Below are 71,675 nucleotides of genomic sequence, written 5' to 3' on the forward strand. Positions count from 1 at the left end.
AATAGAAGGGCCAAGGCACAATCTGGGTCAGAGAGGCAGGCAGCGGGCAATAGAAGGTCCAAGGCACAATCTGGGTCAGAGAGGCAGGCAGCGGGCAATAGAAGGTCCAAGGCACAATCCGGGTCAGAGAGGGAACGAGTGAATCCGAGGAGCACAAGCAAGCCTGTAGCTGAGGCAATGCTGCGTTTATATAGTCCCAGTTCCCGCGCTAGTACAGGAACGTCCGGGGAAGGTGATGACGTGCCGCAGTGGGAGGAGTCATGATACGGCGTGTGTTGACCTGCGCTGCAGCTGGGGAATGCCGCCGAAGAATGCGGCTGTCAGCCCCAAAAGAAGAAACAGATGCAGAAGGGCACTGAACGGTAACGCCCTATGAGGAAAGCCTAAAGAGGTTAGGGCTGTTCAGCTTGGAGAAGAGATGGCTGAGGGGGGATATGATAGAGGTCTATAAAATCATGAAAGGACTTGATCAGGTTAATGTAAATCGGTTATTACTCTCTCAAATAATAGAAGGACTGGGAGCACTCCATGAAGTTAGCAAGTAGCTGATTTAAAACAAATTGAAGAAAATTCTTTTTCACTCAACGCACAGTTAAGCTCTGAATTCATTGCCAGAGGATGTGGTAACAGAGGTTAGTGTAACTGGGTTTAAAAAAGATTTGGATAAGTTCCTAGAGGAAAAAACTGCTATTATTTAATAAGCCATAGTAGCTTGGGATCTACTTAGTGTTTGGGTACTTGCCAGGTTCTTATGGCCTGGATTGGCCACTTTTGGACACAGGATGCTGGGCTTGATGGACCCTTGGTCTGACCCAGTATGGTGGCATGTTCTTATGTTCTTATGTACTTTCTTTGCTATCCAAGTGTTCTGTTTACCTTTCCTTCCTGAGGAAAGCTCTATAGGTCTGCAAGCAAGCAACTAAAAACAAAAAACCCACAAGATTTCTCTGCTAGAGCTACTGCAGCTCTACTCTCTCTCCCAGGACCATTCTTTGGCAGCCCAAGCAATAATTCATTCATTTTTTAAACTTTGTTATGCTGATATGTTGGCACCCTATATGATTTTATACCATTGTCTCTCTCACTTTTTCTTTGAGTCCTGGACAGGAATCAGTGATTCATGGGAATATGACAGGCTGCAGTGTGAACGCTTCCAGAACTGGACTGAGACCCATCAGCTTAGGTCACCTTCTTAAATCCCTGCACAGGATTTGAACCAGGAAAAGGTTCTGTAATGCTGTGAAAGTTTTCCTGAGCCATCCATTTATCCTACTTTTCTGATATTAATACTTATGATACCCCCAAACCTGGCATCTTTATAGGGAATCCCCCACTTTCCTGTCTCTTGATGCCCAAGTTATGTATCCCCAGAGCCGATTTGTTAGTGTCCATACTGATTTGTCAGTGAAATGTAACTCACCCTCCTGTGCTCACAACCCTAGTAACGTAACTCAGTATTTCTGCTCTAGGTTCCAACATGGATAACCCATGAAATATACATCTAAATTCATTCCACTGGTGCCTGTGCCGATAAGCCGTTTGCCATATCCAGGTTCACTGGAGCAGACTCCAAAGCAGATAAGGCAGTAGTGAACTCATGGCAACAACTCCGGTCTATCTGCGGATCAGAACTCACCCTCGTTTGCATGGATGCTTTCGTAGGACACTTCCCTCTGTCCTACACATAGAGTTGATGTGTCTTTGGAAACAATAAAGACATAGCTTTACAGTAAAAATAATGTTTACAAGTCAACAAAGTGACACACGGCTGGAAAACAAATAAAATAATGTTCTGTTTGGCAGATTGTTACAACAGATGTAATAAGAACGACTGCTGCGCGGGTGCTGTCAGTTGGTCTGGAAATCCTGGAGCAGAAAAACCGAGTCTGGGGCCAGGGATCTCCTGCTTGGGGGTTTGAGAGGAAAGAGGAGATAGCCCAGGCGCAGGAATACTCTCACAGAGTCCCAAGAGGAGAGCGAGCACTGCCTGGCATTTCCTGCCCCAGTCCCAAGATGAGAGACACTGCTGACCTAGGGCTCTCTTCCCTGGACCACAGGAAGGGACAGACAGCGAGCACATTGCTGAGGGCTCTCAGGAGCAAGGAAAAGCAGGGGGAAAATGTCTACAAAATAAATTGCTGCTACTTTTTTTTTTTGCATATTTCCACTTACAATAAACAAATGGAGAGTTTCGATCAAGAAAGGCAAAAGGTAGGAAGTCCAGAGGTGTCAGGGTTCTAATCCAGGGGTTGGAGGGAGCTCTGGGATTGTACCCCAGGCGGGCAGAATGTCACGGAGCCTTCAATGACCATTGTCTACCTCATTCCTAGTACGGCTCTCTCCTCCTCCTCCTCATGAGAAATGAACAATCAGGACAACGACCACAATAAGCAGGATGAAGATGACTACCACCACGACTCCGGCAATGATCTTACACTTTGTGGTTTTCCACCGCGTCTTGCGCTCCACCTTCACAGCTGTCTTGACAAAGTTGGCACTCTGAAAGGGAGCGACAGGAATACAAATACGTTTGCGATTACACTTGGCTGACGAAAGGGGTGGTGGTTCTGCTGAACTGCCCCTGCATTTCAACCAGGGAGCTCTCTTTCCCTCCCCCCCCCCCCCAAACCCACATATTAGGAGCCTGCTGAAGCTGGCAGGTCTGCCGCTCCTGCGAAGCTGCTTAGCTCAGGATGTAGGCTGCTTCTCTCCTGTGAAGGTGCAAAGGGGAGGGTGGGATGCAATTTCTGTATCTGAATTGCTTCCCCACTTCATTTCCTCGTTATATTTGTTTGCTGGTCTCTAACACACTGTATGTAAAGGAGAAGGAGAAGAAAGGCAGGGCTGTTGAAAGTATTCTCGGCAAGCAATCAGCTGGCAGATGGTGCCACTGTGGGGCTGGCACTCAGGTGTGCTGCTGCTTGTTTTTCTGCACAAGGAATTGCAGAACAATTCTTGGCAGAGCCAAGTGATCAGAGGGTAGGGCTTTCAAACCTGAGACCTAGGTTAATCCAGAAGAAGCTGTGTAAAGTCTGGGAGGGAGGAATTCCCAGGCACTGTGTTTAGGGCAAGCACAGACCAGGTTCGCTGTTTGGCAGGCTGCTGTTTTTGTTGGTATTCCCAAGGATCATTTCTGTGCTGGGTAGCTTTGCCCAAAGAGGCTGATCCAGTCCTGGCTTAGCCCCATTGCATGCATGGAGGTATAGTCCTGCTTTTATTTGGGACATCAGAACTACAATGCCTTGCATGCAATGGGGCAAAACCTGGACTGCACCAGCCTCTCCAGACCTGACAGGCAGTGAGATGATACCCCTAATCTTGGCATGGTCTTTGAGAGGGTGGATTTACGGTAATATTTCTAGGCAGGTTATGTATTTTGGGGCATCAGCAGGCAGGGTGTGTTGTGGAGGTGTTACTAGGCAGGGTATGTATTGTGCTGTACCCATAAGAGATTTTACATCAGGAGTAGGAAACTCTGGTCCTCAAGTGCCACCAGCTGGTTGGGTTTTTTAGGATATCCACAATGAATACACATGCAAAGGAGGTGGTGCATGCAATCATGAATATTCAGTGTGGATATCTTGAAAACGGCAATGGCTTGCAGCACTCGGGGAGTGGAACTGCCTACCCCGGTCTATATCTTAAGCCACCTCTCAGAAGGATGTGTTTGTTGAAGTATTAGCACCCAACATGCGTATTTCGGTGTACCTACAGGTAGTGTTTTTGCATCTAGGACTCCGCTTGCTCATTCCCCTGTGTCAGCCTTCACGCTCCCCTCCCTCCCCTTGTAGTGAGAGAAGATGCTGGGCACATGCTGAAGGTAGCAGGTCCTGCTTCCCCCTTCTGAACAGCAAGGTGAAGGGAGGGGGCAGTGGCAAGGATAGAGTTGTAGGCTTGCACCCACTTTTGGACTGAGTCCCAGACTCGTTGCATTCTTAATACGCTGCTGCTCCCAGGCAAAGTCTGCATCTTGGGATGTCCTCAGGGAGGACGTGTCTTTTACATCAGGGCTCCCCAAACTCGGTCCCAAAGGGCCACACCCCAGTCTGCCTTTCAGGATTCCCATGATGACTATGCATGAGACGTATTTACATGAAAATAGATCATACATATTTATGGTGGAAAACCTGACAGAGTTGTGGCCCTCCAGGACTGCATTTCGGGACACCCTGTTTTACGTGTATTCTGGGGTTCCCTCAGACAGAATGTGTACTTTCTAGTATTAATAGATTAAGTATTTTGGAACATCCACAGATGGGAGGTGCATTTTGGGGCTCCTCTGGGCACGTTTCGTATGTTGGGTACCCTAGGGTTGCCAACAATTCCCTATCATAAAAGACAGGCTGAGCCAGTCCTAGTTTAGCCCACTGCGTGCATGAAGCTTTAGTTCCCTGCTGCTTTTTGTTCTGTAAGGAATTCAGAACTATAGCTCCATGCTTGCGGTGGGAAAACCCAGAACTGGATCCGCCTGATCCTTATGACGTGGAACTGTTGTTTCCCAACCCTCTCCTGGAGGCACTCCTTTCCAGTTGGGTCTTCAGGACTGCCATAATGAATGTCCACTAGAGATTTGTACATAATGGCTCTCCAATGTATGCTCGTGCATATTCATTATGGATATCCCGAAAACTCGACTGTTCAGCTCTGTGACCAGGAGAGGGTAGAGAATTACTCCCCTAGGGTACTTCTGGGCTGGTTCCAGAGAAGAACCATTCCAGTGCAGAAGGGAATATTTGCAGGAACCTACCATGTCTAGAAGTTTCTCTGATCGCACCTCCAGATCGTTCAGCTTCCCATCCCGCTCTATCACACTGTTGACGTTGTTCAACATAATTACAGCCACCTCATCTGCCTCCTTCTGACAATGCTCCAGCTTCTTGCTCTGCAGAAGGAAAGAATAAAGGGTTAGCTCCTAGCAGGGTAACCTGAGCGAGAGGGAAGGGGCACAAGACGGCCACAGTGGGATCCTTGGTAAAGGAATTCTTATTTCCATGTTGGCAGTGAACACCCCTGCAGGACTCAGAGGCACAGGTCAGTCTGTGAACTCCTTTAAGAATAAAACGAATGAGCCCTCCAGCTCTGAACACTGCGTGTTGCATTAGCCAGTTATCACTCTGTTTTGTCAGGATAACCAGAGATAGAACAGAGAATATAATAGGTAAGGACCGCAAGGCACATCCAGTCAGCTCAGACTATTAATACTTCCACTACCACTAAACATTTAAATGTGCTACAAGGTGTTAGCAGCGCTGGAACTTTTACTGACCAGGCGTAAAGGTTCCAGCGTTAGAAAAACAGGCAGGCGTTATGCCTGCACACCTCTCTGCATTGGGAGGAAATAGTTAATGTCCTCATTAGCATTTATTTTATTTATTTAAAACTTTTTATATACCGGCATTAGTAAGCATACATCATACCGGTTCACATTGTAACTGAAAGGCTGAAATTACAATCAATGGGGAGGGGAAACAGGGAGGAATATACATAGAGCAGAGGACAATGAAATTGAAGCATTAAAACTGTAACAGGCTATTTACAGGACTGTATATAAAGGCTTAAACGGGTTACTTACAGGGTCTATATACTTACAAGGGCCCAAGGGTCTATATACAAAAGGTTCAATGAAGGTATGGGCTGAAGGGGGGAGGGGGTGAAGATTAGATTGGGTAGGCTTGTTGGAAGAGCCATGTTTTAAGTTTTTTTCTGAACTTGGAGTAACATGGCTCGAGCCTGGGTGTGGTAGGGAGGGCGTTCCATTGTTTGGGACCTGCAATGGATAGTGCGCGATCTCTGGTAGAGGAGAGGTGGACTTTTTTCAAAGGGGGAATGGAGAGGGTACCTTTGACAGAACGAATGGGTCGTTCAGAGCGTATGAGACAGAGGGGTTCATCCAGCCAGTTAGAGTTGTGAGAGTGGATAGATTTGTGTAATATAGTTAAGACTTTAAAGAGAATGCGAGATGCGATGGGGAGCCAGTGGAGTTCTTTGAGTATGGGGGTGATATGATCGGCTTTCCGAGAGTTGGTGATAACCCTGGCAATTGCATTTTGGAACAATTGTAAGGGTTTGGTAGTGGAGGAGGGTAGACCGAGGAGGAGGGCATTACAGTAGTCAAGCTTTGAGGAAAGGGTAGCTTGGACGACAGTATGGAAATCATGATAGTGGAGGAGGGGTCTGAGCTTCTTCAGAATACTGAGCTTGAAGAAACCTTCTTTGAGGATGGAGTTGATCTGTTTTTTTAGATTGAGTTGTTGATCAAGAATTACCCCAAGGTCTCTTACAGTAGGTTGGGACGTTATAGTATTGAAAGCTGGGTCATTAGAGATCAGGGGTTTGGGGGGGAGGTGGGGAGAGATAAGGAGCAGCTCTGTTTTAGCGGAGTTTAGGGCGAGGTGGATGTTGGTGAGGAAATCGTTTATGTTGGCAAGACATGTGTTCCAGAATGCGAGGGCGTCTGAGAGAGAGTTGTGGATGGGAATGATGATTTGCACGTCATCTGCATAGAGGTAGAATTTGAGGCCGAGGTCTGTGAGGAGCTGGCATAGAGGTGTGAGATAAATATTGAAAAGGGTAGAGGAGAGGGAGGAGCCTTGGGGAACACCTTGAGCCAGGGGGTAGAGTGTGGAGTTGGCGTTTCCTATCTTGACAGAGAACTTTCTGTTAGATAAATAGGATTTAAACCATAGCAGGGCTAGGCCTGAGATGCCTATTTCGGTCAAACGGTTGATGAGGAGGTTGTGATTGATGGTGTCAAAGGCAGCTGAGATGTCGAGGAGGGCGAGGAGGTAACAGTTGCCTTGGTCCATGCCTATGAGCAAGTCGTCAGTGAGAGAAAGCAGGAGTGTTGCATGAAATTTCCATGCAAGGGTGCTAACTTAAATACATGGTGTGGGGCGCACATTTTTTGAGTGAAAAATCCCTTGTTGCATCAGCGGTAATGTTTATGCTCAAAAAATAGACAAAAATAGACACACAACTAAGGGTAAAATTGTGCATTCTGCTGAATGCATCTTATTGCATCAGCCTGTTAGACTGTAAGCCTGCTGGGTACCAGGAAACATTTACCTGACAATAATATGCTTTGAAGTGGCTGACCAGTCAGAAAAGACCAGTCAAAATAGCCATTATGCTATATCTATCAAGTCAATAGCCATGATGTTCTCCTCAACACATAATATCCCCCCTCACGATCTATGTAACATACTAACACTGTCTCAGATTCACCATATATGTATATATAACATATTACCCATGCTACTGTTACAGATACACCCTACATCAAATGTTATTTATTGTTCATTACTATTACAAATGTTATTTATTGTTTATTACTATCATCGTTTTTAATCATGTTACTGTTACTCCTCACGTTACTGTTTCTAGTCATTCTCTGTACCAAACAAAAGGAAATGCTTGACTTCCTGCACCTTTAAGTTATATGTAAACCGATGTGATATGCAAATCGAACACCAGTATATAAAAACAAACAAACAAATAAATAAATAAATACATATCCAAAATTAAATTCAATTAAAAATGAGAGAAACAGTCACTGGGTTAGGCAAGTGAGACTAAGGCCTTCCAAACAGTTTGATCAGCACTATACTCTGACAGCCAGCCTGACTCGCACTTCAAAATTTGCTTAATACCGTTCTCTGCAATTCTAAAGGACCCACTAGAAACAAAATAAAACACAGAGGTTGCCTGCCAATGACAACAAGAATGCAGTTTCCTCATCTGAAAATGCAAAATGACTTGTGCTTAAGCGGAAAGGCTTCTGTAGATCTCCCAGCCACCACTGAGTCAATTTAAACAAACCAGGTGGGCCCTTAGGGTCCTCAACTGCCATAAGTCCCAGATACAAAAACAAAACAAAACATAAAAGGGGATAGATGTGACCATAAATTAGAAAAGTGAAAAAGTTCAATTACATTTTAAATTTTAACCGAAAGCTGCTAAGCACGCACAACATATGCTGGAGGATGTTAGGATCCCACGTCAAGTCTCTAGATAAGCAATGTCACACACAAGGCCCTGTCACAGACCTCCAGACAATCCTGGGACAAACGCAGCTGCAATCCAAATCCTCTTATTTCCCATTGGACGGGGTTTGTTGCAACTCTATCCAAGATTAGATTCAAATGATTATAACAAAATCTGTAGATATATAACTAAGTCCACAATAGTATCAGGTTTTGGAGCATGCTGGTGATCTTCTGACCACAATTTAAATAACTGCCTGATTTGATTAAACAATTGATAATACTTTTTACAATGTTAAAAATAATAAAGAAATAGGGGGATTTTCATCATATGAGGCTCCCAGCTGACCAACACATCTTCCGGGAGCCACCTTTTCATCAATGTGGCCCACTTATCTCCCCAAACCAGTCAATTTGTAAATCTTATTTTATGCAATTAAAATGTCCACAGGTATAAAAGGGATGTAACTTTTAAACATGCGTGCGTGTGCTTATGTGCTTGCGTTTGTCGGCCCGCACCTGGAGACACGCTCATTTTATAATATCCACGCGAATATGCGCGCATTTATAAAATAGCCTGGACGCACGTATACGTGCATGCAATTTAATCTCAAATGTGCCAGCTGTCGGGGAGAATTTACAAGGGATGTGCACCGACACCATTCGCCGTTTTCCCAGTTCGTTCCCAGTTCGCCCAGTTTAGGGATAGGACTTGTAAGCTCCCCCTAATGTAACAGGCTGCCTTCCCCCCTGTTTGCCCCAACCCTTAAAACCCTGCTGAATTTCCTAAATGTTTTGTTTCAAAACTTACACGCCAATCCTGGCAGAAGTAAATTCACGCGGCAGGGAACCCCGGCGCGTTCCAATACGTATACATATTTACGCGCTGATTTCAAGGGAAAATCCAGGACTGGCCACGCCCCGCCCCCTTTTTGGAAACTTTTCATTTGAGTGCGCAGTAGGAGATATGCGCATTCCTGGGTGGCTTTTAAGATCCGCTTGGCGTGCACCGGTCCAATTTGTGCGCGTATCTCCTGGTCCTGGCATGCGCGGGGCTTTTCAAATTCACCTTTTAGCTGGCAGGAGTAATCCAGAAATACATGATACCCAACACGGGCCGTGTTTTGATATGATGTCTTCATTGGGGGTGTAACTCTCGCCACTATATTGCTGCCCTGGCGTTGACGGGTGATCTGATATTTAACATAATTCCAATTCAATCAGAAAAAAAGCTCCCGCTTTACTTGTTTTTCCAGTCAAATGGGATCATGATAGTGTAATATGTTTTATTTTGTTTACAATATTGTTATGGATACTACAATGCAGTCCTGATTTGTTTTTCTAAAACATGAGTGTACACTTGAATGAATTATTTGGAAAATTTATAAAGAAATGCAGATATTTCTTAAAGTATGGGGCAATTTTTAAAACTGTACATTTTGGTGCAGGGTCTGCAGCTTTTACCTGCAGCCTTTCTACCAGTTCTCAAAAGGCGAATACAAGCAGGCTTTACTTTTCAACTGGGCGTATTTTTAGGCAATTTTAGGGTGGGTCATTTTCAAAAGGCCCCTATACCCACGTAAATGTTTTTTTTAAATGTGTCCTTCCCATGTCCAATTCTGTGTTTTTACAGGGGTGTTCCGGGGGGGCTGGTGGTGGGATCATCATTGTTGATGATCCCACCACCACCAGATTCAAGATCTGAATCATGGTGGGTTAGGAGTGTTCGCTAGGCCTGAATGCAGAGGGGAAAAATGGCTGAAGGTTCACCTAGGGTTCCTAATAGACTTGCACTAGCCATGGGTGGATTCAGTAGTTCGTGGTCTCTTTCCCCATCAGTTCTCTCCTTGTGGTCACTTGTTTCACTCGTGTGGCTTTGGATATTACACAATTCTTGCTTTCACTTTTCCCTCTTATCTGTGACATCACCCAGTTCCCCAGCTGTCTCGCTCTCATCCTAGCTTGGATGGTTTCCCTACACTTCCTCTCCTTCACTCTCTCTTAATCCATCTCAATAATCTCAAACCGTCTTCCTTCCTGTCACCGCAACACCCTCCCCTCCCAGCAGGCCTGCATGTGCCAAGGATGGCAAAAAACGGGGGACAGCAGGCCAGCTGAAGATCTGTTGCCTCTCAGCAGTGAATCTCACTTTGCCTCTCAGCAGTGAATCTCACTTTGCCCTCTGCTCCAGCACCTCCCCTTCAAGGGAGCTTGCAGAGAACAGGAGGGGAAGAGGTAATGCTGGAAGGCACAGAGCAGAATAAAGAAGAGCTACTCTGCTTCCTAAGCCAGATCTCCATACCCCCCCCCCCCCCACACACACACACACACACAAGGGAAGGAGCTGGAGTGGACACAGCAGGCCTGCAGCTTTCTGTGCTCCTGGGATTCAGATCTCAGCGGCCAGCAGAAAGGGCAGAAAGGAGGAGGAGGTGAAGCCTGAAAGGGGAATGACGTGAGAAACAGGTGAATGCCTGGGCAATATGAGAAGACATGAAGGTTAGGGGAGGTAAAAGTGGGATGAACGCTTGGAGGTGGCACAAAAAGGGGTGAATGCTGGAGTAGGTGAGGAAGGGTGAAAGCCGTGTGGGAGAGGGAGCAGCACGAAAGAAGTGAAAGCTGGGGATGAAAAGTGGGAGATGGGAAAGAGGGTACTGAATATACTAGGGGGAGCATGAGAAAAGGGTGAATGCCTTTAAGGCAACAATGGCTCTCTGGCAGGAGGGGGAAGGGTTAGAGGAAGCGACACACACATAGAAATATGAACATCAGAACATAAGATATACTGGGTCAGATCAAGGGTCCATCAAGCCCAGTATCCCATGTCCAACAATGGCCAATCCAAGTCACAAATAACTGGAAAGTACCTAAACATTAAGGGGCGGATTTTAAGAGCCCTGCTCGCGTAAATCCGCCCGGATTTACGCGAGCAGGGCCCTGCGCGCCGGTAAGCCTATTTTACATAGGCCTACCGGCGCGCGCAGACCCCGGGACTCGCGTACGTCCCGGGGTTTTCGGAGGGGGGCATGTCGGGGGCGTGTCGGGGGCGGGCCCGGTCGTCGCGGCGTTTCGGGGGCGTGTCGGGAGCATTTTGGGGGCGGGTACGGAGGCGTGGCTACGGCCCGGGGCGGTCCGGGGGCGTGGCCGCGCCCTCCGTACCCGCCCCCAGGTCGCGGCCCGGCGCGCAGGAGGCCCGCTGGCGCGCGGGGATTTACGTCTCCCTCCGGGAGGCGTAAATCCCCCGACAAAGGTAAGGGGGGGGTTTAGACAGGGCCGGGCGGGTGGGTTAGGTAGGGGAAGGGAGGGGAAGGTGAGGGGAGGGCAAAGGAAAGTTCCCTCTGAGGCTGCTCCGATTTCGGAGCGGCCTTGGAGGGAACGGGTTAGGCAGCGTGGCTCGGCGCGCGCCGGCTATACAAAATCAATAGCCTTGCGCGCGCCGATCCAGGGATTTTAGTGGATACGCGCGGCTCCGCGCGTATCTACTAAAATCCAGCGTACTTTTGCTTGAGTCTGATGCGCAAGCAAAAGTAGGCTGATCGCGCTTCTTTTAAAATCTACCCCCAAATGAATAGATCCCAAGCTTCTAATCTTTATTGATTAATAGCAGTTTATGGACTTCTGTTCTAGGAACTTATCCAAACCTTTTTTAAACCCAGTTACACTAACTGCTGTAACCACATCCTCTGGTAATGAATTCCACAGCTTAATTATGCGCTGAGTGAAAAAGAATTTGCTTCAATTTGTTTTAAATGTGCTACATGCTAACTTCATGGAGTGCTTCCTTGTCCTTGTATTATCTGAAAGAATAAATAACCAATTCACATTTACCCATTCAAGTCCTTTCATGATTTTGTAGACCTCTATCATATCCCCCCTCAGCCATCTCTTCTCCAAGCTGAACAGCAAGGAGGTGATTGGGGTAAGAGTGAATCAGAAGAGAATCATAGAGTTGAATGAAAAGGGAGTTCAGACTGGAGTGGATTGGAGAACAAGAGAGAGAATGAGTGAAATTAAATGGTTGTGAGTTCCTTGCTAATCCTGATAGCACATGGGATCAGTTTTACAGTGCATCAAATTCAGATATTGTTGAAATTATTACATCTGAAACCCCCCCTCTTTTCTCGGGATCACTTTCAGACCTGCAGAGGAATGTGAGGGCCACTGCTGCAGCCCTGAGAATAGATCAAGTCCACCAGGGATCGCCAGTGGGGACCACACAAACTCTGGGAGGCCCAACGACTCAACATAGTCCAATGTCCACACCAGTCTTGATTCCAAAAATGAAGTTTATTAAAAAAAAAGTCCAAAGGCAGACAGAAAAATCAGCAGAATCTGTCAGTAAGTCTCAGAACACAGTTTGACAGGAGATAAACAAAAACTCAGTAAAGTTCACTGTTCTTGATCAGGAGGGATCTGACTCGCCCCACAGCTTCAGCCCCAAAACCCATGGGCAGTATCATTCCAAAAACTGGTTCAAAGTACAGGGGCTTTCCCAGACAAGGATTTTACCCCCTTTATTGGACAGGGTTCTTCCATCTAGGAGGTGACCAAACCCCTTTCCCTCAGCGTGGAATCTTTTGCTATTCCTGGCTTCAGAAATCTCTGGATGTCTGACAAAGCCCTCTCTCTTCTCAGGACTCACAAGACGACACCTCACAGATGCCTGGGGGCATCTTGTAGAGACCTTTACTGACCCCATTCTATACCCCGTGGAGGGACTGCACCTCCTACATCACCTCATCCTTCACAGCAGCAAACTCTCACATCCTCCTACACTCTTCCTCCCTTAAACAGGAAGGAGACTTGCAAAGCACCCAAGCCTGCAGTTTGCATGAGCTCTGCACTAGCAGAACTCTCTGTCCTCTAAATCGGTGGTTTTCAAAGTTTTTTCTGTCAGGACATACCTGACAGATGGTTCTCACACGCGTGACACACTGAACACATGACCATCATAGGGCTAAATGTAAAAGTACAGTTTGCATCCACAGGAACCCCCCCCCCCCCCCCCCCGACCCACAATAATGGATGTAAAGCAGAATTATGACATTCCCCGTACAACTCACCTTACAAAAAATATATTCTGGTTCTGGTGTCATCTCAGTAACAGCAACACAAACTCCAACTACCAGACTCAATAGCCCTACTTATGAAAAGACAACAATTTATCACTATTGCATGTCCTCTTGAGAAAATACAACAAATAAGACTGATACAGTAAAATACCTCACCTCGGTCACATACACAGAACCGACCTAACATACTCCCAGGATCTGCAGTAATGCACATAAACTAATCCGCACACAGTTACACCTGTATTATGGAATACACTCAAACAGGAGCAACCCTATCTATGAAAAGGCAACACTACAAATATTAAATCAGGCCCTAAACACCAATATACCTCCTATTAGGAAAACAGAACTAGCAAGCACTATAGATCCCAACAGAAATAATTGTATAACTATACTAATAAGAAGAATAAATGTTTCACAACAACTATGAACAGAATAATATCCAACAATTAAAAACTCATAAAAATCATTAAAAATTCTCCAAACACCAAAAAAATATTTCAAAACAGCAGACACATCACATAAAATTAAATAATTAAAATGGCAGTCAATCAAGAAAATAAACTTAACCCCCTCCAGCAGCTCTACTCCCCTCCCCTGCAGGCCAGTAGCACACACCAGAAGCAGTAGTGGCTGAAGCTCTGTACTCATGGTCCTCTTCCTTAGGGCCCATGACCAGTCTCTCTGTCTCTCTCTCTCACACACACACATCAGTCACACCCCCACAACCAGTTTCTGTCTCTCACACACCAATCATCTCCCCAACCAGTCTCTCTCACACACACACACCAGTCACCGCCCCAACCAGTCTTTTTCTCTCATGCACACACACACACACACACACTCAGGTTTCCCACTCCCATATTTTCTCTCACATATACAGGCTTCTCAATCCCTTGCTCTCTCACATATCTCCATACGTCCAGGTTTCTCACTCCCATGCTCACTCTCTCCACACAGACACAGGCTTTTCATTGTTATTATGTAACTTTTCTTCCTCCCTTCCTTTTCCATTTCCTCCTTTCTGTTTTATGTAAACCGAAGTGATGTTCCATACGAACTTCGGTATATAAAAGCGTTAAATAAATAAATAATTCCCATAATCACTTTCTCTCTCACACACACACACACGCATGCACCAGTTCTCTCTCACTCCCATGCTCACTCTTTCCACATGCACAGGCTTCTCATTCCTATAATCACTTTCTCTCTCATACATACACACACCAGTCTCTCTTTCACACACACACACCAGTCATGTTCCCAACTAGTCTCTTTCTCATGCATACTCACACCCAGGCTTCTCACTCCCATGCTCTCTCTCCCCCCCCCCCCCCCCACCCCCCCCCCCCCCAACCACACACACACACACCACCAGGCTTCTTACTCCTATGCTCTCTCACATATACAGGTTTCTCACTTCCATGCTTTCTCTCAGTCACACACACATACACACACACAGGTCACCTCACCAACCAGTCTCTCATTCTCTTACACACATGCTAGTCATCTCCCTCACCAGTCTCTCTTTCTCTCACATACACTCCAGTCATCTCCCTGACCAGTCACTTTCATTGTCTCTCACATATACACACATGACCTCTCTGACCAGTTTCTATCAATCACACACAGGCTTTCTCTCTCACTTACAAACTGGCTCTCAACTACAGTTACACATACACACTCTCAATCTCACACACACACACTCTCTTACTTACACATAGGCTGGCTGTCTCTCTCTCACTTCCTCCCCCCCCCCCTCCAAGCACAAATGGTAGCTGCAGCAGCCTCCTCCTCCAGCCCCCGCAGGCCAAGAAAGAAGAATCCCATCTGCTGCAGGGGGCTAATGCTGCTGTCTCCTTTGCCGATTGCCGGGCCCACACTGCCACCGCTACGTTTCCATGCAGCATGGTTCTTTCTTCTTCCCGCACCCCCCACTGCACATCACTTCCTGTTCCGGGCCATGGGGGGGCAAGTGCAGGAAGAAGAAAAGGCCCAGCTGCAGTTGCCAGCTTGCAATGACACTGCTGCCGTTCCCATCTGGGCCTGAACGTGCTGATAGCCCATGCGGCAACGGCAACAGCGGAGGAACGTCTGCCTCTCGCTCGGTGGAGGAAGGGGGAGGGAAGAGCAGTGGGAGACCGGGTAGCATGCGACACGCCTGCCGGTGCTTGGCGACACACTGGTTGAGACTCGCTGCTCTAAATTGACTCTAAGGGGGTAATTTTGAAAAGGATTTACATGCGTAAATGTAACTACTATTGTAGCAATTTTCAAAAACTGTTTATTCGAGTAAAGTGCACTTACTGGAGGAAATCCTCTGGACAATTCAATGGTATATATTGAAGCAGTTTTCAAAAGCCCACTTACTCTAGTAAAGTGCATGCACTCAAATAAAACCCAGTTTTACTCGAGTAAATGCTTTTTAAAATCAGGCCCTAAGAGAGCAGGAACCCCCTAGAGCACACTCCTGACTTGCCCTGGAGAGCTGGACCCCTCCAGAAATCCTCTAGAAACCTGTTAGTGGCCCTAGGTAGGGTTACACATCTATCAACAACTCCTCTGGTGCAGTTAATTCATTCACGCTCTACAGCTGCACTGAAGTCTGTACGTGCCCACATATGCTCCTCGATTGCAAAGATTGTTAATGCGTCTTTAGAGGAGGGCTGTATACCAGAACAGCTGAAACAAGCAGTGATAGGTCCCATTTTGAAAATAATAGAAAGAAATGGGCCCTACTGATCCTGGTAGCCACCCGTCCAGTCTTTATTGTCCTTTTTAACCACGGGAACTGAATGTGCTGTTTTAAAACAACTTCAAGATTTCCTTGACAGGAATAACATCTCAGATCAGTACCAGTTTAGCTTCAGAACTGGTCGTAGCACAGACACTCTGCTGCTTACAAGCCTAGGGTCGGTGCAAGGGTATTAGGTACCCTAGACAAACCTTACAGCATGGCACCCCTCTCCCCATGCACAATTTAAAATTATGTGCTCACATATGCTCATATGCATACACTTTTTTTTTTCCTCCCTCCTAGGTGTAGGCAGCAGCTTTCTTCCTGGACTTCCATGGCATCAGGAGGCCTCCACTCCCTTGTTGAGCAGACACAGCTTCAGTCCTTGACCACACAGGCCGTCTGCTGCTGCTCCTCTTTTCTGCCACGTGGCCTGGCCGATGCTGCGATGTGTGACCCTCTCAGTCTTTTCTTCCGGGCCCGCTCCTTCCAGCTGCAACGACTGGGCATCTTTCTTCCTGCCCGCGCGGGCCCACAACACCTTTCCTCTTCCGGTCCCCGAGAGCTGGAAGGAGGTCCAGTCACCTAGGTCCTGCAGCTGCCACCAGTATCGGGAGTTGGGCCAATGGTTTTTTTTTTTTCACAATTCAGAGCAAGTCTGGTGGAAACAGTAGGTGGCTGCTGGGCCGCCCCCAAACCTGAGGCACCCTAGGAGATTGCCTAATTCACCAAGTGCTTCCACTGGCCCTGGTACTCCAGGAGAGAGGGTGCCAGCATGGCCATTTGGCTAGGGCCTACAATGTTCAAGGGGCCTACTTTTGTTGGGCAAAATTTTAAAAAAAGCTAAATATATCTATTTCTAACATGTATAAATAAAAATTTCAATTGTAATTAAAGAATTTGGTAACAAAAAAGCTAGTAAAGCCTTCTTAAATAAATAAAAATTATTTGGGAAATTTAGAAAACGATTTCTCTTATTGAGTATCACACATCAGAACCTTACATAGGGGCCTACTTTTCTTAGCTTGCACGGGCTTTGAGATATCAATTAAACTTATTCCACTGCCTTTGACTCAGTGAATCACTCAATTTTATTAGGCCATTTGAAGGAAATCGGAGTCTCAGGAGCCGTACTGAAATGCTTTACATCCTTTCTCTTTGGTCGTATAAAACACGTAAGGATTAATCAATAAAGCCTGTGGAAGGTTCTCTACAGAAACTGCAGCTCCTCAGGATTCTGTCCTGTCAGCCTCATTGTTTAATGCTTATCTGCATCCAATCTGTAGCCTTCTAGCCAAATTAGGATTAGTCTACAGATAGATAATTTTTCGTTCCAATATCATGTACAGTGAGTGATGCTTTATCAACTGTGTCTGTGTGTTTGCGAGTCGTTAAGTCTTGGATGACTGCAACCTGGTTGCTGTAGAATGTTGAGAAAGCCGAGATGATGATCGTCAGTAGATTTCCTATATTACATGCTCCGATCTCATTTCATTTTGAGAAATGGCTTACTCCTGTGTCTGGAAAACTGCATGTGCTAGGGGCCTTGCTTGAACCCGACATAGCTCTGCAATTTCAGGTTAAAGAAGTTGTACAGAGTGCCTTTTACAAGCTACAAGTGTTATATCGATTAAAGCCTTCAAGGATTTTTGTTCTGTTTTACAGGTGATGGTTTTGTCCAAACGATTACTGCAACTCGCTGTATATAGGTTCGCCCTTAAAAATCTTAAAAAGCCTCCAGGTGGTACAGAATGCGGCAGCAAGGCGTCCGGAGATGTGATCATATTACACCTGTATTAAGCTCTCTTCATCGGCTGCCTGTCTTTTGGTGAATCAGGTTTAAAATTGTATGTTTAGTCCCTGGATGTTTGAGCTCTGATACTTCAATTTGTGTCAGCTCTCTCCTAAAAGATTTATAAGCTTTGCAGAGCTTTGAGGTTTGCTGTCGCAATCTTCTTGAAGTCGCCTCTGTTCATCAGGCATGGTTAGATGAAACACGGGAAAAAACATTCTTTGTCACAGGCCCTAAGTACTGGAATGAGCTCCCAGATAAACTGAGAAAAATGGAGATCTTCCTCTCACTTAGGAAGCAGGTGATTGGCTTATGGCACCAAGACATAATACTATCATGGTAAGCATGTTTGTAACTGTTATTTTTAGTTATTGCATAATGTTTTAAGGCAGTAGTCTGGAACAGGTAATTTGTGATTTTTGGTATGTTGTTTTTATGATTGTTTTACTGTTTTGTTTAGTTGTTTCTTTGCAAATATTATTATGTATGTGATGGTTCTTTCCTGTCGAGTATGTCGCATTGTGCAGGATATATATTTTTTATTTAAATAAATATAATAAATTAAGAAGGGATGATTGAGGAGGGGGTTCAAAGGGTTAAATATAAAAGATGGCAATGTTTACCAGTCTGCTTCAGAATTTTCTGCGTTTTGTCACAGAATCTACCCCTGAGCTGCTGCAGGAAATCATGGAGCGGTGCCTTAGATCATCTGCTCCCTGTTGTCTGACCTTCCTGGGGGGGGGGGAGAGAGGGAATCTGATAGCACCAAACGTGCCTAGGGGGCAGAAAAAAACTAAATCCATCACTACTCCCCAGCACATGAGGTCTATTTTGACCCATCTCTTTCTGTTTATTACCATGTTTCTCATGCAGCCGTAACCTACCATTTCTGTTTATCAAATATTCAGGACGTTAGCTTGCTCCTTAAGTTCTCTGTTGGTTCTGCACCAAATCCATTTGTTCCTGTCATTAATGTAACTGCCTTCCTAGAAGGGTTTCCCTTTCTGCCCTTTTTCCCTGTGCACTTATCCTACGCAAGTCTAAAGAACCGAATGTTCACAATCCCATCACCCTAAATGATGGTTTCCCCCCCCATGGTGTGCACTGCACCGACATGGCATGATGACTTCCCCTGCAGCATGTGGCAGGCCGATGCAATAATCCGTGCATGAAGGAACACTGGGTGCTGGATCTCAGCACGTGGTTTAAACGCACACATTACAATGCTTTTTACACTCCCCATGCAGCAAGCCAAGGATATGGTAATGCATCAGGAGTTCAAAAGTGTATAGGCTGAGTTAAAATGTGCGTTTGGCTTGAGCCAAGCACAGACTTTTAACTATGGGGGTGTGTGTGTGTGGGAAACTGGAGAAGAAAGAGACCTTGCTGAGAGTAAAAACAAACAAACAAAAAAAAAAGAGCTAGATAAGTCAGTTCTTGTCCCAGCTATCTGGCCGTGGTTAGCCATTGCCACTTAAAAGTATGGACTAATTGTGGCTAGATAGCCAGATAAGTCTGTACTAATCCGGCTAAGTGGCAGCGGAGTGGGAAAAAACTTATTTTTGTGATTTTATATACCCACACAGCAGCAGGAGCAGGAGTTAGGTTTCCAGTCGTAAGAAAATCCAGGTTAGGCCAGCGCAGCTCTCTGCCTTGGGAGTCCTGCTCCATGCCTTTGTTCGCATGGGATTTCCATGCAAGGGCACTAAGCAGTACTCCCATTTTGTAAGTGTAAAACTCCTTGCTGCATCAGAAGTAAGGTTTACGCTCACTAAATGTGCATTTAAATGAGGGTTAAACTGTGTGTTCGGCTGAACGCACCTTTCTGCGGCGGCCTCTGAATGATGGATGATGTCTCCTGCACTGTACATCCAATTTAGTTTGGGCTGGCTCAGACTGAAATTTTCCTAATGACCTGGAGTTGGGTTGTCAATCTAATTAATTATGCCTTAATTCTATAAAGTAAATAGGAAAGAGACACAAGTTATTCTGTAAACGTGCCCTTTTATTCTGAATAAAGCTGTTCTTTCCGTGTTAAGAGGAAACCATATATATATATAACAATAGACCACAAACTTCCTGATTACTGTAGCTTTTTTCAAGAAGCCAAAAGGAATGTGCTCTGCATGGAGTCCTTGACCCTGAGGGTGCTCGGTGTCAAGGCCTGTAACCTCTGCTGCTGCTCTGGACAGATCTCAACTTCCTGACTAGTAATGGAGAATACTGTTTGGAACTGATCCTGTCCCGTCTCACCCAGGGAAAGTTCCCAAAGCTGCCGCCCTGGGTTTCAGGAGCTGTGTGTTCAGCCCTGCACATCTGGGATGTGCCTGCCTCCCGGAGATCTCCTCCCATAACAAACGCAGCAGGCCGGACATCAGCCCGCACGCAAGGCTGCTGGAGCCAGGGGGACACCCAGAGCCCCCATGACTATCTGCTCCCAAGAGCCACAGAAATAAAAGGGGCTTTGGAAACTCTCTCATCAGCACGTGTACTTCTTTACAAGCTTTCTCATGTTGTCGCAATGAGGCTTGCCAACAAGCTCCATGTCGTAAGGGAACGGCCCGAGCCAGTCCTAGCTTTGCCTCATCGCATACCTGGACTTACACTTGCTTTTAATTTCTCTAAGAGCGGTAGGAACAGTAGGACGTACAAGTCCAGAGATACAATGAGAAATAAAGGGAAATGGATCAGCCTGTCCCTTGCGATGACATGTTCATACCCTATCCAGAGGCGCTTACGAGCCGGTTACGGGGCAGATCTGCAGCCAGGATTAAAGCAGCCGTGTCTCTGATTCATGGCTGGATTCAGATTCCCCAGGACCTGAAGGGAAACTTAAGTCAGTCCAGAATATTTGACACCCTTGCTCCAGGTGCATTTTGATATCTGTGGTGCTGATTTCCAGTGGAAGAAACAGGATTGCAGGTCCCATAAATCGGTTATTTACAATTTCGGATAATAGAAGGACTAGGGGGCACGCCTTGAAGTTATCAAGTAGCACATTTAAAACTAATCAGAGAAAATTCTTTTTCACTCAATGCACAATTAAGCTCTGGAATTTATTGCCAGAGGATGCAGTTAGTGCAGTTAGTGTAGTTAGGTTTAAAAAAGGTTTGGATAAGTTATTGGAGAAGGCTATTAATCAAGTTGACTTAGGGAATGGCTTCTGCTACTACTGGCATCAGTAGCATAGGATCATCTTAGTGTTTGGGTACTTGTCAGGTTCTTGTGGCCTGGTTTTGGCCACTGTTGGAAACAGGATGCTGGGCTTGATGGACCCTTGGTCTGACCCAGTATGGCAATTTCTTATGTTCTTATGGGAAAGCAAGCTGAAAAACCAAGGAATGACCAAAAATGCTCTAAAAAAAAAAAAAAGGATCTCATTACATCTCCGCTTAAAAATGAAAACCCTTTCCAGGTTAACGGGACCTGGGTGAAACAGCTGGAGCACCCCCCAACCCAAGAATGAAGCCCGGAAGTGGGGGCCTGTCCGAACTCCCTGTTATTGCACTGTGCGCCTGCTGTGTGGGTCACAGCTGCTCCTGCCTGCCGGTGCGCTGTAGTAACCGGAAATTATATCGGGCAGTGCAACAGGGAGCAGGGCTGCTGTGGTGGAAGGGGCTCAGGAGTAATCTCTGCTCCCCCCCCCTCACCATAAGGATGACCTTAGGAGTTAATGAAAAAGCCCCTTCTCGATTTATTTTGAGAAAAATGACAGTTTAAGATGAAATTAACAGGAAGGTCAAGAAAGAGCTGTCAGGATCTCCGCCTCCTTCTCTGTTATGTTCATTCCTGGGAACTTTGGAGTTGTGGGCACCCTCAGATTTGGGGGGGGGGAGGGGAATGGAATAATATGTATCAGCTTTCTCTCTTCCACTCCCCCCACCACAGCTTTCTCTCTTCCACTCCCCCCACCCCCACACTTTTTCTCCCATCCATCACCATCACCTTTTCCCCCCTCCAGAGATGACCCTCCAGCATACTTCCCCTTCCCCTCCCCCCAGCACTCTCCATGACTTCTGCATTCTCACTCTATCCGAGTGAGCCCCTCTCCAGTTTCTCCCCACATGCTGCTTGCAGCGTCTGCTCCAGGCTCGCCCCACTTCTCCTGTTCCCTGCAGGTTTACTGAGGAAGGGGAGTGGCTGAGGCCCTGAGACTGATGCAAATTCCCTGAGTCCCAGGGTGAAATCCTGAGAGTTCCCAGGGATGGTGATGTCCCCAGCCACTTGAGAATTTCCCAAAGGGTGGTCGGATACTATGGATACACGCTGGGAAAGGAGATGGGAAGGAGGCAAAAGGCGGTTGAGCATATTCTTGGTTCACGGTTTCTCTTCCCCCCATCTCACTTCAGAGTGAGTTTTGCAGAAGACTGATGGTTTAAATGTCTGGCTCAAGGTCACCCAGCAGATGGGGTTAGGGGAAAAGAAACCAAGCTCTATTATATGCTCTAGTAGAGGAAGAACAGCCTACAGGTGAACTGATAGAGCTGTACATGGTTCTAAATAAAGGAATGAGGTGCACTGGCAGATCTGAGTCCTGGGGGGTGCTGCACGTGAGAACTGAGGTGCACTGGCAGAGCTGTTTGTGCAGGAGGGTCTCGGTACTGGAATACCAATCAGTCTGTCATTTTTTCCTTTCTTACTCATCCTGTGCATTACTTTGGCAACACGTAAAATCGCCATGCTAATTAAGTTATCTGGATCTAACCGATTAGGGGAGGTGAGTATAGTGCTACAGGACAGGTAGTACTTGCTGATCTGGTTGCAGCAGGCCTTTCCTTTCTGTTTGCTTCAGTCCTAGTAAATCTGTTTTTTTTATTTATTTATTTTTTGTATTTGTTAACTGTCAAATAGTTTTTCTATTCAGTGCATTTAACCCTTTCATTTCCACTTCCGTTCACTGCTGCCCCCAGAGGGTCACTATACCTTTTAGTCATCGACAGCCTTCAGGGAGCAGGCTCTGCTGGGCGTGGGCCTTCTACATCTTGGTCTTTTTTCATCAAAGCCTTGTCCCATGATCACTGAATGAAAGCCCTAAGTCAAGATCGAATGGGGTGTGTGCTGGCACTGCGACAGGAAGGAGACGGGCAGACTGTCTTCTAGTCCTGATCATGTTTCAATGTGGGATGGTTTCTACAGTGAGAAAACATTTCCTGCTTCCCCCGAAACGCCCTGGGTTCGGCCTTTTTTTTTTTTTTTAGAGAGCACGACACTTGCCGCGGCCCTCTCCGGCTTCTTCCATGCCGCAGGCCTCACAGTAGAGCTCCCATTGGGGCTCTGCGTCTTTCGCCGCCTCGGCCCCTGCCCCTAGGCACGTGCGCGGCCAACATCCTCAGCTTTAAAGGGCCAAGCGCGGGAAGACCGATTTGGATGCAGAATGATGACATCACATAGTAGCCCTATAAATAGCGAGGCCCTGTCCCCAGGACCTCACCTTGGCAATCGGGTCAACACTGTGGTGTTCTAGTTTGCCTAATCCTGTGTTCCAGAGTCTCCTTGTTCCAGCATCTCCGTGTGTTCCTTCCTGTGTCCTTACTCAGGTAGTACTTTCTCGGACTGATCTCTGGTACTGACCTCGGCCTGCCTGACTACTCTCTTCATCTGCTGCCTGGAACTGACCACTGCCTGTCTGACTATTCTCTTCGTCTGCTGCCTGGAACTGACCCTCGCTTGCGTTGATTACGCTCGGACTGACCTTGGTATTGACCCCTGCTTTGGCTGACCACTTCTGGACGGATACTCTGGCTTTGACCCTTGCGCTTCACTCGGACACTCTCTTCTGGCCTACTGTGACTACCAGACCGACCTGCTTGGATTCCAACCACGGCCTTTACCCAACTAGGCCCGCAGGTGCTGCCTGCCTCGCCCGGAGAACCTTCCTGAACAGTTATCTCCCGGGCCTGGTCCATCCTCTCTGCATCAGCCGCGCACCCTTGCTCGTGGTGGGCACAACCCTCCGCTATCTCTCTGAAAGACCATCCGAGGCCCACCTAAGTCCAGGCGGTCCGGATACCCAAGGGCTCAACCTGCGGAAACCCCGGACTGTTATTGGCGAAGCTCCAGCTAGCCTCTGTCTCCTCGTGTGCTCCGCCTCCTGGTGGCAAGTGCTCTCTGGGTCCGACCAGAGGGCTGTACCAATCCTGCACCAGGCCAAGGGTCCACCTCCAGCACAACACAGACTTCATATCCCACTTTGGGCAAGTCACTTCACTCTCCATTGTCGCAGGTACAAATTTAGATTGTGAGCCCCCTGGGTTCAGGAAATGCCTACACTACCCGACTGTAATCCACTCTGAAGTATCCAAAAGCAGAATATAAATAAAATAAGTGTGACATGTTGGAGTGTTACTATTGAAGTGCTGCTTTGGTATTGGAGATTTAGTATATTGTAATTGTAACTCAGTTTATTCATGGCTCTCTGAGGGCCAAGTCCACATCCAACACACATTGCAATAGGTTTCCAAGTATCTTTTTTCAGAGTTTGCTGGTTGGCACCACAATAGTGCAAATAAATAGAATATACATGTTGCAAGTGATATTTTTACCTCAGAAGAGTGTACTTTGCATGTTCTTTTCATATAAAATCTGTTATTTATAAATACTTTTTAATGTGTGTGGGAAGAGCTGTGAGGGGGTGGGGGAGTACAGGGCTGTAAGATTAACTGCCTAGTACCCTTGCTCCAGGCTTGGTGTCAGATCCTGAGACCCAGTTCTAAATCACTTATATGAGAAAAAGAAGGCAGGTGCAGGGGGAATGGGGAAAATGTATGCAAATGAGGGGTGGGGGAGGGTCAGGCCAACCCCCATCCCCCAGTCCTCAAGTGTCCAGTCTTGGTCTGTGGAAAAACTGGCAACCCTATATGAGTGTGCCTGTCTGTTTAAATTTAGAAAAGCAACAGAAAAAAAATATCACATCTGCTTATCCTACACACACACAAGGTGATGTGTAATCTCCTCTGCCTGTAAAAAAAAAAGCTTCAGATTTGAATACTGGTAAAAAAAAAAAAAAAAAAGCAAATTAGATTATCTGTGGGTGGCAGAAAAATGGAAGTAAACAATAAAATTATTCATCAACGTTTATGTCAGAAATGAATTAGCTAGGATTCTCTCAAGGGAAGGCATTCCTCGCTCCTCGGCTGGTGCTTGGATTTTCAGAAAGATTTTATTATGTTGGCTCATGACATTAAGCTGTGGTGGGAAGAGAGGAAAACTTCCTTCATGGATCAAACACTGGCTGAAAGAAAGAAAAGAAGGGGACATGCGCAAGTGCTTCCTCTTCCCAGAGGAGGAAGGTGGAGGGCCGTGTCCCATTAGGATCGGTGCTGGGACCAGCAGAGTTCAATTAAGTTATCAACGATTGCCGGAAACGGCAGGTGGCAAGGTTTGCAGCGGATGCTAAATTATTCTGGCAAATCAAAGCTGAGGGTGGAACAGCTAAAAACTGACTGAGAGCAGGCCCCAACGTGGCAGATTCATTTCAGCACCGATTATGTTTAAACAATGCACGTAAGGAACAGAGAATCCAAAAATCTCATGCCCAGTCATGGGTGCGAATCACCCTGAAAGAAAGAAACTTTGTGTTCACTGTGCCCCAATGTACAGTGGAGCTTAAAAAAATGGAATGGTAGGTATTAAAGAAAGGGATTTACAAAGAAAATGGTACACGCTATGGGTTGGTCCCGTATCTCAGTGCAGTGATGCATGTTGCCATGCAGAGGGTCCTGGGTCAGGTCTTCAGCTCCCTGGGTTGGCATAAGCCGCTTAAACAATACAGCACAGCTCACTGCCGCTGAGAGATCAGTGTGTATAAATAAGATATTCAGATAAGATGGAGATAATTTGAATTTGAATGAATGCCAATGAGCCGTTTAACTGTTCTCAATGAAAGTGGTTCTAAAGGAGAACCTTTAGCGCAGCTATCACAAAAGTATAACCATTTTCAGTCAGCCATAAAACTGTCTTCAGAGGAAGTGTTTTGAAGGAGAACATTAAACACAACTGGTACAAAAGTAAAATCATTTTTAATGCAACTGTAAAAAAAAACAGTTGAAGCACATCTGCGTAGAGTCAGCATTAGAAGATTTTACAATAACTGAATAAGAGTGGAATTGGTGGTTTAAAAATCTTCTTTGGTGGATATGTGTGTCTACGTCTGGTTGGAGTGCTCCTGATGCAGGCGGGACTCCGCCGAAACACCACGGTGTCGGGCTTTTGAAATAATACATGGACACATTCTCTGGAATACTGTGGTCTTTTGGAAATAATACCTAGACACATTCTCTAGTTGGGAATTGAGCTGGTTCTCTGGAATATTGTTTGGATATTTCTACCAATGGGCATTGGTTTTTTTAGAGTGTTTTTCAAATGAAATCTGTCCATTTTCATCATTTGGAATAGAACTGGTTCTCTGGAACACCATCTTAATATTTCCATCATTGGGAACTGTATATATAAAAATATATAAAATAAGAAGGTATTCTGTAATTACAACTGTTTTTTGAAAGATTTTTATGTTAAAATAACAAAAAGTAAAAAATGTTGACAAAAATTAGGGGTATTTGATAAGTCTTTGATAAGTCTTTAAAGTGGGTTTTCAATAGATGAGTATATTTTTACTGGGGCGGGATTATGTGAATATAGGGTGTAAGTTTGATTTTGAATAAATCAATATATATTCAGTGTGGTAGGATAATGTAAGCAAGGGATATACAGTAGCATGAGTGAGGTACAAGTATGTCAATCTAAACAATAGAAAAGTTTGATATAGCTAAAATTTCATACACATATTTTGAAATAAAAGATTTATTCATGATACAGTGTGCAAGAATAGATAAATAGATGAGCAGAACACTTAAGTTCTCTTGTTCATTCTAAAGTCACCACAAATAAACCTTGGTCTGGTCTATTGCCCCACCTGGAACACTCCAAAAAGACTGAACTCCACTAATCAAAAGTTTCACTAAAGCGTTCCCAGATCCTGAATCAACTCTTCATTGGGGATTTTAATCTACATGTAGACAGCACACCCAAAACAACAATTTGTGAAATCTTTCTTGATACCATGGAAGCAACGGGCTGGTCACAATTTGTAACCAACCCCACTCACAAAGCTGGACACATCCTAGACCTAATTTTTTGCCAATCACAATAACTGCATAATAAATACCAACAGCACAGTACCCTGGTCAGATCACCACCTAATTAAAGCAGAAATAACCCTCCTCAATACACAGCAAACAAACTCACACAATAATCAATCGCATACAGAAAGAAGATAGAAACAAATAACTTGAAGAAACAATTAAGACTAAAATAACAGACTTTGCCTAGGATAATGCCTCCTCATCTTTTGACGCCTGGGATAAAATCATCAATGAAATCGCAGATACCCTATGCCCAATACAGGTAAAAACATTCCACAATGAAGGCAATAATGCTAAACAAAAGAATCCTTGGTATAACGAAGATCTAAGACACTCTAAACAGACCCTGACAAAATCAGAAAAACAATGGAGAAAAAACCAAACTACGGAATCCCTACAAAATACAAATCCCTACTAACAAAATACTGTGAACAAAACAATAAAGTAAAAAAAGACTACTACGCAAAACAAGGTACATGATGTAATATTTAACCCCAAACTACTCTTTGAAACAGTTAAAAACTTAATCAAGGCCCCATCTTCCTTCACACAAACAACCGCGAGTTCTCAAAGAACTCCGACAATGAATATGCCACTGCTATGTTAAACAAAATCAATAAATTAAAAACACAATTCCCCACCAGCCTAACAACAAAAGAACCTGAATAAAAACTTGGACAAACAAAATGGAATGCATTCGAACCTGTATCTAAACTTGAAATAAACCAAATCATAACAAAAATTAAACCTGCAACCCATCCACTGGACCCAATCCCTGCAAGTACCCTAAAACAGTACAGAGCACAATCACTCTGACAATCACAACAATGATAAACCAATCGCTATCAGAAGGCTGGGTCTCTGCAAAGGCTAAACAAGCCGGGATAAAACCAATCATAAAAAAAATAAAACTGGTAAAATTGATGACTGAGACAATTATCGACCAATATCCTACCTGCCATTCATTGATAAAATCCTAGAAAAAAGCAGCATTATCACAATTAGATAACCACCCAGAAGATAATAACATACTATACCCAGGGACGGAGGAACCACTAGGCAAGCTAGGCCTGTGCCTAGGGCGCCGAGATTTAGGGGGTGCCGCCGCCGCCGCTCACGGCCACTTCAGGCAACAGAATTTTGAAAGGGCAAAAAGTGCCCCTTCAAAATTCTGCCCAGCCCCAGCCTCACCCTGCTTCCCCCCCCCTCCCTGTTGTGCCACCCTCCCAATGCCCCCCTGGTGTTATGTGCATGCAGGCTTTGGCTAGATGTAGCAAGAGATGCCAGGAGCAGCTGCTGCGCGAGAATAGGAGATGTGTGCCCTTGGACCTCGGTGAACCCAGAGAGGAGCTCCGGGGAAACACCGAGGCTGGTGAGACAGATCCGTGTCTGGGTCGAGGCCAAGCCCAGGCCCCCTGCCGACCTCAGTGAAACCAACCAGCCTTGGTTGGTCTCTGGTCCTCCGACTACTCCAAGCCCTTTCGGACCTGCCGCTGGGAACAGCAATGGCAGCAGGCCGGGCAGGAGACAAGGACGGACGAAGGCTATGGAACATGAAGACTCAGACAAGAGACTTGGGGCGTGAAGACTCAGACGAGAAGCTTGGGATGTGAAGACTCAGACAGGAAGCTTGAGCACGAAGACTCAGGATCAAGATTCAGGAACAAAGTCAAGTACTGGGTTGAGGCTGCAACACAGCGCGCCCTACACAGCCCACCTACACGGGCGGACCCAATGGACTGGTCATGGACCACGCTTGAGAGCGAAGCGGACTCCAGATGAATACGTGAAAGTAGAAGCCGGAACATGGCGAAGATTCCTTAGAAGCCTGTACCAAGACGCGCCCTACACAGCCGCCCATGGCTGGTCATGGACCACGCTGGAATGGCACAGGTTCAGTCAGAGTCTTAGGCATGGACGGAGCAGCCACAAGAGTACCTGGTTCCAGGTAACAGCTCTGAGAGAAATAGATAATAACTCACTGATGGTGTAGGCAGTAGAGATGTGAATCATGTGCCCGATCGTCTTAACGATCGGGTTCGGCTGGAGGGAGAAAAAAATCTGATCACTGGAGATCTGAATCGGAATCGGTTCTGATTCACATCGTTAATTTTTTTTTAGTGAGGCCCGACCCTTTAAAATTGACCCCTTACCTTCCCCCACCCCCCCCCCCCCCGAACCCCCCCAAAACTTTTTACAAGTACCTGGTGGTCCAGTGGAGGCGCGGGGACCGATCTCCCGCTCTTGGGACATCGGCACCATTTTGGCTGCCACTCAAAAATGGCGCAGATGGCCCGATTAAAAAAAAACCCACCCGACCCTTTAAAGATGACCCCTTAACTTTTCCCACCCTCCCGATCCCCCCAAAACATTTTTAAATTACCTGGTGCTCTAGTGGTGGTCCCGGGAGCAATCTCCCGTTCTCGGGCCATCGGCTGCCAATCATAAAGATGGCGCGGATGGCCCTTTGCCCTTACCATGTGACAGGGTATCCGTGCCATTGGCCGGCCTCTGTCACATGGTAGGAGCACTGGATGGCCGGCGCCATCTTTAAAGGTGGGGGCAGCCATCTTTATGATGGCGGCGGCCATCTTTAAAGATGGCCGCCGCCATCTTTAAAGATGGCGCTGGCCAGCCAGTGCTCCTACCATGTGACAGGGGCCGGCCAATGGCATGGATACCCTGTCACATGGTAAGGGCAAAGGGGCAACGGCGACATCTTTATGATTGGCAGCCGATGGCCTGAGAACGGGAGATCGCTCCCAGGACCACCACTAGAGCACCAGGTAATTTAAAAATGTTTTGGGGGGGATCGGGAGGGTGGGAGCAGCTAAGGGGTCATCTTTAAAGGGTCGGGTGGGTTTTTTTTTAATCGGGCCATCGGCGCCATTTTTGACTGGCAGCCAAAATGGCGCCGATGGCCCAAGAGCGGGAGATCGGTCCCCGCGCCCCCACTGGACCACCAGGTACTCGTAAAAAGTTTTTGGGGGGTTCGGGGGGGTGGGGGAAGGTAAGGGATTAGTTTTATAGGGTCAGGGTGGGTTTAGGGGTTGTTTTGGTGTGCCGGTTTTCCCGCCCTCCCCCAAATAACTCCCATTAGTGGACACTAACAGGAGTAACGATTTTTCACGATAAATCGTGATAAAGAACATCTGCGGCACTCCCTGCCATGAGAGGGTCCCAATAGGCATGGCTCCATGCCGCGCTGAAGGTCAAAGTCTGCGGCTCCTGCCGCGAAGGTCGGCGGCTCCTGCGCCACGGAGGTAGGTGCAGGGTTATAACACCTGGTGGTCCAGCAGAGGGCCCGGGATCGATCTGCCGCTCCCAGGGCCTCGGCTGCCACTAACCAAAATGGCGCCGATGGCCTTTAGCCCCAACCATGTGACAGGGGCCAACCAATGGCACCGGTGGCCTTCAGCCCCTACCATGTGACAGGGGCTACCGGTGCCATTGGTTGGCCCCTGTCACATGGTAGGGGCTAAAGGCCACCAGCGCCATTTTGGTTAGTGGCAGCCGATGACCCTGGGAGCGGCAGATCGCTCCCGGGCTCCTCGCTGGACCAGGTGTTTTGTGAGTTTTTTGGGGGGGTAGACAGGGAGGTTGGGAGGATGGGGGAGTGGCAGCATGTGGTCCCTGCCCCTGGAGTCAGGGCTGGGAGCGGCACGAGGGGGGGGGGGGGCGTGCAAGGCTGAAGGTGCCTAGGGCGCTCAATCCCCTTGCCCCGGCCCTGACTATACCCAAACCAATTTGGTTTCAGAAAAAAATCACTCAACAGAAACCCTACTCATTTCACTATCGGACCCTGTACTGCAGGGGTTTGACAAAAATGTACGCTTAACCCAAAACCCCCCGAACTTGTGTGGTTACGAAGAGATTCAACAAGAATCAAAACGCCAGCAACAGACCTGGGAATAATTAACATCGCTCCCTCAGACCAAGTTAGAGACCTAGGAATTCAAATCATTAAGAACTTCATAATGAAAAAACATATAAATAAATTAATGAAAACAGAATACTCCAAGCTAAGAATATTACATCGATGCATAAATAAAAAAAAAAAAAAAGAATATTACATTGTTGAAACCACTACTAACAATTCTGGACTTCCGCACTGTATTACAAACACTAAAATTTTCAAACTTAGATTACTGCAACTCACTTTTACTAGGACTTCCTGCAGGATTAGTAAAAGCACTACAATTACTAAAAATGCTTCTGTAAGACTCTTACTAGGGACAAGAAAATTTGATCACATCCCTTCGCTAATAGCACTGCATTGGCTTCCGGTACAATCCAGAATTCATTACAAAGTATTAACTCTAAGCTTTAATACCATCAACATTAGCTCAAGCTTATTAGGAGTGACACTTCAACTGTACACACTGCAGAGAGCACTAAGATCGCAAAATAAAGGACTGTTAATGGTACCCACAACACGGAAGACACACCTAACACAAATAAGAGACTGTATGTTTTCCATAGCAGGCTCCAAGCTGTGGAACTCTCTTCCAGAATCACTGATAACAGAAAGAAAGAGTTTCAAATGTGAAGTGAAAACATGGCTCTTTAGAAATGCTTATGACAACATAAAACACCAATATGCTGATAAATTCATTGTCAGGACCAGTGATATTATTAGTATAACGAGCAACTAGTATAGTATAGAGCTATATAAAGTGAAATGTAAAGAGAATTAGAACTTGTACACAATGTTATGTTGACCTGGGAAACAAATGAATGAATATGACCTAGAATCCAATTACTGAGGCCCAAAATATGAATGTTAAGCCAGATTGTGAAAACTGAACAAGGATATGATTATCATATGTAAACCGTTGTGATCTTCTTTTGCAACAACGGCATACAAAACACCTAAATAAATAAATAAATCCAGGTTGTGCCCACATCCCGAATACTGTTTGCCCCCATCTACTAAAGGACGCATTTTGACAAAAAATATAAAACCAGGACTCTTCAGCTTGGAAAACAGGCCATGGAGATGCAGAGAAAGGAAACGGGGACAGATTATTCACTATAATTCAAAAACTAGAGGGCAGCTGATGAAATCAGCAGGGTTTAAAACAAACTAAAGGTTTACGTGTGTGTTATAAGTTGCTGTCTAGTCCTGAAGTTTGCACATACCATGAGAGAAAGAAGAGCCTCACTCATATGTTGGGTACGATGTCAATCTCTCAAATTACTGCCAGGGCTCGTCTTAATACTTGCAGTGTGCCAAAGTGACCTTCTTTCTGGAGCTCACAGAGGTAATATGTACAGGCAGCAAAGGAAGGTGCACTTGGAAGCTCTTTGCTTTATATTTAAGTTTTCTCTTCTGCTTTTCATGGCAATTAGTCAGCCATGTCACAGCGTGTCACAGTGCAGTTAGCTGGGTTAAAAAACAAAAATGACATGCAAATTTATAGTGCAGGGAACAAATAGGAAGCCACATAATGTGTTCTGTTTGGAGCCCTGGATTTCTGTCATTTGAAGGGAGCGATCTGAAATACCTCTGCTCAAATACTGAATTAGTACAATGACAAATAAATTCACTGCTTCGGCGAAGCTTCTATCAAGACTCGGGTTGCCAACACTGCCAGCAAAAAAAAAAAGAAAAAAAATCCCTTGCCAACTACCAGTCCAAATGGTGATTTTCAGCCACAGCCCGAACCCTTCTGAACTTCCTTCATTTTCAACACTTTTCCCCGTTGCAGCTGGAGTGGAAGGTGGAGGCTACTGCTAGCTCCAACTTGGTACCTTTCCTTTTAGAAAATCAGCACTGCCCAACAACTAACCCTGCCCCTTCCCCTCTAACCCTTGCTCCCATCTCCAGCATAATGGCAGAGCTGCCAAGTTACCCGGGTCCAGGAGGGAGATCTCTGACCACTCTGTTCTGGTGCATTATGGGACTTACAGCACTGATTTCAAGGAGCAGAGTAAGAGAGGCTACAGGTGCCCTAACTTCTTTGGGATGCCAGTTCAAAACCAGGGCTGGCCAAAAAGTCTACCTCCTGCGACTGGTAAACCTGACAGCACCACACAGGAGGCTGACACGTCCCAGGCTCTCCCTTGAAAGAGCTTCCTTTAACAAGCTCTGCATCAGGCTGGTTTCACTCCCCCCCCACCACCCCTCCTGTGCATCCATTGTAGTTCCAACTTCTCTAAGAGCAACGGCAGACTGGGAGGGGGTGAAGCCAAGACTGGCTCTGCCGGACCTTTATGAGGCCGGGCTTGTTGGCAGCCCTCCTCTGAGCCGTGCCTGGCAGATTCCTGCTGAATGTGAGGCAACCCTGCCAGCCAGGGGGAAAGGGGGGGAAGTTCGGAAAGGGGTGGGATATAGAACCAATCATGCTGGGAAAGTCCCAGTTTAGAAACGCACTTCCAGCGAAAAATTAAAATCCTTCCTTATGAGCTTGGGAAATTTCAAAGCAACAGACACACAAATAAAAAGGGTCAGCTCAAGCGATCCAGAACATGCGCATCTGACGCTTCATAGCCCAGCAACGAGTCAGCTCTTGCTCTTAAAGTAACAGCACTATCTAGAGCTCTCAAAATATCGGCTGGAAAATGTTGGGCTCTCTCTCTCTCTTCCTCTTTCCATCCGATTCTGGGATCATCTTTTTATTTGTTCTATTTTATTTGTTATATTATTACTCTTAAAGTTGGAATAGAAGGTGAAGCAACCCCCCCCCCCCCCTGTTTTTAAAAACATTCTACTAAGCCTGCTCTCCAGCTCTCCGTGCTGTTTTCATACTTCACATGTCATCAGTGTGTCGCCTGCATAGGGGTCTGATGAAGATTGGCTCTTCAGCTGTCTATCTGTATTCATGTTTTATGTGTATCAGTGTCATGCCTGCAGCGATTCCAATGGAGATCCTGTCTTCAGCTGTCTGTGCTGTATGCATGCTTTGCATGAATGAAACATATGTATGGGACTTTGATGAAGATCCTGTGTTCAGCTGTCTGTGCTGTATTCATGCTTTGCATGAGTGTGACACCTGATTGGGCTCTGATGAAGATCCTCTCTTCAGGTATCTGTGCTGTATTCATGCTCTGCATGAGTGTGACACCTGCGTGGGGCTCTGATGAAGATCCTCTGTTCAGCTGTCTGTGCTGTATTCATGCTCTGCATGAGTGTGACACCTGATTGGGCTCTGATGAAGATCCTCTCTTCAGGTATCTGTGCTGTATTCATGCTCTGCATGAGTGTGACACCTGCGTGGGGCTCTGATGAAGATCCTCTGTTCAGCTGTCTGTGTTGTATTCATGCTTTGTATGAGTGTAACACCTGCATGGGACTTTGATGAAGATCCTCTGTTCCGCTGTCTGTCCTGTATTAATGATTTACCTGTACAAGTGTGACATCCGCACAGAGTTCTGATGAGGATCAGCACAGCAGTGCCTCAAATTACTTTTGATTCATAGCTGTGAAAGTGCTTAAGTGGGAGGACTTTTTATAAACCTGAAGTACTGATATCGCCTCAGAAACAAAATTTGAATTAAACAGAATTAGTAAGATCCTTCTTTAACATGCAGTGGCCTGGACCCCGCACAGCTCTTCTACTCAAGCAGCTCAGCAATTTTAAAACAACATTAAATTTTGCAAAGAGCACTAACTCAAAACCCTTTAAGAATGGAGAAAAGTATTAAAAAATAATCAGGAAAGAAGATAGATTTTTTAAAATTCTGCAGCCTGAAGTGCTTTATAAGTTTTCATGATCGTGGGACTGATTGCTCCGGAGACGGAGGTTTGAGCATGCTACCTTTTAAGTGAACTGTAGGAGGAAAGAAGGGGAGGACAATGCAGCTGTGTAACATGAGCCAGCAGCCTAGGAAACACAGGATGAAACTGAAAAGGTTGTCAGATCCCTTAGTGTGAAGGCACTTAAATGACCATTGAATAGATTAGTCACAGATTCAAGTAGGGATTTGCATATTAAAGCTCCCTGAACTTCTGCTGGAAAATGTATAGGAAATATCACTAAAAAGTCAGAGGATTCAAACTCTTAAATTACAGAACCATGACTGAGAAAGGGATTTCTGAGAGAAATGAACTGGAAAACAGTCCTAGGAAGCAAACAGATTTTCACCCTCACTAACAAAGGTATTCAGACACGTGGGTACCGAGATCCCAGACAACAAGGGAATGGCCAGCCAGGATAGAGAGGTATGTACATGGGCTTTCTTTTTCTGTGGTCCTACCTGGGGCTTGGTATTTTGGCTGAGAGGTAACCCATATAGAGTCAGACAACAGATAAAGCCAAAGCCAGGTTGAGAGAAGGTGACTTATCCAGGCTGAGTAACAGCACGTGACTGGCCATGAGCTTAGGGGAGTTAAAATCACTGGAAGCTGAGACTGCGGAGGGCCAGACTGAATACTAAAACAGTCATGAGCCTAGTGGAGCTGTAAACCCAAGCCATGGAAAACCTTCCTACTGAGGGAGAACTGAAGGACAGCAGCCGGCCTGGAGTGGTCCCCCTCTGAGTGAATGGACCCCAACGGCAGATCTGGAAATCAAGTGGTCCCCTGTGAGCAAGGGGACTCCAATGGCAGACTGGGAGGTGGAGTCGGGTTTCCCAGGAGGGCGTGAAACCCAGCAGCATTCCAGGAGGCAGAGTCAGATTAGCGGAGCAAAAGGAGATGGTTTACATACAATGGACTCCCCAGGCCAACACTGCCCACCAGCCCAGTTGCATCTGTTCGCATGGGTGAGACTTGGGATAAAAAGGGGGAGGATAATAATAATAATAATGCTTGAGTAAGCAGGAATGCAAGAGGTCTCTTCTGTTCTACAGGGTGGTACACTGCGAGGGCCAACAACCCCAAATTGCCAAATATTAAATGTTCTTGCTACCTTGTAGAAATGTATATTGTTGTATAGACTGAGACCACTAACCACGAGTATATAAGTGTGCTGCTTGACATCCTATTAGACATGTACATAGTCATGTAGAAATGTATATGCTTGAATGGTCCACTAAACCTATAAATATTTGTACATACTGCCAGCCTTGTTCACAGTCCCGTTTGTTTTCCTGGGGTGAAGGGAGGTAAATCCCACCCACTAACACCTTCTCCCCCAGGTGGAGGCACCAGGCGCCAAGAACGTGAGGACCGACGGAGTCTGCCCTGGGGGGCTGCAGCCAGGTCGGTCCCGGACTCAGGGACGCCCCGCGAGGTAAGCGGTACAGAAGGTGAAAGAGGCAGGATTGTACCCCTTGTTCTAAACACCGTGCCCAGAGTAGGAGAGTTTTTACTTTACCCCGCATCAGGGCTCGGACTGGCGCTTTTCTCATCTCAGTTCAGCCTAGAAGAAGAGGAAGAAAACAGCTGTGGGAGGGGGGAAGGGGTTAGGAAAGGTACTTGAAGGGTCGGGCATGTGATGACAGAGGAAAGGGGGTGACATTGCAGGGTGAGAAGGTGGTGTTGGGGAAAATGGAGGGACAGGAAGGCAGGGGATTGAGAGGAAGCAGGAGGGGAGGTGGAAGGAAGATGGGGAATAGAATTGAACAGGTACTGGAGAGAAGAGAGAAAAAGTGGATTGAGAATGGGCAGGGCTCCTTTGGGGAATGAATTCCATCTTCCCTAAAGGTTGAGAAGGCTGATCTGATGAAGTCTGGGTAGACTACCTGTCCTTCCAACCACAGATCAAGGCGGTGCTGGTTTCTTTAAGCTCCGACTGTTGTGTGGCCTGAAGTCACTATTGAGCTCTGAATATCAAACAGCAGTACAGGCATTGATTTTACCACTACTTGACTACTGTAATTCGATTTATTTAGGGTTGCCGGTCTGGACAGCGCAAGACCCTCGGCTTCTTCAGAATGCTGCAGCTCGATTGCTCTCTGCTCGGAGCACGGCCGATCCTATAACTCCAGCACTGATGGAGGTGCACCGGCTGCCAAGCTATAAAGTCGGTGATGCTAGTGCACCAAATTTTGGAGCTGGGCTAGTGCTAGGCTGCATGTGTATAATCCTTCCAGATCTCTTCGCTCTTGTCAGCGTGGTCTGCTTGAGGTTCCTTCCCTACGCGGTGCCCGACTCACAGAGACCAGGGAGAGAGGGTTTTTTTCCTGTGGCGGCCCCTGAGGTTTGGAACTCGCTGCCCCTCACCTCATACACTAAGATCATGAAGTCCCTTTTGGAAACGTATTTATTTATTTAAGCAGGCTTTTCGGTAATTTATAACTGCAGTGGCATTAAAGTGAGCCAATCTGTCTTGATTAGATGTTCTGATGTGTTTTTATTTTCCTTGAGCTTTACGGGGGGGGGTTGTAATTTCTGTTTTTATGAGTGTTACTGTACCTCACTCAGGGCATGGGCATATGGTGATTAATAAATACTGTAAATAAATAAGGGTACAAATGTAGACTGTAAGCCCTCTGACATTGGGGAAATACATAATACCTGAATATAATCCGCTTTGACATGCCAGAAAGCGGAATATAAAAATCAGATAAATAAATATAAGGGAACTGGCAGGGAGATAGAGAGGGAAGAGGGGATCAGAGAGACTGAAGGGCTAGAAAGGAGGAAGAGTACCCCCACCTGCAGCAGTAGCACTGGAGAGCGAGAATGGATACTGCCAGTGCTGCCTCCCTGCTCCTCGCCTGGACTGTGCCCTCTGAATTCTGGTTTACTGGGTTTCCCTCTGACGTGATGTGTGAATACCCCTGGGTATGAACAGCCCCGATTCTGAGCTGGAGCCAAGTCTGGGACAAACAGAGAGGTAAAAACCAGAAGTGAAACTGACGTTAATGTGGAAGTAAGCATGGGTGGGGGAGGAAGCAGCCGGCTTGTTAGTACAGCCATCGCTGGGGCTGGTGGGCAGAAGGTAGAAGGCGATTCGGGTGGGTAAATCGGCAGTCTGTAAGTTGACCACCCTCCCTGCGGGTCCCAGCACGTGTGTTGCGGCGCAATGAGCACTCTTTTACCCGCACTGAGCAGGGGCACTCCCGGGGAGGGGGGAGGGGGGAATGGTACGGGGCTTCGCGTTTTCAAAACTACACGCGTTGTTGTGAAGGGGGAAAAAGGATCTGCAGAAAAAGCAGGTGCCGGTCTCTGCGTGTGTTTCCCCCCCCTCCCCCCTTTAAGTAGTTCGCCAAGAACATATACGCTCATACTTTCACGTTAAGAGCCGGTGCAGAGTCCGCAGCAGCAGGGTTAAAGAACCCGTGGCCTTTGCAAGCGTCCGCGCTGTTTTGAAAATTGCCCCGTAGCGTCTAACGTGTGTCCAGGTTTTGGAGGAGAATCTCTCTTTATAGTCTGAGGGAAGGAAGAGGGGAGAGAGAGAGAAGGATAGAAGAACACAGGAAGTGCCACGCTGGGTCAGACCAAAGATCCTTCGAGCTCAGCATCCTGGCTTCCGACAGGTACGGATAGGAAGCGCATTCCCTCTTTCTCAATCCCAGCAGCAAGAGATGGAGATCCTCTTGCCTGCCTGGCTAAAAGTTGTTAATGGACCTGCCCTCCAGAAACTTGTCCACACCTTTTTTTAAACTCGCTTCTAATACTGGCCTTGACCATATCCTGCGGCAAAAAATTCCACAGTTTTATTTGTATTGACTGAAAAAAACCCTTCCTTAGTTTAAATCTACTACCAATTAATTTCATGGAAGTATCCCCTAGTCCTAGTACTATTTATTTACTTATTTCAATTTTTAGTCCATTAGATTGCACAATACACTCCTAGGAGGAAACAAAAAATAATCCCTGCGATAAGCAGCATTTTGGGATCCTGCCAGGTACTTGTGACCTGGATTGGTCTCTGATGGAAACAGGATACTGGGCTTGATGGACTTTCGGTCTAATCTGGTATGGCAAATCTTATATTCTTATATAAAGCAGCGTAACATAAGGTGTACATGGATAAAAAACTGAGTAATATAAATAAAACTTCAGTAAAATAATCTTAGTGTTGTTCAGTACCACTAACTAAACACATCAGAACTAGAGTAAATTATATTAAAGTTAAATATTCTCCAACCAACCGACTGACCTCTATAAAACTATCTACACCACTCATGACAAGGACACAGAAGCATAATTTATTTGATTCATATTCCATCTTTCAGCAATTCAAAGCAGATATGATAGAGATAAAATAATGAGTGGAACGGAACAGAAAGAGTTAATCAATTGTTAACTCTTTCGAAAAGTACAAAGACCAGGGGACATACAATGAAGTTACTGACTAATACATTTAAAACTAATAAGAGAAAATAGTTTTAGTCAATGCATAATTAAGCTCTGGAATTCATTGCCAGAGGATGTGGTGAGAGCTATTAGTGTAGCTGGGTTTAAAAAAGGTTTGGACAAGTTCCTGGAGGAAAAGTCTATTAAACCATTATTAAGGTAGAGTCGCAGAAATTCACTTCTTATCCCTGAGATAGCAGCATAGAATCTATTTACCCCTTGGGATCTTGCCAGGTTCTTGTGACCTGGCTTGGCCACTATTGGAAACAGGATGCTGGGCTTGATGGACCTTGGGTCTGACCCAGTATGGCATGTTCTTATGTTTAGATTACATTCAGGTACTGTAGGTATTTCCCTGTCCCCAGAGGCTACAGAATAGTTCAGTGTGTTTGCCACAAACAACACACGGCTGTTTTTCCTGGATGGAAATGCACTCTAGATTTTAGTAGTGTCTGCTTGTGCTTAGTTTATAACTAGAAGCACCTGTATCTAACTTTTTGGCAGAGCTGGAGAAAGGATAGAATGTGCCCTAGGCAAACCTTCAGTTTTTCACCCTCCCCCTTACATACCTGTCTCTTGGCAGCAGCTCTGGCACAGGTTCCACCTCTCATTTCATCCTCGCCTCCTGGGGCCCCCTGTCCACAGTGCCCAGCATCCCATCCCTTTCCCAGCATCTCTCCTCTCCTCTTCTCCCCCACTGCATCCTCCCCTTCACTCCTTGCTCAGCACACCAACATCATCCCAATCTCTTTGCCCATGTTTTGCAGTACCCAGCATCCTCTCTCTCTCTCCACCCCTTGTCTGCCCAGAATTCTCTCTCCCCACCCTACTCTCATCGGTCCAGCTCTCATCCCAATCTACCCAGCTTCCTTTTTGCCTCCACCCTCCACATCTATCCAGCCTCGAACATTAGTGAAAGTGTGCAGATTATAAATATTTTTAAATAAATAAAATCCGTCTTTCTTGCGGTGCCTTCAAACTGGGTAAGCAGCACCTGGAGATTTGGGGGATTTTTGCCACCCCCAAAATGTGGCTTGGGATGAGCCACAAGGGGAGGGGAGGGCTGAGGGTGGAGGTTACCATGGATCCTCCCACCTCGCTCACCCTACCCAGAGAAAAATAAGAAAAAAAATAATCAGCCCTGTCATCAGCCTGACCTACCAGTTGTCATCGACCATTGGCTCAGGGCCCAAAGAAAAATGTTGCCAAGGAACCCACCCAGGGGAATGATTGGAGGAGGGGCTGCTTGAAGGGAAGGATCAGACACTGGAAGTGTTTAAGAGTTGGATTAGCTGGGAAGGGTTTCAGAGGGGGGAACAGCTGTGGAGGATGCGAGAAGAGGAATCACAGAAGTTCAACTGGGGAATGTAAGAGGAGCTGGCGGGGTGAAAGGGGATCAGCTGGGGGATGTAAGAGGAGAGGAGGTGAGGCTGGGAGGCGAAAACGAGGAGATGGGGTGAGAAGGAGGGCGTTGCATTTGTGGACCTTTGGGCTGAGGCAGGATTGGTGCAACCTGCAGGGAGGAGCCCTGCAGGTTCCCAACATCAGCAAGCAGACCTGAAGTAGAGACCCAGCTGAGCTTCGCCTATACCAGCCCTCGTTCCCCTTGGGTCTTTGCTGGTGGCTGGAGATCCTTGATTAGCAGGGTCGTAGACAGGCAGAGGTCAGTGGCACGTGGCGGTCAAACGTAACCAGGAGCAGGCAGTGGTCAGTGGCAGGCAGCAGTCAAGCGTAACCAAGGTCAGGCTGAGGTCAATCCAGGTATCCATCCGAGCAGAAAAGGGGCAAATAGGCAGGGCAGGTAGGCAAGGAGAAGAACATGAGGGCCATGAGGAAGGAGGTGAAGACAGGAGACAAGACACCGAAACTGAAGATGCAATGAAGACACTGGAGCTGAAGGCAAGCTGAAGACAGGATGGCTGGAACTGAAGGCAAGCTGAAGACAAGACACTGGAGCTGAAGGCAAGCTGACAACAAGACATTGGAGCTGAAGACAGGACGCTGGAACTGAAGGTAAGCGGAGGGCAAGATGCTGGAACTGAAGGCAAGCTGAAGACAAGATGCTGGAGCTGAAGACAAGTTGAAGACAAGATGCTGGAGCTGAAGGCAAGCTGAAGAAAGGACGCTGGAACTGAAGGCAAGCTGAAGACAAGATGCTGGAGCTGAAGGCAAGCTGAAGACAAGATGCTGGAGCTGAAGGCAAGTTGAAGACAAGATGCTGGATCTGAAGGCAAGCTGAAGAAAGGATGCTGGAACTGAAGGCAAGCTGAAGACAAGACGCTGGAGCTGAAGGCAAGCTGAAGAAAGGATGCTGGAACTGAAGGCAAGCTGAAGACAAGATGCTGGAGTTGAAGGCAAGCTGAAGAAAGGACGCTGGAACTGAAGGCAAGCTGAAGAAAGGATGCTGGAACTGAAGGCAAGCTGAAGACAAGACGCTGAAGGCAAGCTGAAGAAAGGATGCTGGAACTGAAGGCAAGCTGAAGACAAGACGCTGGAGCTGAAGGCAAGCTGAAGAAAGGACGCTGGAACTGAAGGCAAGCTGAAGACAAGATGCTGGAACTGAAGGCAAGCTGAAGACAAGACGCTGGAGCTGAAGGCAAGCTGAAGAAAGGACGCTGGAACTGAAGGCAAGCTGAAGAAAGGACGCTGGAACTGAAGGCAAGCTGAGGACAAGATGCTGGAGCTGAAGACAAGCTGAGGATGATGCTGGAGCTGAAGGCAAGCTAAAGACAGGACCCTGAAGAAAGGACGCTGGAACTGAAGGCAAGCTGAAGACAGGACCCTGGCGTTGAAGGCAAGCTGAAGAAAGGATGCTGGAACTGAAGGCAAGCTGAAGACAAGACGCTGGAGCTGAAGGCAAGCTGAAGACAAGATGCTGGAGCTGAAGGCAAGCTGAAGAAAGGACGCTGGAACTGAAGGCAAGCTGAGGATAAGATGCTGGAGCTGAAGACAAGCTTAAGACAAGACACTGGAGTTAAAAGCAAGCTGAGGACAAGACACTGGAGCTGAAGGCAAGCTAAAGACAGGACCCTGAAGAAAGGACGCTGGAACTGAAGGCAAGCTGAAGACAGGACTCTGGAGTTGAAGGCAAGCTGAAGAAAGGATGCTGGAACTGAAGGCAAGCTGAAGACAAGACGCTGGAGCAACTCTCGCTATTTAGAGAGTAGGGGACCTGTTGCTGAGGCAAGTTGCTTCCAGGGAGCTGCCCTTAAATATGGCAGTGCAGCTGACATCTCTAGGGCCTACAGAGACTTTCCCACCACAGTCCCTTTAAATCCCTGGAAGTGGTGTGTATACAAACCTAAAGGGAGGCATGGCGTGGCGCGGCCTGTCGGTGGAGTCCCGGTGGCAGTGTTCTGCCGCGTGGTTGTTCGGCAGTGTTTGCCACATCGGAGAGAGAGCAGAGCAGCTGGCTGGTGGAAGAGATGCATGTGGTAGTCCGCAGGAGGTGCCTGCAGACTGCCAATCTTAACAGAGGGGATGACAGAAGATCATTTGAGGGTTATAAGGGCTTGGAGCGAGAGAGAATCAGCTGGGGGGATGCAAAACAGGCTGAAGTGGATGAGAGAGGATGGGCTGGGGAGGTGAAAGGAGCTAGAAGACGTAACAGAGGATCAGCTGGATGGGAGGAAGTTAAGAGAGGGGATCAGCCAGTGCAGGGAGGGTGAATGTTGGAGATGTTTGCTCCTTGTCTGTAGTGATGTGAATTTTCAAGTGCTAAAATGGTCTCAGACTGGCTAAATGTTTGGGAAGCCCTGTACTAGCCCCTCACACACATGAAGAGTACAGTCAGACCCTCTCCAAATACAGAATAAGGGACTGAAAGTGAGAATCAGAAACCTGCAGACGTAAACTGAACTGGAAACCCTATGAAGCCTGACACTCGGGCTGATGCAGTAAAGTGCGCTCAATCCGAGCGCACTGTTAGTCCCCGGTTAGAAGCGCATTTTCCATGCGCTGTTTTTACCCCTTATACAGTAAGGGGTAAAAGCGCGTGGAAAACGCGCAGCCAACCCCCCCCCCCCCCCCCAGAAACTAATAGTGCCCGCAACATGCAATTGTATGTTGATGGCCCTATTAGTTATTCCCGTGCTATACAGAAAGTAAAATGTGCAGCCAAGCCACACATTTTACTTTCAGAAATTAACGCCTGCCAAAGGCAGATGTTAATTTCGGCCGGCACCGGGAAAGTGTACAGAAAAGCAAAAAAAATTTTAAAAAACACAATTTTTAAATCTGCCCGTGGCTTGCGGGTTGGAAGACGGGCGCTCAATTTTGCCGGCGTCCGTTTTCTGAACCCGTGGCTGTCGACAAACGACGCCGGTAAAATTAAGCATCGGCTGTCAAACCCGCTGACAGCCGCCACTTCTATCAAAAAGGAGGCGCTAGGGACTCGCTAGTGTCCCTAGCGCCTCCTTTTATCGCGGGCCCTCATTTTCATATTTTTTCTTTCTGAATCGCGTGGCCTGGGCGCGCGCTGGGAGAGCGGGCATTCGCCAGCTCTCCCACGGGTTTTTCTGTATCGGCCCGACTGTGAGCAGTGCAAGACCCGATAAAGAAAGGGAGTTAATGCAAAGACAGAAGAGATGCACATTCCCACAGCTGAAAGAGGAAATTTAAGAAAACTTCCCACAAAAGAATGAGCAGGAAAAACTCTGTATAATCCCGGGGTAAACAGGAGAAACCGCAGCAAATTACGTCATATCCTGCTGTGCCAGAAAAGCAATCTGACCTGAGACAACAGTGAGTAATCACCATGACCCCGTGGCCTTATTGCCCTGCTGTACTTTGCAATTCTTTGCCCTTTTTTAGCACCGGGTAGGCAGGTTTAAAAGCTGTTTCCGCAGGGAAATGGGTTATTAGAAAATCACGCACCCGACATGCAGGTAAAAATAGGCTCAGACATCCTGTGGGTGTGCGTTTTCACCCGTATACCAGAGAGTTGGTCCTGGGCAAGGGGTTCGGGAGGGTTTCCAAATTACACACTTTTTTTTTTTTTTTTTAATTTAAGATTTTTATTGCTGTGATACACAATAAACAGATACAACCCCTAGTAAATTACAACAACAGGCATCTATAACATAGGACAAGAGCAAAAAAGAAAACATCATGATACAGTAGCATCAGCAAAGTTTGTGGAAGTATCCCCCACCCCCCTCCCCCCATCATGCCTTATAAAGTCCAATTGACCTTGAACATGAATACAGCACTCCAAGCTGCTATAGCTCTAGGGCCACTCCCAGTGTGGTTGAGTGGTAGGAGCTAAAGGTGAAAGAAAAAATAGGTCACATGTGTTCTTAAAGAGTCTTAAAGGTTAAGGTTCTCCACGAAATGTAGGGTTCCCAGATTAGGTTAAATTTAGGAAGTCTTTGGTATTTCAGCGCCGTAAGACGATATAGAAGACAGACACTGTCCAGGCGATGTAGCAGTTCATCCGAAGTAGGTGGTTGAGGCCTCTTCCAACGATAGGCGATCTCTATTTTAGTCGCTGTACAAACTTGTTGTACTAAGGTCTGAGCATGGGAAGGTAGAGATTCGCATGAAGAAAAGAGTAACGCCTGCCCCATCGTAAGTTGGCAAGGCAGGCGAAGCAGATCGGTCAACAGCCCAGAAACATAGGACCAGAGAGGGCGAATAAAGACACAAGTCCACCAGACATGTAGAAAAGTCCCCTCCTGGTGACAATTCCGCCAACAACGACTGTCCGCCTGAGGATAATAGCGATGCAGCCTCGCCGGCGTCAAATGCCACCGGTATAAAATCTTGTATCCGAGTGGATACATTGCCACGAGATAATTTGGAGAATATGGAAGTCCACTCCTCTTCAGAGAGTGATTTCTGAAGATCAGCCTCCCAAGCCTTCATATGCGCATGTTTACTAAACGGACGGGATAGTAGCTGCTGGTATATCTTGGAGATGAGGCCTCCCACAGCCTTAGGCGAGGCGCAGTACCCTTCAAATAGGGAACGTGAGGGTGCCAGAAGCCCCCTAGATTGTACATACAGTAAAAAGTGGCGCAGTTGCATGTGTGGAAGAAATTCCGTGGCAGGTAACTGGTAAGTATCGCGCAGAGTGGAGAAGGATAATAGCTGGCCCTGCTGAATTACGTGGCAGATACTTGAGATACCACTAGCTTTCCAACGATCATAGGCTTGTTTGGGGAGTCCAGCTGGGAACTTTACGTTGTGGAATAAAGGAGTGAGTGAAAAGAATTCGTAGCTCCCCACCAGCCGGGTCCTCCACTGCCTCCATACATTGTAAGTGAGCCTGGTGCAGGGTGAGAGCTGAAGGTTAGGTCTCCACGAGTTATCAGGTTGCCAAAGGAGGGAGGCCAGAGGGGCCGGCGCAATCCAGGCCTGTTCCAAGGAGACCCACGGTTTCACGGCAGTGGTGCAGTGCCAATCAATAATGGGCCGGAGTTGGGCAGCCGCGTAGTACCACGTCAAGTTAGGAAGTCCCAATCCACCCATCGATTTAGGCTGATAAAGAATATTTTGAGCCACTCGAGGAGGACGACATCGCCACAGGAAGCGGAGCAATTTCCGTTGCCATTGAAGGAGCGTGGGCCGTTTAAGCAGGATTGGCAATGTTTGAAAAAGGTAAAGAAACCGTGGCAGCACGTTCATCTTTATGGTAGCTATGCGACCAATCCACGTGAGCGGTAGGGAGCCCCACTTTTCCAAATCCAAATCAATTCTACTAAGCAGAGGGACATAATTATGCAGGTACAGATCACATATATTATTGCTCAAGTACACCCCAAGATATTTAAGTTTGGTGGTTGCCCACCTGAACGCATGAGCTTGTTGTAAGTGTGCTACTATGTCGGGGGAGCAGGTAAGGTTCAAAATCTCAGACTTATCCCAGTTTATCTTGAAACCGGAAAGGGCACTAAAGCGAGCCAGTTCCAACTCGAGAACCGGGAGAGATCCTACGGGGTTACCAACTGTGAAAAGGATGTCATCAGCAAAAAGCGACAGTTTGGGCTCACAAGTGTGGGCGGGGAAGCCCTGTATCCTTGTATTTCATCTAATAGAGATGGCCAAAGGTTCGAGAAAGATGGCAAAAAGTAGAGGCGACAAAGGGCAACCCTGCCTGGTGCCCCTCTGTACTGGAAAGGGAATAGTGTATCTGCCATTGATTTTAAGGCACGCTGAAGGGTGGTGATAGAGGGCAGAAATCCAGTTATGAAAAAAGGGACCAAACCCCATCTCCTGCAGTGTTTGGAACAGAAATGGCCAATGAACCATATCGAAGGCTTTCTCCGCGTCTATGGCCAAGAGGAGATGGGCATCCTGACTTTGCCGGGCCCCCCAAATGATGTTGATAATTTTACGGACATTGTCGCTAGCCATACGGCCTGGTATAAAGCCTGCCTGATCTGGGTGTATAATATGCATAATGAAGTTATTGATCCTATCGGCCAAAATCTTCGCCAAGATTTTTAGATCCAGGTTAATTAGTGAAATCGGCCTGTAAGAGGCGCACAAAGCTGGATCTCGGCCTGGCTTGGCTATAATAGTGATGCCCGCAGTGTTAGAGTCTGGATTGAGCTGCCCCCCACCTCTTAGATAGTTAAAGTGACACTGTAGGTGTGGAGCTAAAACATGTCTAAAGGATTTATAAAATGTGGCTCACTTTTTTTTTTTATCTTAAAAAAGTATGCATGCAAATTTTGCTAGAAAAACTACCTGCACATATTTCCCAGTGTAAATATGTGCTAGTAGTTTTCCTGGGGCGATTTTAAAAGCCAAAGTACAAACGTACTGTTGCTCTGATATAATCAATGTAAAGTCTACAGGTTCCAAACTCCCCACAGCCTTTGCACTCTTGGACAACCTCTCCACTATGTTAGTCAGGCCAAGTGTCTTGAATCTGGATCCGAGAGAGGGAAAGAGAAAGCTCCTGCCACCATGATTAGGTGCATCCTGCACATCTTGGGAAAACAGACTTTGGGGTTGTTTGTTTTGGTTTTTTTTTGCAGTTGGTTTGTACAGGCACATTTTGAAGGAAGAGAACTGTGCTAAGCGCAGGGGGTAAAGAGGCTGAGCTTTGCGGCCTGCACGGGGTCCTCGCTGCATCTTGGGGGCTGCCGCCGCTGCCAGGACTCTCTCTCTCTCTCCTCAGTTACAGGAGCGCATTTCCTTCCTGGTGAGCGGCGGGAACAAAATCTCCCGACAATTCAACATGTTCCGATCAAAGAAGAAAATGGCTTGCAGGCTGCAAACAATGAAATGCAACATTTCTCCTCAATGTGCTTTTGTTTGGCGTGAGAAGGTTGAAGGGAGCACATTATTCCCAGTCGCTCTGGGGTACAGTGCAGGGAATTGATTTTTTTTCAAGAATCTGAAATGGTTTGGTTTAATAAAAAGCAGTTGAAAGTGAGAACAGTTGAACTTTGGTCACATTTTATTCATTCTCAAATTTAAAATATTGCCCAGTCTGTATACAGTTTAAGTTTGCTTCCCATAGTTGGAATTTCTCACAAAAAAAAAAACCAAAAATAGGCTAGATGAGGGGAGGGGAGCTGGAAAATCAGGACCAGATGTGTCTGGAATAAACAGACTCAAATGCCCATTTCATTTCTTGAAAAAGATTTGTAGGGAATGCAAAAATCAAATACAGCTGTTTCTCCTACTATTTACTGATTGATAATAAGCAGAGTGCAGGTGAAACCTGAAAGTGTGCAGGTGGCTGCGTGTCAGGATAGACAGGCGGATCCACTTCCGGTTTTACGTCCATTGCCTCCAAGAACTACACATCCATAGACACCTGGGGATAAAAGCAGGAGCGACTCGACATAGCGCAGACACATTTCATGCTAACTCAGTGTTTCTCAGCCCTTCCCGGATGCAGACTTACCAATAGAGTATTTTGGATAACGACAATATGCATTAGACAAATTTGTATACATTAAGAACATAAGAACATGCCATACTGGGTCAGACCAAGGGTCCGTCAAGCTCAGTGTCCTGTTTCCAACAGAGGCCAATCCAGGTCACAAGGTCCTGGCAGGATCCCAGGGGGTAGATAGATTCCAAGCTGCTTACCCCAGGGATAAGCAGTGGATTTCTGCAACTCCATCTTAATAATGGTTTATGGACTTGTCCTCCAGGAACTCGTCCAAACCTTTTTTTAAACACAGCTCCACTAATATGGAGAGGAAAGAAAGCACCACCAGCAGTGCCAATGGCAGGCAAGCTTCTGGTCCAACAGGTTTGCAGAGCTGCGAGGAGAAGACGTGGGACCTTCTTGACCCTTACAGACTCCGGTCTCCTGCCAAAGGCACCGTGCCTGCCACGTTCGCCCGCTTGGACACGTAGAAATCAGGGTCATGGAAGAAGCTGTAGGCAAGACGTTGTTTACTGGACCTCTACATCCGTAATCAGCGGGCAGAGCAGCGGTCAGGTCCAACAGGCCAGTACAGAGAAAGTGACCCCCGCTGCCCTCAGTCTCCATGACTCTCAGGACCGTGGGCAATGCCCCTTCCTTCCCTCCCTGCATTTTAAACATTTTCTTTAACCCAGGTGCTTCTCTCTAATGATTTAGTTATTCCTGACCTTCACTCCCCGCGACTCTGCCCCTTCTCTAGCTTCCCCCTGCCCCGGGCGACGGGGCAGGGGCCTTCTGCATCCGCCCCGGGGTGGCCAGGTCAGTGCTGGCCAGGCCATTGAGGTCGGTTTTTTTCCTGCTGCTCTTTACTGTTAAACGATTTCTGAGCTGCAGTGGCACTGGCAGGCACCCCGTGGCCCAGCCACTTGCACGAGTTAAACCCGGTTTAACTGCCCTGCGCTAATGATGAAGGGAGCTGGCCAGAGAAGTGCCGAGCAAGTCACCGCGGTGTAGCAGGGGCTTTAAATGCATGAGAGTGGCAATCTCCAGCTGAAGCTCCGTCCATCCGGGTCCACACTGCCCGGGAGGCTGGCGTTAGCTGAGCGAGGATCGGGGTTCCCTGCTTGGTGTCTGGGAGCAGCCCCCTCCGCCTCACCTTGATTTTGTGCAGTGCCCGGTTTCTAATATGTGCAAATGTTTCTTATGCATATTAATTATAGATATCCTGAGAACCTGACCGGTGGGGAACTCTGCCTTAGCTGACTTGAAGATTATCCTAGTTGAAATGCCCCTTTGAGGAGCATAGTGCTACAATATAATGCTATACTACCTGAAGAGAGAAAATTATTTTCTGTGTAAGACAGGATATAGCTGAGGGTATCAAGGGAACTTAGGATGTTCTGGCAGTTCTGCTTTCTGACCTTTTTAATGGGAGTGGTTCAGAGGACTGGGGACAGGCAGGTGTGATTCCTCTTCACAAAACACAAATCGGGCCGATACAGTAAAAAATGCAGGAGAGCGGGCGATACAGTAAAATAATTTATTTAAATTAGGGCCAGCGGTAAAAAGAGGCGCTAGGGACACTAGCGCGTCCCTGGCGCCTCTTTTCGGACAGGAGCGGCAGCTGTCAGCGAGTTTGACAGCTGACGCTCAATTTTGCCGGCATCGGTTCTCAAGCCCGTGACAGCCACGGGTTCAGAAACCGGACGCTGGCAAAATTGAGCGTCCGGTTTCCGAGCCACGGGCCTATTTCAAATTTTTTTTTCTTTTTACTTTTTTAAACTTTCGGGACCTCCGACTTAATACTGAATAAGGGGTAAAGCTAGTGCGTCGAAAACGAGCGTCCAAATGCCGGCTAACAGTGCGCTCCGTCAAAGCGCACTGTACTGTATCGGCCTGACTGTAAGAAGGAGTCTGGGAACTACAGGCCAGTTAGACTGACCTCAGTGGTGAGTAAATTAATGGAATCACTGCTAAATCAGAGGATAGTGCAGTTTCTGGAAATCAGTGGATTATAGGACCCAAGGCAGCATGGTTTTCCCAGAGGTAAGTCCTGTCAGGCGAATCTGCTCAATTTCTTTAGCTGGGAGACTAGAGTTAGATTGGGGAGAGCGCTAGATGTAGTTTACTTGGATTTCATTAAGGCCTTGGACACAGTTCCACATAGACAACTTAAATAAACTAAACACCCTTGGTAAGGGTCCTAAAGTGACTGACTGGGTTAGAAACTGGTCGAGTGGGACGCAACAAAAGGTTGTGGAACACAGCATTCACTCCGAAGAGAGGGGGGTTACTAGTGGTGTGCCACAGGGATCGATTCTCGGGTCTGGTTCTCTTCAACATTTTCGTCAACGACCCTGGAGGGGCTATCAGGAAAGGTTTACCTTTTTGTGGTTGATACCAAAATCTGCAACAGGGTAGACATCTGGAAGGTGTGGAAAACATGAGGAGGGATCTAGTGAAGCTTGAGAAATGGTCTGGAGTTTGGCAGCTAAGATTTAAAGCTAAAAAAAATGCAGAGTCATGCATTTGGGCTGCAAAAAACAAGGGGGTAGTACAGTATAGGCTGAAGTTCTGTGCAGAAAATAAGAGCAGGATCTGGGGGTAATCGTAGCTGATGAACTTATGGCAGCCAAACAGGTAGACAAGGAGATGGCAAAAGCCAGAAGGCTGTTTGGGTGCAAAGGGAGAGGAATAGCAAGCAGGAAAAAGGAGGTGATATTGTCTCTATATAAGTTTCAAGTGAGACCTCATTTGGAGTACCGTTTACTATTTTGGGTAGCGCATCTTCAAAAGGCTATAAACTGAACAGCGCTGGTCCAGAAAGCAGCTGCTAAAATGGTCAGTGCTCTTCATCATAAAGCGTATGAGGACAGATTTAAATATCTAAACATGTATACCCTGGAGGAAAGGAGGGAAAGAGACATTTAAATACCTCCAAAGGATAAATGCACAGGAGGCGGGCCTCTCAATGGAAAGGAGGCTCTGAAGGGATCATGGGATAAGGCTAAAAGGGGTAGACTCAGGAATAATCTAAGGAAATATTTCTTTATATAGAAAGTATGGTGGATGAATGGAACAGCCTCTCTGTGAAAGTGGAGATTTCAAGAAAACATGGGACAAGCACAGAAGATCTCTGAGTGGATAGAAAGGGACTATAAAGCTGAGCCGGAGATGTAGATGGGCCGTATGGTCTTCATCTGTCATTTTCTAACTTTCTATGTAGTTTTGGGGTTTTTTTTCTTCTATTCTCATAGCACATGACTGACCTCTGAATCTGCCCTTGTCTCCCTCTACTGAGCTTATGAGAGAGCTAGAACAGAGGGAGCAGCCTCTTCTCTATCAGAGAACATGCCCCGAGCCTAAAATATTGGTAAAAATACCTTTTATCATTACTTTTCTCCTTTTGGGGGTGGGTAGTGCAGCATGTAGGCCTCTAAATCCACAGTGGAGGTGGGGGAAATATTTCAACTTACTGTAATCAAGGAGATGCACTTTCTGCAAACCAAGTAATGGGATAAATCAAGCCATGAAACTAGGCCTGCATCCTATCAGGTACACAGAGTAACTTCTAATAATGCCGCTGATTTGGCAAGGCTTTTCATGGTACTAGACTCTGATATGATATCAACACAATGCTGTGTGTCCCTAGGGTTACCCTTTCACCCATGTCAACCCAAAGAGGCTGAGGCTGTCCTGAGTTTGCCTCATTACATCTTGGAACTTGTAATTCTATTTTTCTGTGGAAAGCAGACCTATATTTCCCTGCATGCAATGGGGCAAAACCAGGACTGGCTCTGCCTCTTTGGGTTGACCTAGATGATGTGGCAACTCTAATGTTACTCCTGAGTCTTCCCCATTGGAGCCTCATACTGTGACTTCTTATTATAGAACTTCCTTTCCTTTTGCTTCTTGTGCATTAATGATACCTTTTGTGGGATTCGTGGACTCTTGGACCGAGGTGGAGTTGACGCTATCTGCAGGGAGGAGCCTTGCAGGTCCCCATCGTCAACTGGCAAATCCGGAAGAAGCAGAAGCCCATCTGGAGCTTCGCCTATACCAGCCCATGTTCCCCTTGGGTTGAGCCTTTGGGTGCGGGGCCAGCAGGTCTTAGGTGGGGGCCTCTGCTGATGAGATGGAGATCCGTCAAGGGCAGCGCAGATGTGGTGCAAGCAAATCCAGAAGCAGGCTAGGGTTGATGGCAGGTAGCATTCAGGGATGTCCAGTAAGCAGGCTGTGGTCAGTGGCAGATGGCGTTCAAGGAAGTCCAGGAGGCAAGTTGAGGTCCGTACTGGGTCTGAAGGAAAAGCGGGATGGATAGGCAAGGTAGGAAGACAAGGGCAGAACAGGCGGACAGACAAGGAGATGAGGAAGACTGAAGAACTGACCACGAGAACTGAAGAACAAGGACGAATAACGCTAGAATTGAAAAGCAAGGATGATGACGCTGGAGCAACTCACACACTACTTAGGCAGTAGGGAGACTACTGCCGAGGCGAAAAGGGGATGCCCCAGTGGCCTTTTATAGGCCCTTCCTTGCAAGGTCATCACGGGGTGCTGCTGGCCTTTTCCCACCACAGGCCCTTTAAACGAAGGGAAGTCGGGTTTGCGCACGAGCCTGAGAGAGGCCCGGGGAAAGCGTCGGCAGCATCCTGCCGCACTGGAGGGGAGAGAGGTGCGGCGATGTTGGGAAGCAGCTGGCGAGGCCCAGCCCGAGGAGTAAGTTCAGCGGTTTGCGAGGAGAGCCCGCAGACCACCAAATGCAGCAGCTTTCTGGTATCCGAATGGTTTCTAAAATATCTCCCCACCTCGCCACTCTGCCTGGGTAATACATGTCTGGATGTTTTGGCCTCATCTCATAAAGACTCCACATCATTCTGATAGTCCTTCTCTGGGCCACGTCCACTCTCTGTCTTCTGGACGTGCGGCCTCCAAAACTGGACACTGATTTGTCAATCGTTTTAGAGCGTACGCCGTAAGCGATCGAGAAATTTTAATAAACTAAACTAATCGAGGTGAAGCCTCACCAAAGACCTGTACACGCAGACCAGGGCAGTCGCTAGACAAAACGGCACCCAGGGCGAGGGTTTATTTATGTATTTGATAGCTTTTGGTGCTGCCCTTTTATGGGGGCTATAGCCTCCTCCCACCCCAGAATGGGACCCTTCTTGCCTACCACTTGTGAGACCCTGACAGAGCCATTATCCCCTCCCCAGGGACATCTTAATATGGCTTTTCTTCGGTCTGGGAGTTAAGGAGGGGAATTTCCAGCCAGCAAACTGAGCGCGCCTCTCTTGGCTCTCCTCTTTCTATTCCTTTATTCATGGGTCTCCTCTCCTTTTTACCCAGCGTTATTGCTGACCAAATCCCGCTTTTTCTGCTCCCTGTATGCTCTTCCGGGAAGGAAGTCATCGTGTCGGTATGTAATTTTGTTGTAAGCTGCCATATAAAAGCTGAAATAACTGCAGTGTAACCCAGAGGGAGAAAAGTGGGATAGATGAAAAGAAAAAAAAAATCCCTCATATATATATATATATATATATAAAAGGCAAAATTATGACAAATAAAAATATATTTAGTGAAACCAGGAAGGAAACCTTAAAATAAAACCAATGAAGGAGGAAGAGAGCTAAAAACAGGCAAGATAAAGCTGCTTTATGATCTCAGGAATGTTGGGTCCACTAAGCCCAGCATCCGGCCAATATGGGTCATTAAATCCTAACTGGGGAGTTTAAAACCAGAAACTTTCAGAATGTGTCCTAGCGCTGACCATCTGCTGCCACTGTTCACTGGCTGACAAATAATCTTTTTCCCTTTTTCCTTTTATTTCTTAATGATTCACTCTAGTTTAATGTATTAATGCTTGATTCAGTTGTTTTTAATATGTACATTTGTAACTTATTTATTTATTTAAAAACTTTTCTATACTGTCGTTAAGTTAGATAACCATCACAACGGTTTACAGAAGGGCACGATAATGAGAAATATGGGTGGTATAGATTACAAATTAATCATGTGCCATCATACTATGGTAACAATTTAAAATAATAAACTAAGTGTGTAAGTTAAGCCTGTTTGTTAGGAACATATTAGGCGGTTTGCTTTTAACATTAATATGCTTTTGTAGGTTAAAAATAACTTCTAGCTTGGTGCATCTTTATCTATCAACTGTTTTTCTCCTTCTCTTTATAAAAAGCTTGTTTATAAAGCCAGGTTTTCAGATTAGTTTTGAATATTTTCAAATTTCTCTGCAGCCTTATTTCAAGTGGCATTGTGTTCCATAGCACAAGACCAGCCAGTGACAATGCTCTTTCCCTTACTTACGTGAGATGCGCTGATTTGACAGAGGGGACAGTTAGTAGAGCTTTATTCGCAGATCTCAGGTTTCGTTGTGGTACATGTACTTAATTATGTATGTTTATTGTAAACTGCTTAGATCTACGCAAATTGACAGGCCAATACAGTAAAGTGCGGCTGCGGTTACCCTGCTTCTAACCCACTTTCTACTCACAATTTGGCCGTGTTAGTCCAACCTGCGATTCACTATCCCTTTTAACCCATCCTTACCGCCTCTTTAAATCAACGGGTAACCCTTTCCGCCCGCGGCATGTATATGAGATGTAAACGATCGGATTAGCTATTCCCTCCCATACAGTAACGCGCGCCCCGATTATCGCTTTTTAAACCTGCAGTTTTGCCGCGCGTTTAACCTGCTAATTTACCGCCTACCCCTACCCCTGCGTTAGTGTGGAGCGTCAGGCAAGTCGAGACGAAATTTCACGGGCCACGGAGCAGTCCCAGCCAGCCCCGCTTCACTGCCTGACCCCCTCACTCCCCGGGACAAGACCGAAGTGAATCGGGCAAACTTTCCGCCAGCCCCCGCTCACCTGCCCTGGCCGCGTCCATCTCCCGCGCTGACAGCTCCGGAGCAGCCCCAGTCCTCTCTCCCCTCCTCCCGGGGACAGCCGGCGGCGAGAGCGGCTTCAGCAGCCCGGGGCGGATCGGGCGCTCCCCATGGCTCCCTATTCTCTAAAAGGTAATGAGTGCATGCCGTGATCTCGGACGTCCAGCTGGGCGCTCAAGTCACGGCGTGCGACGTCTGAGGTCACGGCGTGCACTCATTACCTTTTAGAGAATAGGGAGCCATGGGGAGCGCCCGATCTGCCCTGGGCTGAAGCCGCTCTCGCCGCCGGCTGTCCCCGGGAGGAGGGGAGAGAGGACTGGGGCTGCTACGGAGCTGTCAGCGCGGGAGATCGGCACCCATGGACGCGGCCAGTGGTGAGCGGGGGCTGGCGGAAAGTTTGCCCGATTCACTTTGGTCTTGTCCCGGGGAGTTAGGGGGTCAGGCAGTGAAACGGGGCTGACTGGGGCTGCTCCGGAGCTGTCAGCGCGGGAGATGGACGCGGCCAGGGCAGGTGAGCGGAGGCTGGCGGAAAGTTTGGGGGGAGTTAGGGGGTCAGTTAGGGGGTCAGTCAGCCCTTCTCCTGTATCCACTTCCTGGTACCTGTCATTTCAAATGACATTTGAAATGACAGGTACCAGCGCACCCAGGATACTGTATAGGCGCTGTTAAGTGCCTATACAGTAAAATGGATTGCGCTTCATGGACGCTTCTTGGACGCGCTTTGGACGCGGCTGGCATTTGCATGCCATTTAAATACTGTATCGAGCGGTATGTCATCCAAACTGTGCGTGCGGCAAACGCGGATGCGCCCGGCACTACCGCACTCTTTCTACCGCGTCCGTACTGTATCGGCCCGTGAATAAGCAGTATATAAAAAGTTTCAAATAAGTACATAAATAAAAATAGTGCATCTCTACCCTTAACTGAAATCTTTCTATGCATAATCAAATCTCTACTGTGGTGAAATCCTCTTTATATAAACTACATTTGCTAAAATGTTTAAAACCATTACTCAAAACAAACAACTTCCTCTTTGTCCTGGCAGACCAGTATTCACAGTGGGTTTTGTCCTCCTACCAGCAGAGGGAGGCAGAGTTCCAGATCTCTTCCCTGAGGTTCCCTCCTATATAGGCTGGTTCAGCCAGGCAGGAGTCAGTAGTTCTCTGCCTCCAGCCGATGGGAGGTGGAGCTGGCAGCAGATTTGGCAGCGGCGATGGCCTCTCTGAGGTCGATTTCCCAAGGGAGGTGCCAAGGCTGGGTCGGAGAACTCCTCCTCGGGATGATGGCCCTCCTAGGGTCGCTCTTCCCTCCCCTTGGGCGATCAAGCCAACGGCCTTGCATTTTCCGATTGGTGCAGAAATGAAAGGAGATGGTGAAGTGGCGACAGTAAGTGGACCTAGATGCCTAATACCACAGACCAGGCCCGAAAGCCCTGAACTCCCTCCCCGAAGGGAAGCAACAATGGAGAGGAGTAGAAAATACCTGGAGTGCATGGCGTGGCAAGTTCCCATAGTCGCAGGCTCGTTCTGCCGCGACTGTGATGGCACTGCAAAGGGTACCGCGGGAGAGTGCGGGGTGGGGGACCCAGCTAGCCCAGCGTTACCTGCAGCCAAAATGGAAATTGCTGCTGGTTAGGCTCCCACCCTCTCTCCATCTGCTTCGGAGGAGGAGACAGCTGATAGGGAGGGGGAGGTGTTCGCCACAGAGTTTGTGCTGTGGATCCACAGAGCCTATTGGTCAATGAAGGAGAAACCTATGGGCTCAGGTGGCTCCAAAGGGAAATCCCTCGAAGCTCATTCCTCTTCAGGGAAGAAAGGGATGGGAGAAGCACAGGCCCTCACAGGAGCCGGTCTCAGACGAGCCAGAAGGCTCCTCACAGGTAGCATCCCTGGAGGAGGCTGAAGAAGAGGGACACAGCAGCATGACTCGGATGTGAGGCTATTTAGGCTGATGAATTAGGAGCCCTTATGTCCAAGGTCTCTCAGGTCCTTAGGCTGTCAGAGGAGCAGCCTAGAGACCCGAGGCTGACGAGCAACCCTATCCTCCCTGGTATTAAGAAACCAACAAGAGCTTTTCCTACCCACTCCGCAATCCAGGACATGATCACAGCTGAGTGGGACCATTCCAGACCTAAGACTGCAGAGCAAGAAAAATATGGAGAAATTGTATGCGATGGACAAAGTCTATTATCCCTCCCTAGACACAGAGGTTGCGGCAGTTTCTAAGAAAAGCACCATTCCAGTCGAGGGGGGGCTGCGGCCCTCAGAGACCTGCAGGATAGGAGGATCGGGACACTGCTCAGGAAGGAATCTGAATTAACTGGTTTAGCACTGCGGACAGTGGTCTGTGGCGAGTACGCAGCGAGGGCCTTGCTCTACATGCCGCAGCTACAGCAACATGGGGGTCAGGCGGAAGGATCCAGTAACTCGGAAGTGGCACAAGCAGAGTCGGGGGCAGCCTTTGTGGCTGATGCCCTCTGTGATCTCCTTAGCGTCATGGGCAAGCAGGCCACCAAAGGTATAATGGCCAGGCGATTGCTATGGCTAAAAGATTGGGCAGCAGACTCTGCATCTAAGGCTAAGCTGAGTAAACTTCCTTTTAAAGGGAAATTACTCTTCAGAGAGGACCTGGAAAGTCTCAAGAAGAGCTTAGAGTCCAACCCTCTGAAACTGCCAGAGGACAGAAGCAGGAGTCCGCAGACAGGTGACATTGCTTTGGACCAGTGCTTTTTAATATATTTATAAATGATCTGGAAATGGATATGAGTGAGGTAATCCAATTTGCAGTTGATACTAAATTATACAGAGTAGTTAAATCACAAGCGGATTCTGATAAATTGCAGGAGGACCTTGTGAGACTGGAAGATTGGGTGGCCATATGACAGATGAAATTTAACATGGACAAGTGCAAGGTGTTGCATATAGGGAAAAATAACCCTTGCTGTGCACGTGATTCAGTATTTTAATTTATTTTAATTAGGGCCGGCGGTAAAAAGAGGCGCTAGGGACACTAGCGCGTCCCTAGCGCCTCTTTTTTGACAGGAGCGGCGGCTGTCAGCGGTTTTGACAGCCGACGCTCAATTTTGCTGGCGTCTGTTCTTGAGCCCGCTGACAGCCACAGGTTCGGAAACCGGACGCCGGCAAAATTGAGCGTCCGGTTTTCGACCCACGAGCCCTGGGCCTATTTCAAATTTTTTTTTCTATTTTTTCTTACTTTTTTTTAACTTTCGGGACCTCCAACTTAATATTGCCATGACATTAAGTCGGAGGGTGCACAGAAAAGCAGTTTTTACTGCTTTTCTGTGCACTTTCCCAGTGCCTGGAGAAATTAGCGCCTACCTTTGGGTAGGCGCTAATTTCTGAAAGTAAAATGTGCGGCTTGGCTGCACATTTTACTTTCTGTATCAAGCGGGAATACCTAATAGGGCCATCAACATGCATTTGCATGTGGCGGGCGCTATTAGGTTCAGGGGGGTTGGACACGCGTTTTGGACACGCTATTACCCCTTACTGAAAAAGGGGTAAAGCTAGCGACCGTTCCTTCTCCTTTCTTTTCAGGCCACATGGCAGGCCAGTTTAACTTTCGATTAACATTTAGTTTTACCCTTGTTGGCGGTAGCCCATAAGGATAACTATCGGGGGGGGGGGGGGGGGGAGGAGAAGTGTGATCCCCTGGTGGATTTATTGTTTTAGGTGATATGGAAAGTAGCAAAAGATATAAAAATAAATATAGTCGTTAGGACCAGCTTAGTCAAGAATCTACTGACGCCTTCCCTGATAAAAACCAGCCTACATAGGAGGGAACCTTAGGGATAAGGTCTGGAACTCTGCCTCCATCTGCTGGTAGGAGGACTAAACCCGCAGTGAAGACTGGTCTGGCAGAACATGAGGAAAGATCCACAACACAATGCAGGAGCAGTGCTCTCCTTGCAATTTAAATGTATGCACAGCGACGAAAAGTTGAAGAACCCCCGTTTCTAACTGCTTGTCCCTCCCGACGCAGCCGGGTTTGGCGAAACACGGGTCCGTGTCGGGGGACCCCGCTTAAATCCTATGCCTTTCTAGGCAATGGAGCTGCCGATGCAAAAATCAAAAGAAACCTTTGATGAAAATATTCTGAAGTTGAGGGGACTTATTGAATTACCTGCACTTCCCTATGCTGGTATAGAACATGAGGAAAGAAAATTAGCAAGGTAAACTCTAATTGTACCTCTCCTACCATCCTACAAGCTCTAATATTAAACAATCTGCATTTCTACAACTCTCTGTATCTGGGTTTACCCACACATTCCATTTGTCCTTTAGAACTGATTCAAAACATTGCAGCATGAATTCTAGCTGGAACACATCTGACACATCATATCCCACCTCTCTCACACTCTTTACGTTGGCTATCAGTTTCATCACGTATTCAATGCAAGATACTTACATTAATCTTTAAACTTAATACATAATAAGTCATCTATCTGGTTAAATACATCCTTCCACATTTATAAACCCACTAGACATCTGCGTTCCATGAACAAGAATTTACTAGCAATCCAAAAATAGCCAGATTAGATTACTACAAATCGTGCCTTTTCAGAAGACTTAGATTATAGAATGGAATCCCAGAAGCATTAAGAAAATTACTAATTTAAAAGAATAATAATAATAAAAAACAAAAAACTTGCAGACTTATCTATTCAACAAGCGTATAATAATGCTTGAATTCTCCTCACTGTTTTATAAGCTTTTCATATTATCAGGTTATGTGTCTGAAAAAATCTGATGATGCACTTCAATTGGCATATTAGATATATCTGTTTCATTTTCATTTTGTATTTATGCAATTTGGTTGTTTTATTGAATCCCAGCCTCTTGTTTGCCATTGATATACCTTTCAGTCATATCTATCAACAGGCAGGTCTGTTTATGATTTCCGCCTAATTATGAATTCAGCTGCAGTCTTAGGTTTTGTATTTCTGCCTTTATGTGACCTATGTTATATTATGCCAATTATGTGTTTCTTTTATTTGTAAACTTCATCAAACAATCCATGAAGAAAACGGTATAAAAATTTTTAAAATAAATAAATCGGTTACGCCTGATAAGCCACAGTGTGCAGTTGCTCAGGAATCTGCATCAGTCTAAGGATGAAATTCACTTTTTTTTTTTTTTTTTTTAAATCATTCATTTCTGCCGAACAACAACAGAAGACAAAGCTCAGGGTGTGTTCTTAGAACCTGTGGGCAACACAGAAGATTTTTAAGCGGTAAAGTACGCACAAAAAGAACCCAAGAATTGCCCTGCTGGGTCAAACCGAGGACCGTCAAGCCCAGCATCCTGTCTTCTGACAGCGGCCAGTGCAAGTCCCCAGCAGATCTGTTTCCTGTTACTCCCAGGGACAGCAATAAGCTTTCTTTAGTCTTAAGTGGCTAAACATATAACGCACACAGGCGTCCCGCAGGTCTCAAATTGCACCGGGTGGCTTGCGTGAGCGGTGCAGCTGGTGACTGCACCCCCCCCCCCCCTTCTCTCCCAGCAGGGAGCCCGCACTTACCATGGTGCCCGGGTACAACTCTGCTCGCCGCTTCCTCCGAGGGTTGCGATTCCGGGAACTCGGCTCAGCGGGCGTGTGATTTCCAGCTCAGCTGCACGCAGGGTGCGATTTGCTCAGGGCACGGATCAGAGTTCCTTTCCTTTTCGTTTCTCTGGCCCGGGTGCTACACTGCTGCAGTCTGCCAGCACAGAGCAGGAAAGAGATCAGGCGAAAAGGGAGGAGCCCTGCCGTGGCTGCACAGGGTTAGGAGCTGGTTGAGTGGGAAGCAGGGCAAGGTGGTGGTAAACACAGTGCTCACGTGGATGAAAGGGAGGTTAGCAGGGGAGTGCCCAGAGGATCCGGTTCTCTTCAACATTTTCAGGAGTGATATTGTGGAAGGGCTATCCAGAAAGGTTTGTCCTTTTTGCAGATTATAGCAAAATCTGCAACAAGGCAGACACCCTGGTAAGTGTGGAACTAATGAAGCTGGGAAAATAAGTCTTAGCTGCTAAACTCTAGATCGATGCTAAGAAATGCAGAGTTATGCACTTGGGCTGCAAAAAAAAAAAAGCAAGGGGGGCAATACAGGATAGGGGGTGAAGATCCAACGTGCTCAAAACAAAACAGGGATCTGGGGGTGACCATCTCTGATGATGTTAAGATGGCCAAGCAAGTTGACAAGGCAGTGGCAAAAGCCAGAAGAATGCTGGGGTGCAGGCCCGGATTTAAGCACAGGCAATGTAGACAACTACCTCTAGCACCAAATTTTGCCATGCCGCTCTCCGGGCCTGCCCCTGCTGTGCAGATTGTCCCCCACCCCACAGCAGCGGCAGAGGCAGCAACAACTGCAAATTAAAATTCAGCATGGAGCCAGCAAGCTGCCCATTGCAGGCTCACAGGCCCTGCTGCAGCTCCGCTCCCTCACACAGGTGTCCAAGGTAACAGGAAACCCATACGCGAGGAAGGGGTGAGGTCCCAGCAGGGCTGGTGGGTGCAGGACCAGCAGCTTGCAGGACCCGCGCTGAATTTTTCTTTCGGAGTTGCTGTTGCAGGGTAGGGTCTACTGCCGATCTATGGGACAACAGAGCTGCCAAGTTACCCAGTTCCAGGATGGAGATTTCGGGCCAGTCCTGGATTTCTGTCAACCCTTATGGAACTTGCAACATTGAATTCAATAGGTAAAATCAGGGACTACAGATACCACACTGCCTTGGAATGTAAGTTGAAAGCCAGGACTGGCCAAAACGTCACCCTCCTGGAAATGGGTAATTTGCCAGTTGTGGGACAAGTGATGGGGCAGCCTGGAGATGAGGGGGGATGGCTGGAAAGGAGAAAACTTGGGCAAGAGCAATCCAGAGGCAGGGAGGGGTCTCTCCACCTCAGTACTTCCAATGAACTTGGGGGATGAGAGGAGAGTTAACCTCCCCCACCCCAACCCCGGCTGGTTGCCTAGGGCAGCGATTCTCAATGGGTGTGTCACAACACACCAGTGCGTCGCCAAGCACTGGCAGGTATGTCATGGCTCCCGGTGACCCACTGCCCCGTTGTACTTCCCTTCTCCCTATTTCCAGCCCCCGCGGGCCATTGGGAAGCCTCCTTTCTTCTGCCCCCACTGCCCAATGGGAAGCCTCCTTCATTCTTCTTGTCCCGCGCAGGCCAATCGGAAGCCTCCTCCCTTCTACCTGCCAGTGGGAATAGGAAGAAGGGTGGAAGCCTCTGACTGGCCGGTAAGGCAGGAAGAAGGGGCATCGCATAGCCCGGGGGTGGGGTGGGAAGAATGGTAGTGTCGAACCCCAATGAAGCAAGTTCATCATGGTGGCAAAAAGGAAACCCGACCCCGACCAAGGCCGCTACGGGAGCTCATCCCCATGGCAGCAGAGGAAACCCGACCCCAACCAAGCAAGGCTGCCACGGGAGCCCATCCCCGTGGCAGTGAAAAGAAAACCCAACCCCGACCATGGCTGCCTTGGGAGCTCATCCCCATGGTGGCGAAGAGGAAACCCGACCCTGACCAAGCAAGGTTGCCATGGGAGCCCATCCCTGTGGCAGTGAAAAAGAAAGCCCACCGGAGTAAAGCCACGGTGGAACTGGAACCCATCCCGGCAGTAAAGGAAGAAGAGGTTTGGTGGTGAGAGTTTGTGTGTGTGGGTGTGAATGGGTGCCTGGGTGAGAGCTGGTGCGTATGGATGTGAATGGGTGCCTGGGTGAGAGCTTGTGTCTGTGGGTGTGTGCGGGGTGCCTGGGTGAGTGCTGGTGTGTATAGGTGCCAGGGTAAGAGCTTGTATGTGTGGGTGTGAATGGGTGCCTCGGTGAGAGATTTTGTCTTTGGGTATGAGTGGGTGTCTGGGTGAGAGCTTGTGTGTGTGGGTGTGAATGGGTGCCTGGGTGAGAGCTGATGTGTGTGGGTGTGAATGGGTGCCTGGGTGAGAACTTGTATCTGTGGGTGTGAATGGGTGCCTGGGTGAGAACTTGTGTCTGTGAGTGTGAGTGGGTCCTTGGGTGAGAGCTTGTGTCTGTGGGTGTGTGTGGGGTGCCTTGGTGAGAGCTTGTGTGTATGGATGCCTGGGTGAGAGCTTGTGTGTGTGGCTGTGAATGGATGCCTAGGTGAGAACTTGTGGGTGTGAATAGGTGCCTGGATGAGAGCTTGTGTGTATAGGTGTGAATGGGTGCCTGGGTGAGAGCTTGTGTGCGTGTGTGGGTGTAAATGGGTGCCTGGGTGAGAGCTTGTGTGTGTGTGTGGGTGTGAATAGGTGCCTGGGTGAGAGCTTGTGTGTGGGTGTGAATGGGTGCCTGGGTGAGAGCTTGTGTGTGTGTGGGTGTGAATAGGTGCCTGGGTGAGAGCTTGTATGTGTGTGTGGGTGTAGGTGTAAATGGGTGCCTGGGTGAGAGCTTGTGTCTGTGGGTGTGAATGGATGCCTAGGTGAGAACTTGTGGGTGTGAATAGGTGCCTGGATGAGAGCTTGTGTGTATAGGTGTGAATGGGTGCCTGGGTGAGAGCTTGTGTGCGTGTGTGGGTGTAAATGGGTGCCTGGGTGAGAGCTTGTGTGCGTGTGTGGGTGTGAATGGGTGCCTGGGTGAGAGCTTGTGTGTGTGTGGGTGTGAATAGGTGCCTGGGTGAGAGCTTGTATGTGTGTGTGTGTGTGTGGGTGTAGGTGTAAATGGGTGCCTGGGTGAGAGCTTGTGTCTGTGGGTGTGAGTGGGTCCCTGGGTGAGAGCTTGTGTTTGTGGGTGTGTGGAAGGTGCCTGGGTGAGAGCTTGTGTGTGTGGGTGCCAGGGTGAGAGCTGGTCTATGGCTGTGAATGGGTGCCTGGGTGAGAGCTTGTGTGTATGGGTACCTGGGTGAGAGCTTGTGTGTGTGGGTGTGAATGGGTGCCTGGGTGAGAGCTTATGTATGTGGGTGTGAGTGGGTGCCTGGGTGAGAGCTTGTGTGTGTGGGTGTGAGTCGGTGCCTGGGTGAGAGCTTATGTATATGGGTGCCTGGGTGAGCTTGTGTGAATGGGTGTGAGAGCATTTGTGTGTGACTGAGAGCTTGTATATAAGAGAGCATTTGTGTGAGAGAGAGAGACTGGTCAGGAAGATGACTGGTGTGTGTGAGAGACAGAGACTGGTCGTGGGGTCCAATTGGGTGTGTGTATGTGTGTGAGTGACTGGTTGTGGGCCCTAAGGAAGAGGAGCATGAGGACAGAGCTTCAGCAGCCACTGCTGTTTTTGGCCTGCAATGGAAAAGAGTAGTTGCTGGAGAGGGTAAGTAAAGGTGGCTTTTAAAGTTTATATTTCTTGATTGACTGCCATTTTAATTATTGGGTATTTTGTGATGTGTCTTCTGTTTTGAAATATTTTATTAATGTTTGGATAATTTTTAATAATTTTAAGAGTTTTTAATTGTTAGATGTTCTGTTCATCAGCTGTTTTGAAACATTTATTAGTATAGTTTTACAATTTTTTCTGTGTGGGACTCTATAGCAGCTTGGCTTATTCTGTTTTCCCAATAGGAAATGTATTAGTGTTTAGGGCCTGGTTTAATAGTTGTATTTCTTAGATAGGGTTGTTACTGTCTGAGTGTATTCCATAATACAGCTGTAACTTTGTGCGGGTTAGTTTATGTGCATTATTGCAAATCCTGAGAGTCTGTTAGGTGCTATATTTCTCTTTCCATTTTTCAATGTTCACACTGCATGCAGAGTGGCTTTTTTGGTTTTCCATTCCAGTTTCTGTCTCCATATTTATAATTTGTGGTTTTTCTGTACTTGATGAAGGGTGTGTGACCGAGGTGAGGTATTTAACTAGCATGTAGGCATTTGTATCAATCTTATTTGTTGTGTTTTCTCAATAGGATATGCATTAGTGGTAAATTACTGTCTTTTTATAAGGAAGGCTATTGTGCCGGTAGTAAAAGGAGTTTGTTTTAGAACATAAGAACATAAGAAAATGCCATACTGGGTCAGACCAAGGGTAATGCTAGGCGAGTTGTACAGGGTAATGCCCTAGATCTGCTCTGCTCTCATTGCTGGGGGTTGAGGGGATTCCTGTGGATGCAGAGTGCATGTTTACATTTAGCCCTGTGACGGTCACATGTTCAGTGCATCACGCATGTGAGAACCATCTGTCAGGTGGGTCCCGCTGGCCCAGGGACATCCATAATTTCAATCTAGCCTTGCTGGGATGCATAGAAGAGTAATCAGTAGGAAAAAGGAAGTGTATAAATCTCTGGTGAGACCTCATTCTGAGGCCAATGTAATAAGTCATATATTAAAAATGGATGGTGAAATTCAATGCAAATTTCTACATTGTTTCACCCAATGCAGTAAGCTGTTATACTATTGTATCAAGAGTTTAAAAAGTATGCTTAATAGAAAAATGTGCGGGCACAGAAACCAAGTGTGGCAAAACAGAGGTTTTGCATGATTTATTTTTTTATTGTTCTGACCTGTTACTCTTTTCCCCAAAGAGCTCATTTCCTCTTCTATTGGCCTGCAGGTGGTGTTTGACCTCTGTACTGCAGTTCAAGCAGGGGCTTTGGATGCTGCCTTAATTCAGAAGGTGGCTTGACCAGCATACACATCCCAGCGTCCCTCAGGACATGTAAGACTGAAATACCCGGCTATTCGTGATAACCCTATTCTTAGGAGTGTGTGCACCGATTGACCCTGCAGACAAAGAGCCAGCCCTGAGGGTTCTGGGACTCTCTAGTCTCGGCTGGGAGTACAGTGGGAGCAGATCTTTGTTGTGAGCCCTGTTCACCTCCTCTGGACAGCCTTTTTTTCATGATTTTCCCAGCCTCTAGATAAGTAGTGTAAAGTATTTAGTTATATTTTACTGCTTAATCCTTGTTGTTTTACCTGTTCCTGTCTGCATATTAAATCTTTTATCCATTCACTAATAAGCTTATCCACTTGTTAGCTCTGCATGTCTTGGACTGATTAATGATCCCAGTATTGTGTGTATTAGATCTGTGGGTGTTTTTAGAAACCACCGGGGATAGCTGGCGAGCAGGGAGATTGCCCAGAGGCAAGCTGGCACCCGGTTGGCGAGTGGGAGGTTGCTAGTCCAGGAGCATGTGTACAAGTGCAGGTGGGCCTGGCAATACTTGGCAAGACCCTCCAAGTGGCCAGAGGGCTACCATGGGTGGCGCTGATCGTTTACATAGGCTAATCTTTTACAAAGGCTGAGCGCACTGTTACAGATGTTAATTTATAGATTGATGCTGCCTTGTGACTTTTCTATTTCCTGTCTCTGTTACTTTAAACCAGTGCTTCCCAACCCTCTCTTAGAAGCATACCAAACCAGTCGAGCTTTCAGGATTGCCATAATAATTAGGTATGAGATAGATTTGCACAGCCTGGTCTCCAATGTATGCAAATCTATCTCATGCATGTTCATCATGAACAGCCTGAAAACTCAACTGGTTTGATGTGCCTCCAGGAGAGGGTTGGGAAGCACTTTGGAGCCGATGCAATAACCTCGAGCGGAAAACGGGCGCTCAGTGTTGAGCACGCGCTTCCCTAACACGCGCGCCCAGGCACCTCTTCTGGGTGTGCAATGCAATATTTAAATGAGGGGTCGTGCTGCCTCGGAAACGCTAGGATCGATTGCGCGCCCCTTGTGCCTCGTTGGCAGCGGGTGCCCAGGAGAGGTCGGCTGTCCGCGGGTTAGGAAAGCAGACGCTCAATTTTACGAGTGTTCGTTTTCCTAACCTGTGCACGGCCATGGATTAGGAAAATGGACACTCGTTAACTGAGCATCTGTTTCCCTAACCTTTTTTTTTTTTTAAATCTTTTAAACTTTTGGTTCCTCCGACTTAATAATGCCACGCTATTAAGTTGGAGAATGTACAGAAAAGCAGTATTTTCTGCTTTTCTGTACAACTTTCTAAACGTAAAAATGTGCGGGTCCGGCGCACATTTTATTTTTACATCTGGGATGAATAACTAATAGCCTCATCAACATACATAGTATAAGGCGCTGTGAATGCGGCGCGCGTCCAAAACGCGTGTCCAACCGCAGTTTCCCTCTTCCCCTGGTTTCCCCTGGTTCCCCTGGTTTCCCTCTCCTCCTCCAGCTCACTTTCAGGGTCATTCATCAAAATGCGTTATGGCCATAACGTCATAACACATGCGATAGTTATCGCGATGTGTGGCGCGAATAGAAATTTGACAATTGTATTCAAAGGGATGGGATTTGGGGCATTATTGCACCGTTAGATAGCGTATCGCATGCTTTTAACACTGGAAATAACTACACCTTTTTTCCTAGTGTTAAGCTGTGTGATGTGCCCGAAACGCCATTTGCAATAAATATTGCAAATTCTGGGGTGGCACAAATAGTAGTCAACTATTTAAACTACTATAGGAGGGCCAGCTAGTAACTCTACTAGCTAGGGTGAGAGAACTTTGAAGTGATCTCATCTTAGTCTGACTTTCCTCACTCCAAATCACGTCAGATCTTCATCGAGGTCTACTCTGCTGTTCGTACGTCTCACTCTGCAAGGTAAAACTGGCCCCGAAACCCTAGACCACCAACAAAACCTCACTTCTCGTTACTAGCTGGCCCTCTTATAGCAGTTTAAATAATTGACTAACATGAAAGCCTTACCGCAGACCCAAAGCAGCCATGTCTTTTGTTTTTCTGGATCCATGCAGTCCAACACTGGTTCTCTTTTCTTCTTCCGGGCCTCCCAGGCCAAATTATACAAGGAGGGGAATTCTATGCACATTTTGCCCTGCACAGTTGTGCAGAATTCTCCCAGGAGTAAGAGTTGTACACTGGGAATATGAAGACACCCTGCCCAGCATGAGGCCTCGTCTCCCTCCTCCCACAGCTGATTGGCTCATTCTGTTCATAAGAACCAATCGGTCACAGGAGGCAGGGCAGCAACAGCCTCTCAGTTGTCCTTCCTCTTGGCTTCTCTGCTGCCCAGAAGACCAGAGATGGGGCCCATCATGCTGCTCCTCTTATCTACTGATGGCCCCCACATCTCTGCCCTGGCTGCTCTTCTCTCCTGCTAGGGCTCCACGCAGTGTTACCAAGTTAGTGATTTTCTTGCTAGATTTCTTGACCTTTTTCAAGCCAATGAACATTTTAGACGGGTGAACTCGACAGGGAGCTAACCTAACTCATTATTTTTTTAATACACATTTAGGAATAAGTCTGGTGACTTTCTCACATTTAGATCATCTCCACCAGCTTCTCTACTAACTTGTGCAGACTGGAAGCAGGAAAATGGTCTTTTTTTTTTTTTTTTAAATCAGCACCCTGCCCCTTTGGACTTCCTGACAACTTCCATTTTCTGCTGACCAATCCCATGAGGGAAGGGCTGAGAGGTGAGCCGGACAATGGGCAAATGCTGGGTGCGGGAGACCTGGAAGACACACTCCAGTAACCGAAAGGGAGGGGGCGAGTGCCGCTGTCTGGGAGCGGGCTGAGCTGAGTGGAAAGGAACGAATGGCAGCAGACGTAAGAACTTGACACGACGCCCCGGTTCTGGTCTTTAGTCAGCCCTGGCGGGGGAGGTTGTAAGGGGGGGGAGAAAGGAGCATTTGAGTGGTGAGCAGAAGTGCGTGTCTCGGAGATTGTCCTGTCTTCACAGGTGCTTTCCAGGTGATTCACTGTTCTGTTTTCACAATAAACTGTTTTTCCACAGCAGCTTTTCTGTTTCTGTCACTAATGCAGTTGTTCCTGCCTTACTTTGCATAATTTCTGTGTTACCCATACACTGGTAACTGGTTGCCAGCCTGTATGTTCACAGCTTTTGCTGTATTCGGTGCAGCTGACTCCAAAGGCTTACGGCTGGATTTTAAAAGCCCTGTGCGCAGTAAAACCGGGGGTTACGCATGTGGCTGGGCCCTGCACGCGCCGAGCACATTTTGAAAGGATCCGGCCACGCGGTTAACCCCGAGTACGCGCAGAAGTGCCGGGCGATTGAAACGGGGTGGGCCAGGGTCCGGGTGCAGCGGAGCGGGCCGGGACAGTGCATGCTGGAGTTTACTTCTGCTCTACTGGAGCAGTAAGTATAAAAATAAACCAATCGGGGATAGGTAGGGTTAGTTTAGGGGTCGGGGAGGAGAGAGGAAGAGGCAGGAAGGATAGGGATAGGGGTAGGGGTAGGGGTAGGGAAGTTCCTGCCTAGTCCACTCCTTTATTTGAGCAGACTGGGAGAGAACTGAGGAAGCCCTACTCGTGTTGCCACGTGTAATTTAAAAATCAACCCCCCTGTGCACGGAGGAGGCCACCCGCCCGCATATGCGCGTGCGGATATTAAACTCTGGCGCTCATGTGCGTGTGGGAATCCTATTTTATAACATGCACGCGCCAACACGAGCAGCTTATAAAATCGTTGTGTCTTCTAAAATCGACCTCTTAACTTCTGACTGAGAAGCAGGGGTACCTAGGAGTTTCTTTTTTTTTTGTCATTTTCGGTCTACACTGGCCAGGCTTGTGTGCATCAGCAGCAAACTTGGCCAACCCTGCAAAAATGATTATTTTACCTGTCCTTATTTCTGTGGCCCAAACTATGCTGGTTGCTAATATCTTCAATTTATGGACAGTAAGACTCTGTTTATTTGCTTTACATGTTAATAAAGTTCGGAGTTGAAGAAGCAACCTTCTCTATCTGTTTAAGCTGCACAATGCATGCACACTGTGCAAAGGAAACACATAGTGGAGATGTCAGAGAGTATAGAGAGACGTGTGTGTTTGTGTTCGATACACAGACACCCTTTCTCCCCTGTCCCAATCTTCACCAAACTTAAGGTAACAAGAATTAAAAAGTTCCCAGCTATACTGATGCTACTGCAAGGTTTTATAGTTCAGAGACTTTTCACAGTGGATCTAGTGACTTTCTTCAGGCGGGAGCTGCCAACAGTGACCCCCATATGCGAGATAGCCACGGAAGGGGGTTTCTGGTGCAGTTCCTCCACTTCTGAAACAGCCCCCGAATGGTGGAGACAAAAACAGTGTTTCAGAATTCAAGAAACATGGAGCAAACAGATTATCTCTTGAGGGAGGAAGAGATAGTAAAGCTGAGCAGGAAGTGAGCATGGGCAGACTAGATGGGGGGTATAACTATTTTGGAAACTATAATATATTTGCATGTTTTTTACTTTACTCTCTCTCTTGCTGCATCAGTTTCCCCCTCCTTTCTTACAGCAGCTGCACAGAGCACTGGGCGTTACCCAGAATAGCAAGGGCACCGTGATGAGCGGCTGCAGATGCTGCCCAGATAAGTGAGGCAGAGGCAGCGCTCCAGCCATTCCAAGAAAAACAGGGTGGAGTTATTCCATTCACTAACCTCCAGTAATTTGCACGTCAAGAGGTGTCCTAAGGAGGGAGACAGGCCGGAAATAGCTTATGAAAGCCGCCCCCCACTGCTACTGAAATAAACTGCAATAGGAAGCGGCAGCGGGTAACACGAGGTGTCAGCCTGGGAAAATCACAACGTGGTGCAAAAGGGGGCGCAAATCCCCGATAATCTGTAGGTTGTGGGCGTCGTGAAAGTCCTCATCCTGTGTAAGCAAATGTTTGATCTGAAGTTCTGTAAGAGCGTCTTTATTAGCCCCCCTGAGGACGCAGTATTCGGTGACACACGGCTTTCACGACTGTGACGATTTTCTGCTTCCCTTTCAAGGATGTCTTTAGCATTCTTCTTTTATTTATGTTCAGTTATTTATATTCTGCCCCTCCAGGCAAAAGCGATAAGTCGCTTTACAATAAAAAATATCCATGAAATATCATTGGCAAACTCTCAAACCAAAAAAACAATTCAGCATGACCACGCTACCTGAAATAAAAACCAAGTCATTTGATATAAAATGCTGTTCTGAAAAGCTAAGTCTTCAGGGACTTTTTAAACGTTTTAAAATCTTAGCGACTCCAGCATGGAATTCCGTAATAATCTCGGGCCAGCGATGGAAATGGCTCTTATTCTTACTGCTCCTACACGGGCGCAGATCTCAGGTTCCTTTGGGGCACATACATATGATAAACATCGATTCACTTACACCTCAGAGGAGTTTCTGCACTTGGGTTGTGTGGGACTATGTGGATATATTTTAAATGAACTTATCAAGGAAGAATTAGAGTTATTATAATATTAATAGTGTGATTTCCACGCATTGACTGAACTTTTGTTTTTCTTTTACTTTTGAATTTGTTTTTTTTTTCAGTGTACATTGATTAATTTATTTTTATTTATTTATTTTAGTTTTTTTCTATACCGGCATTCGTGAGGGTATCACATCATGCCGGTTTACAGTAAACAGGGGGAGTGATAAAAGTTACAGTGAACAAGATAAATAACAGGTGCTGAACGAAAAACAATTACAGTTTCAATAAAACAGGGAAGTACAACTGGGAGCAGAGAAAAATGATAGGAAATTTAACAGAATATATTAACCGACAGGGCCGCCATCAGGAATTTTGAGGCCCCATACAGCCAAAATGTCTGGGCCACAAGCATTCAGTGGATAAAGTATATGCAACAAATAGATAATGCACCAGCCCCCCAGTAATAAATAGATAATACACCAGATGTCCCCCCAGTAATAAATAGATAATGCACCAGCTCCCCCCAGTAATAAATAGATAATGCACCAGACGTCCCCCCAGTAATAAATAGATAATGCACCGGCAAAACAAACTTGTTACTTACCCTTTGCGCTCCGGGGACTCCGCGGCTCCTCGGCCTCCAGCTAGCAAGCAGACAGCGACGGCCCGCGCGCTTTGCCGGCGCATACTGTCTGACGCGGCGGTGACGTCACAGCCACGTCAGACAGTGAACGCTGGCAGGACAGAGCACGCGGACGAGTCTCTGTCTGCGGTGCTCTGTAAATCAATGCTATGCGTGTCTAAAAGACACGCATAGCATTGATTCTCTCCCTTCTCTGGGGCCCGCACCCAGGGCCGGCTCCAGGTTTCAGTAGGCCCCTGGGCGACAGACTGTCGGAGAGAGCCTCAGTGGGCCTCTTTGCCATGAACTAATACATCCCCCAAGCGCACCTGCCGCCTGGC

General features: G+C 47.1%; 1 protein-coding gene across 2 annotated transcripts; it reads right to left on the reverse strand.

Annotated features, from left to right (window-relative positions):
* Window positions 1–1,769: 1,769 nt before the first annotated feature.
* Window positions 1,770–60,453, reverse strand: VAMP5 (vesicle associated membrane protein 5). Of its 2 annotated transcripts, XM_029604276.1 has the most exons (4): window positions 60,192–60,453; window positions 31,866–32,109; window positions 4,748–4,882; window positions 1,770–2,499 (listed from the first exon to the last, which is right to left on the reverse strand). In XM_029604276.1, the coding sequence occupies exons 2-4, from the start codon at window positions 31,890–31,892 to the stop codon at window positions 2,353–2,355; spliced, it is 309 nt and encodes a 102-aa protein (XP_029460136.1). In that variant the 5' UTR covers window positions 31,893–32,109; window positions 60,192–60,453; the 3' UTR covers window positions 1,770–2,352. The 2 variants fall into 2 exon arrangements, with proteins under 2 accessions (XP_029460136.1, XP_029460137.1); XM_029604277.1 differs by lacking the exon at window positions 31,866–32,109 and having other exon boundaries at window positions 60,192–60,442.
* Between the last annotated feature and the right edge of the window lie 11,222 nt (window positions 60,454–71,675).

This window comes from Rhinatrema bivittatum, chromosome 5 (assembly GCF_901001135.1).
Source record: "Rhinatrema bivittatum chromosome 5, aRhiBiv1.1, whole genome shotgun sequence".
Lineage (NCBI taxonomy): Eukaryota > Metazoa > Chordata > Amphibia > Gymnophiona > Rhinatrematidae > Rhinatrema > Rhinatrema bivittatum.

Excerpts from the sequence above, each read along its gene's own strand:
- VAMP5 (XM_029604276.1), bottom strand. The coding sequence starts at position 31,892 with ATGAGTGAGGCTCTTCTTTCTCTCATG. Across the intron at positions 4,883-31,865 it reads AGGCTCTTCTTTCTCTCATG|AGCAAGAAGCTGGAGCATTG; the intron begins GTATGTGCAAAC and ends TTCCTTCTGCAG. Across the intron at positions 2,500-4,747 it reads CAGAGAAACTTCTAGACATG|AGTGCCAACTTTGTCAAGAC; the intron begins GTAGGTTCCTGC and ends GCTCCCTTTCAG.